Source organism: Schistocerca cancellata, chromosome 8 (genome assembly GCF_023864275.1).
Source record: "Schistocerca cancellata isolate TAMUIC-IGC-003103 chromosome 8, iqSchCanc2.1, whole genome shotgun sequence".
NCBI lineage: Eukaryota > Metazoa > Arthropoda > Insecta > Orthoptera > Acrididae > Schistocerca > Schistocerca cancellata.
In genome coordinates this window covers 136359266-136431354 of record NC_064633.1, presented here as the reverse complement: position 1 = coordinate 136431354, position 72089 = coordinate 136359266, and positions in this window count along the sequence as shown.

The following is a 72089-nucleotide window of genomic DNA, read 5'->3' as shown; positions in this document are numbered from 1 at the left end:
AGAGCTTCACCCCAAGTTTAAACGCAGCCAAAACCTCTCAGACAAACAGAAGCTAAACTATGTCAAAGTTAGCGTAAGGAGGGCTATGCGTGAACCATTCAGTGAATTCGAAAGTAAAATTCTATGTACCGACTTGACAGAAAATCCTAGGAAGTTCTGATCTTACGTTAAATCAGTAAGTGGATCGAAACAGCATATCCAGACACTCCGGGATGATGATGGCATTGAAACAGAGGACGACACGCGTAAAGCTGAAATACTAAACACCTTTTTCCAAAGCTGTTTCACAGAGGAAGACCGCACTGCAGTTCCTTCTCTAAATCCCCGCACAAACGAAAAAATGGCTGACATCGAAATAAGTGTCCAAGGAATAGAAAAGCAACTGGAATCACTCAACAGAGGAAAGTCCACTGGACCTGAAGGATACCAATTCGATTCTACACAGAGTACGCGAAAGAACTTGCCCCCCTTCTAACAGCCGTGTACCGCAAGTCTCTAGAGGAACGGAAGGTTCCAAATGATTGTAAAAGAGCACAGGTAGTCCCAGTCTTCAAGAAGGGTCGTCGAGTAGATGCGCAAAACTATAGACCTATATCTCTGACGTCGATCTGTTGTAGAATTTTAGAACATGCTCGCGTATCTCGTCGTTTTTGGAAACCCAGAATCTACTCTGTAGGAATCAACATGGATTCCGGAAACAGCGATCGTGTGAGACCCAACTCGCTTTATTTGTTCATGAGACCCAGAAAATATTAGATACAGGCTCCCAGGTAGATGCTATTTTCTTGACTTCCGGAAGGCGTTGGATACAGTTCCGCACTGTCGCCTGATAAACAAAGTAAGAGCCTACGGAATATCAGACCAGCTGTGTGGCTGGGTTGAAGAGTTTTTAGCAAACAGAACACAGCAATGTTGTTATCAATGGCGAGACGTCTACAGACGTTAAAGTAACCTCTGGCGTGCCACATCGGAGTGTTATGGGACCATTGCTTTTCACAATATATGCAGGGTTATTACAAATGATTGAAGCGATTTCACAGCTCTACAATAACTTTATTATTTGAGATATTTTCACAATGCTTTGCACACACATACAAAAACTCAAAAAGTTTTTTTAGGCATTCACAAATGTTCGATATGTGCCCCTTTAGTGATTCGGCAGACATCAAGCCGATAATCAAGTTCCTCCCACACTCGGCGCAGCATGTCCCCATCAATGAGTTCGAAAGCATCACTGATGCGAGCTCGCAGTTCTGGTACGTTTCTTGGGAGAGGAGGTTTAAACACTGAATCTTTCACATAACCTCACAGAAAGAAATCGCATGGGATTAAGTCGGGAGAGCGTGGAGGCCATGACATGAATTGCTGATCATGATCTCCACCACGACCGATCCATCGGTTTTCCAATCTCCTGTTTAAGAAATGCCGAACATCATAATGGAAGTGCGGTGGAGCACCATCCTGTTGAAAGATGAAGTCGGCGCTGTCGGTCTCCAGTTGTGGCATGAGACAATTTTTCAGCATGTCCAGATACACGTGTCCTGTAACGTTCTTTTCGCAGAAGAAAAAGGGGCCGTAAACTTTAAACCGTGAGATTGCACAAAACACGATAAATGCGAATTTGCTCCACGAATGCGTGAGGATTCTCTACCACCCAGATTCGCACATTGTGTCTGTTCACTTCACCATTAAGAAAAAATGTTGCTTCATCACTGAAAACAAGTTTCGCACTGAACCCATCCTCTTCCATGAGCTGTTGCAACCGCGACGAAAATTCAAAGCGTTTGACTTTGTCATCGGGTGTCAGGGCTTGTAGCAATAGTAAACGGTAAGGCTTCTGCTTTAGCCTTTTCCGTAAGATTTTCCAAACCGTCGGCTGTGGTACGTTTAGCTCCCTGCTCGCTTTATTCGTCGACTTCCGCGGGCTACGCGTGAAACTTGCCCGCACGCGTTCAACCGTTTCTTCGCTCACTGCAGGCCGATCCGTTGATTTCCCCTTACAGAGGCATCAAGAAGCTTTAAACTGCGCATACCATCGTCGAATGGAGTTAGCAGTTGGTGGATCTTTGTTGAACTTCGTCCTGAAGTGTCGTTGCACTGTTATGACTAACTGATGTGAGTGCATTTCAAGCACGACATACGCTTTCTCGGCTCCTGTCGCCATTTTGTCTCGCTGCGCTCTCGAGCGCTCTGGCAGCAGAAACCTGAAGTGCGGCTTCAGCCGAACAAAACTTTATGAGTTTTAACATAGACAAATGTAATGTATTGCAAATACATAGAAAGAAGGATCCTTTATTGTATGATTATATGATAGCGGAACAAACACTGGTAGCAGTTACTTCTGTAAAATATCTGGGAGTATGCGTGCGGAACGATTTGAAGTGGAATGATCATATAAAATTAATTGTTGGTAAGGCATGTACCAGGTTGAGATTCATTGGGAGAGTCCTTAGAAAATGTAGTCCATCATCAAAGGAGGTGGCTTACAAAACGCTCGTTCGACCTATACTTGAGTATTGCTCATCAGTGTGGGATCCGTACCAGATCGAGTTGACGGAGGAGATAGAGAAGATCCAAAGAAGAGCAGCGCGTTTCGTCACAGGGTTATTTGGTAAGTGTGATAGCGTTACGGAGATGTTTAGCAAACTCAAGTGGCAGACTCTACAAGAGAGGCGCTCTGCATCGCGGTGTAGCTTGCTCGCCAGGTTTCGAGAGGGTGCGTTTCTGGATGAGGTATAGAAAATATTGCTTCCCCCTACTTATACCTCCCGAGGAGATCACGAATGTAAAATTAGAGAGATTCGAGCGCGCACGGAGGCTTTGAGACAGTCGTTCTTCCCGCGAACCATACACGACTGGAACAGAAAAGGGAGGTAATGACAGTGGCACGTAAAGTGCCCTCCGCCACACACCGGAGTATAAATGTAGATGTAGATGTAGATGTAGAAGGTAAAATCTATTCAGGTATTAAGTAAAAACCAAAGTAGTCTCTTAGAGGAAGTAATTGTTTTATTCAGTAAAACAAATATTTGGAGTTGTAACAATTTTTGGTTTTTGAAATTGTCAATTCCTATGATTTAGTAAGAAAATGTGCATTCTTACTTAATAATGTGAGACATACAATTACCAAGTGTGCAGTAGATTACGCATTTTTATAATTGTTACTGTGTGTGTGTGTGTGTCTCTTGTACTCGTACCACATATTTTGTATGTAGCGTACAAGTAATTAGTTGGTGAAGTAATTAACGATTTTTCTAGTTTATTATTCAAATCTGCTTTCAGATACTAACCTTCTCGTGCACTCTGCCGGTAGTAGTCAATCTCCTATTCACATAAATAGCCTAACCATAACTATAACGTACGTAGTTCACAGATTCTAACAAAAATACTGTAACTGATGAATTTGTATATTGGTGTGCGGATTATCCATTAACTGAACGATTTACAAAGACGTGGTTACATGCAAAACGTTTGTCTCTTAACAAGGTTGAACATATTGCGCTTCAATACTTTTTACGTTCGGCAATGCGGAAGTTTTCTTTGCACGGCGCGGTTCATCACTGTCTCTACTCTACATGTTCATGTGAGGTCACAGTAATCACCTAACGTGCACTCAGGTACCATCATTGTGGTCACAGCACCCGGGAACCTCGAGCGAGCATTGCCTCCACAGTCCATTGGTCGTCCACGGTCCACCAGAATGTGAAATAGTTCATGGTTATCTACAAGGATATTTTCAGATTCATATACGCTCCTGGAAATGGAAAAAAGAACACATTGACACCGGTGTGTCAGACCGACCATACTTGCTCCGGACACTGCGAGAGGGCTGTACAAGCAATGATCACACGCACGGCACAGCGGACACACCAGGAACCGCGGTGTTGGCCGTCGAATGGCGCTAGCTGCGCAGCATTTGTGCACCGCCGCCGTCAGTGTCAGCCAGTTTGCCGTGGCATACGGAGCTCCATCGCAGTCTTTAACACTGGTAGCATGCCGCGACAGCGTGGACGTGAACCGTATGTGCAGTTGACGGACTTTGAGCGAGGGCGTATAGTGGGCATGCGGGAGGCCGGGTGGACGTACCGCCGAATTGCTCAACACGTGGGGCGTGAGGTCTCCACAGTACATCGATGTTGTCGCCAGTGGTCGGCGGAAGGTGCACGTGCCCGTCGACCTGGGACCGGACCGCAGCGACGCACGGATGCACGCCAAGACCGTAGGATCCTACGCAGTGCCGTAGGGGACCGCACCGCCACTTCCCAGCAAATTAGGGACACTGTTGCTCCTGGGGTATCGGCGAGGACCATTCGCAACCGTCTCCATGAAGCTGGGCTACGGTCCCGCACACCGTTAGGCCGACTTCCGCTCACGCCCCAACATCGTGCAGCCCGCCTCCAGTGGCGTCGGGACAGGCCTGAATGGAGGGACGAATGGAGACGTGTCGTCTTCAGCGATGAGAGTCGCTTCTGCCTTGGTGCCAATGATGGTCGTATGCGTGTTTGGCGCCGTGCAGGTGAGCGCCACAATCAGGACTGCATACGACCGAGGCACACAGGGCCAACACCCGGCATCATGGTGTGGGGAGCGATCTCCTACACTGGCCGTACACCACTGGTGATCGTCGAGGGGACACTGAATAGTGCACGGTACATCCAAACCGTCATCGAACCCATCGTTCTACCATTCCTAGACCGGCAAGGGAACTTGCTGTTCCAACAGGACAATGCACGTCCGCATGTATCCCGTGCCACCCAACGTGCTCTAGAAGGTGTAAGTCAACTACCCTGGCCAGCAAGATCTCCGGATCTGTCCCCCATTGAGCATGTTTGGGACTGGATGAAGCGTCGTCTCACGCGGTCTGCACGTCCAGCACGAACGCTGGTCCAACTGAGGCGCCAGGTGGAAATGGCATGGCAAGCCGTTCCACAGGACTACATCCAGCATCTCTACGATCGTCTCCATGGGAGAATAGCAGCCTGCATTGCTGCGAAAGGTGGATATACACTGTACTAGTGCCGACATTGTGCATGCTCTGTTGCCTGTGTCTATGTGCCTGTGGTTCTGTCAGTGTGATCATGTGATGTATCTGACCCCAGGAATGTGTCAATAAAGTTTCCCCTTCCTGAGACAATGGATTCACGGTGTTCTTATTTCAATTTCCAGGAGTGTATGTACAATGTAAGTGACAGTATTTTCATCTTATTATCAGTTGCATCAACGTGTATGATCAGGAGAAAAGCACTTACGTAAAACAGACACAAACAAAAACGTAGAGGAAGCAAGAAACTGCTATTCATACATGAATTAAAGCTGTGTCGGGAGGGAGTAAGAAATGGGCCGTTACATGCAAAATGGGCAACACGCCACGTGAGGTTTCCCAAAGCGCCTGGCGTAGCGCACAAGCGAGGCACACGGCTGAAGGCGAGAAAGGACGGATAGCCAGAACGAGACAGAGAGAGAGAGAGAGAGAGAGAGAGAGAGAGAGAGACAGACAGAGACAGAGAGAGAAAGAGAGCAAACAAATGGCAAAAGGAAACAACAGGAGCTACGGGGAAGGCGGGCGGCAGTGAACACAGGCGCAAATTGTGTGTGAGGCGAATCTGTGGACCGGCAAATGCGACCCAGCGCCTCTCCCCTGGGTAGCGACGCGTTCCGCCAGCCAGACGCCAGACTACGGCTAGGCGGATCGCAGTATGTGCACAAGTGTAGCCCTTGTTTCAGGCAAATGACTGTGTAGTTATATTGTCAAAAGCAAGATGAACGATAAAATTGCATCTTTGTGACGCACATCGATACGAAAATGAAACATATACAATATGGAAATTGAAAAAGAGGAAACCTCTAGCTTCGCGTAACAAACAAGTTAAAAGGCAAAAACATGTCAGCAGCCAATGAACATATTCTGCGTTCAAATGTAAAAAGGTATCTCGAATAGAATTGTTTCCTCAATGCCAACCAGTAGCGATTTCGGAAATATGAAGGTTTCTTACCCCTGATCCTGAAAGCCATGAATCAACGAAGTTACGTAGAAGCAATATATCTGGACTTCCGAAAAGCATTTGACTCAATATCAAACATACGTCCATCATCGATACTAATATTGTATGGGTAACAATCTACACTTATGCTCTTAAGTTAAGGATAATTGCAGAATGTGGTGCCACACAACCTGGCACTACACAAAACTGGCGCTAATACCATAGGCACATAGGGAACACACACGGTATTGGAGATAAGTTGAGAAAACCGTCCCGAAACACATGTGCTACAAAACGCCACTGTTTCCTGTGCTTGTACCCCGACATCAATATGGGATAGGATCACCATGCACACGTACACAGGCTGAGCAACGGGTTGGCATGCTCTGGATCAGGTGGTGGAGCAGCTGTTGGGTATAGTCTCCCATTCTTGCACCAGTGCCTGTCGGAGTTCCTGAAGTGCCGTAGGGGTTTGAAGACGTGCAGCGATACGTCGACCGAGAGCATCCCAGACGTGCTCGATGGGGTTTAGGTCTGGAGAACAGGCAGGCCACTCCATTCGCCTGATATCTTCTGTTTCAAGGTACTCCTCCACGATGGAAGCTCGGTGGTACCGTGCGTTATCATCCGTCAGGTGGGACCCATTGCGCCCCTGAAAAGGAGGACATACTGATGCAAAATGACGTCCCGATACACCTTACCTGTTACAGTTCCTCTGTTAAAAACATGCAGGCGTTTAAGTGAACCAATTATAATCCCACCCCACACCATCAAACCACGATCTCCATACAGGTCCCTTTCGAGGACATTAAGGGGATGATACCTGGTTCCTGGTTCACGCCAGATGAAAACCCTGTGAGAGTCACTGTTCAGGACTGGTGTCGTCCGTGAACATAACCTGGCATCATTGTTGCAATAACCATGTACTGTGTTCTTGACACCAGGCTTTACGGGCTCTCGTGTGGTCAGGGGTCAGTGGAATGCACCTTGCAGGTCTACGGGCGAATAAACCATCTCTGTTCAGTCGTCTGTAGGCTGTGTGTCTGGAAACAACTGTTCCAGTGACTGCGGTAACCTCCCGAGCAAGGCTACCTGCAGTACTCCGTAGCCGTCTGCGGGCACTGATGGTGAGATATCGGTCTTCTTGTGGTGTTGTACACTGTGGACGTCCCGTACTGTAGCGCCTGGACACGTTTCCTGTCTGCTGGAATCGTTGCCACAATCTTGAGATTACACTTTGTGGCACACGGAGGGCCCGTGCTACGACCTACTGTGTTTGACCAGCCTCCAGTCGCTCTAGTATTCTACCCCTCATGAAGTCATCTCACAATTAACACGTCTGAAAACGTCTGCTCACTTACTCGCTGTATCGTACTCTGACATGCACCAGCACACCTCTGCGTAGGTGGACTGCTGCCAGCGCCATTATGCGACGACCGCTGGTCAAATGCACCGCATGGCCAAACCACGAGGTGATTTAAACCCGCAAACCACCCGCCAGAGCGTTGTTTCACCATGTATCAGCATTATCCTTAATTTATGGGCATGAGTGTAGATTTGTGAATGGACTGAGGACTCCTTAGTAGGACGGGTGCGGCACTGTATCTTGGATGGAGGCTCATCGACAGATGTAGACGTAACTTCAGGTGAGTTCTAGGGGGATGTGCTGGGACTCTTACTGTTCGTCCTGTACGTTACTGACCTTGCGTACAGTATTCATAGAAACCTCTGACCTTTCGCAAATGTTGCAGTTATTTATAAAGGAGTAGCCTATTATATGAAAAAACTGGTGCCCAAATATTCAGTCAGATCTTGATAAGATTGTAAAGTGGTACGAAAGTTGGCAACTTGCTTCAAAAATTCAGAAATGTAAAATTTTGCACCTGACAATACCGCAAAACGTACGTCAATAAGTCACAATTTGAGTTGGTAAACTCATCCAAATACTTTCGTAATCACAGATTATCAGTTGTCGCTGAAGGTATGTACAGCTGGAGGTATTTAGCACTCACTCATGCCTGTAGCTGGAGTAACAACTAAATAGTAACTGCTGGATAACAAAAATAGAGGTGAGGCGCGGGTTAAAAACATTTCGCTATTACGAGCGAGAAGACTGTCTTTGATTAACATGTATTTCACTAAGGCAACTAAATTTAAAAATAAAGGAAATATTGGTCGTAGTTTTAGTCTGGGGCTTTTGAAATTGTTTCGTTATGTGCATTGACACTTGTTCTCCTATTATATATTTTTACGTTGAGTATGTATTTTCTGAAGTTTTCCAAAGAAAAGTTGTTGTAATAGAATAGCTGTATATAAAAAAGTGGCACCGTAATCCAGAAGACTTTTTATTATATGGCGAAGAACATAAAATTTGACGAACTTTCCTAAACATCTACAGAGTGGGTTGCAGAGATTGTAGGAAGCAAGCAGCTCTTAGCACACGGACTGTCGTACTTCATGCGTACCGTTTATTTCGTGCAGGCCATCAGACCGGAAATAGAATTGATATGTGGAAGGACGAAATCTTTTTTATGTAAGTACCTTACTTATAAGTTCCTTTTCAATAGAGGTAAACTGACCGGATAAAATATTAGTCACACCATTAAGAAAAGGTACTGGACGATTTGCAGCGCAGCAGGTGGTGTGGAACCGGTATCAGGTGAAAATGTGATCTTCCACTGATGACACACGTCGTGGCAAACAGTTGGTGTGTAAAGCTACTCGGTTGTGTGGAGTCATCACCGTATGGTAAGCGGAGGTCGAGACATGGCAGAACGACAGACAGGAGCTTTATTGTTTGGACTTGTTTATGACCGCACCATTAAGGGAATCCCCCGATTTGTCGGTGTATCAATGCGGACACTCCAAGGTGTCTACATGCAGCCATCTAAATGGCATGTGCTGACTGCCTGGTGTAAACTGAAATATATGAGAATGGTTATTGCAGCGTTTTAGATGATGCAGTGTTGCCATCCCCTCTTTCAATATGACAAAAACTCTGATTTCACAGGACTGTAGTTCAAAAAATGGTTCAAACGGCTCTGAGCACTATGAGACTTAATTTCTGAGGTCATCGTCCCCTAGAACATAGAACTACTTAAACCTAACTAACCTAAGGACATCACACACATCCATGCCCGAGGCAGGATTCGAACCTGCGACCGTTGCATCAGCGCTGTTTCGGACTGAAGCGCGTAGAACCGCTCGGTCACACCGGCCGGCAGGACTGTAGTCACACAGTTCGAAAAGTACTCAGGAAACCTAACCCACCTTGACTTTCCCGCTGAAAGACACGACTTTAATCCCATAGAAAATGAGTGAGACGGTTTGGAGCAGCACTTGAAACGTAGCAATCAACCGGGCAGTTTGGTAACTACGGACCTGATTATTAATAATTCTCCTGAATAAACTTGTGACGTCTCTCCTCGCCTCACTGAAGGCACTGTCAGGCAGTGTTACACGGTATTGCTGTGAAGTCTCCTGGCGGTGAATATTTTCTGTCTGTGTTCTTAATGATTGCCATAAATTCTTATATCACAAAACAACATTTGTCACACATTATACAGTAATGGCTACTACGCTGTTGTTCAGAATATTGCTATGGTCAGATGTGGAAGATTGGCAGTAACCGGATCTAAAACACTATCGACCCGAAGTCTTCCGAAAACTAGTGGCATCTACTGATTCAGACCTAGAGAGCTCAGAAAGCACGAAAAATTGGACAAACACTTTGAAAAACATAAGGAAGAGGTAGATAATATAACCTAACGTGAAACTTGCTTGCAGATTAAAACTGTATGTCGGACCGAGACTCGAACTCGGAACCTTTGCCTTTCGCGGGCAAGTGCTCTACCAACTGAGCTACCCATGCACGACTTACTTCCCGTCCTCACAGATTCACTTCTGCCAGTACCTTGTCTCCTACCTTCCAAACTTTACAGAAGCTCTTCTGCGAACCTTGCAGAACTAGCACTCCTGGAAGAAAGGATATTGCGGAGACATGGCCTAGCTTCTTTAAAGTTTGGAAGGTAGGAGACGAGGTACTGGCAGAAGTAAAGCTGTGAGGACGGGCCGTGAGTCGTGTTTGGGTAGTTCAGTTGGTAGAGCATTGCCCGTGAGAGGCAAAGGTCCTGAGTTCGAGTCCCGGTCCGACACACAGTTTTAATCTGCCAGGAAGTTTCATATCAGCGCACACTCCGCTGCAGAGTGAAAACCTCATCTAGGAGTTTCAGTCTGGAACAGCGCTACCGCTACGGTCGCAAGTTCGAATCCTGCCTCGGACATGGATGTATGTGATGTCCTTAGGTTAGTTAGGCTTAAGTAGTTCTAAGTTCTAGGGGACTGATGACCTCAGATGTTAAGTGTCATAGAGCTCAGAACCATTTGAAACATTTTTTGTATGAGGTATTACATGACTCTGATTTCATATGGAGTACCACGCATCTCTTAGTGCTGCGAAGGTACGATAAATTGATGTGTCCTTCATTGTTCTGCTCAAAGTGAGGTATCAAATTCATATTGTAGTCACTCCTACAGATAAGATCAAAGTGGCGGAAGTGGGGCACGGTCCGGTTAATACACAGTGGTTCGGGCACGGTCCGGCGTCTGATTATGCAGACTGGAGATGCTAGACGCCGACCACTAGCACACGGTGCAGCTGGCGCTCTGTACCCACCAGGGCGTAGCGCGATGGTTCCGGCGACAAAGCGAGCAAGCAGTCCGGAAAGGGACCGTCGGAGGTCGAGCAGCTGCAAGTGCCGCCAGTTCTCTCTCTCTCTCTCTCTCTTTCTCTCTCCACCTCGTTCTCTCTTTTGCGCCATCTCTCTCTCCCGCTACAGAATGACAGGAATCACCATCGAACCACGGTCCAGGAACAGTTCGTTTAACAACTTTACTTTCGTCTACATTCACAAATTTTTCCCGTAAACTACCTTGCAGTTAACGTTCTCGGCATGATGAACTGTGGACGTACTACATCTAAATACGTACCTTTGACTGTCGCGTATGACACCCTGTCATCTAATCCAGTATGCCTTAAAGTACACGTACACTGCTCAACATCTACATCTACATCTACATCTACATTTATACTCCGCAAGCCACCCAACGGTGTGTGGCGGAGGGCACTTTACGTGCCACTGTCATTACCTCCCTTTCCTGTTCCAGTCGCGCATGGTTCGCGGGAAGAACGACTGCCGGGAAGCCTCCGTGCGCGCTCGAATCTCTCTAATTTTACATTCGTGATCTCCTCGGGAGGTATAAGTAGGGGGAAGCAATATATTCGATACCTCATCGAGAAACGCACCCTCTCGAAACCTGGACAGCAAGCTACACCGCGATGCAGAGCGCCTCTCTTGCAGAGTCTGCCACTTGAGTTTGCTAAACATATCCGTAACGCTATCACGCTTCCTTGTGACGAAACGCGCCGCTCTTCTTTCGATCTTCTCTATCTCCTCTGTCAGCCCGACCTGGTACGGATCAAACACTGATGAGCAATACTCAAGTATAGGTCGAACGAGTGTTTTGTAAGCCACCTCGTTTGATGATGGACTACATTTTCTAAGGACTCTCCCAATGAATCTCAACCTGGCACCTGCCTTACCAGCAATTAATTTTATATGATCATTCCACTTCAAATCGTTCCGTACGCATACTCCCAGATATTTTACAGAAGTAACTGCTACCAGTGTTTGTTCCGCTATCATGTAATCATACAGTAAAGGATCCTTCTTTTTATGTATTCGCAATACATTACATTTGTCTATGTTGCCACTCCCTGCACCAAGTGCCTATCCGCTGCAGACCTTCCTGCATTTCGCTGCAATTTTCTAATGCTGCAACTTCTTTGTATACTACAGCATTATCCGCGAAAAGCCGCATGGAACTTCCGACACTATCTACTAGGTCATTTATATATATTGTGGAACTATAAGGGAAAAACCATTCGACGAAATTTGAACGCGATTCACTTTACCTGCGTTTACATTCACAAATTTTTCCCGTAAACTACCTCACATTTAACATTCTCGGCATGATGAACTGTACATGCACTACATCTAAATACGTACTTTTAAGACTGTCGCGTACGACACCCTATCATCTAATCCAGTCTGCCTTAAAAGTCTCGTACACTGCACAACAGATTTAAAGAATCACTTTTTCGAAGCTCAGTAATTATTTATCATTGTGAAACACTTCTTATGACGTCTCCACAACGTAGTTCAGAAACGCGACGTCCAGCACTGTAATAAGATGATGTTCTTATGCATAGCCGAGAAAACATCTCGTACACACCACCGCTCAGAACAGATACGAAAAGACCTCAGGTGATGGCATGAAGTGCGTCGATGAAGCTACCAGTACCCTCACATTTAGCTGTCGCAAATGGCAGTTCACAGTGCGATGAGAAACACGACGACGTTCTTTACAATCTTTAACACTGCTGACACCACATGGACGCTTCAACCATTCTCAAAACACATCGTGGGCCACCAACCCCAGCGGACGTGATCACACCCCTTTGGAAAGTAGTGCGACCGCAAATTCTACTGTGAAGTTTAGTGTGGAACTAGCAGGGAAAAACCATTCGATGAAATTTCAACGCGATTCGAAGCGGCAAAAGCTGTGTACACTATTTCAGCCCTCTTGTTTCACACTGCCCTGTGGTGCGATCACAGAGGGATGAGATATTGAAACACATATGAATAAATCAGCAAACGGCCCCTCTAAGACTCCCCCCCCCCCCGCCCCCCACCCATCAGTTGAACTACACTCTCAGCCCCACTAGCTACCGTTTGTTGAAAACTTTAAAAATGTACCTGTGCAGTGAAAGCCGGTGACCAAAGTCCTAAGCCCCTGCTGGTAGGCAACCACTTGGCACTTCTCTGTTCCGACATCCCCACTACGAGACTGTCAGGACTCTCTCACGGGCTCTCTGTCTGTGAGTAGATTCTTAAAGCGCTCAACAGACATGTGTTGGTAACACTGACAGTATTGCCGGACTGGGGGTCTCAGAGGAACCCTTTACTCTTTTGTTCAAATGTGAGCCAGTGTAGCACACCTACATGATCAAGGCACAGAAGGGTGCAAAACGTGAGGACTGAAAAAGCGTAAACACACTTAGCTGTTTCGGATGACGTTGAAATTTCGTCGAATGGTTTTGAACGGTTCTTTGTGGTTCCGCACTGTACAGAAGAGCAAAAATTGCGGTCGCACTACAGTGCAAAGTGGGGCGATCACTTCAATGGTTCAAATGGTTCTGAGCACTATGGGACTTAACTGCTGTGGTCATCAGTCCCCTAGAACTTAGAACTACTTAAACCTAACTTAGCTAAGGATATCACACACATCCATGCCCGAGGCAGGATTCGAACCTGCGACCGTAGCGGTCACGCGGTTCCAGACTGTAGCGCCTAGAACCGCAAGGCCATTCCGGCCGGCGGCGATCACTTCCAGTGTTATTGTTAGCCCCCGTTGTGCTTAGAGAGGTGTTGAAGCGCCCGTGGGCTGTAAGCAGCGTCAAATGTTGTCAAGAACGTCGTCCTGTTGCACATCGCACTGCGAACTGTCGTTTTAGACCACTAAATGTGTGGGAATCAACTCTTAAGCGGAAGGGGTGCTTTCATTGGCATACTTTATGCCACCCACTGAGGCCTTTTCGTAACAATTCTGATCGTGGGAGTATCTGAAACGTTTCTCTTGATCACAAAGAAAAATCCGCGTGATTTCAACACTGGGCGCATCGGTTCTGACCTTCATCGCGGAGGCATGAAAAGAAGGGGTAACACGTGAGTAAGATAGGGTGCAAAATACGTCTACTGTGGCGTAGGGGCAGAATTTTGGCGAAATTTGGTGCTAATGTGGCATCATGAACACACCTTACACCTCACATGAACCTCTGACCTCTGCCCTTTTTTGTCATGTAACGACGCCTTGCCGCTTGAAGCGTCGATAGTCCCGAGGGTGACGTCCAGGGCCCCACAATTTTGTATAATTAGGAGAAAGGGTGTAGGAACATTTCAGATAAATTTCAAACTTACACGGCACAATGGGAAGTAATTACGGAGTTTCGAAAAAGTGATCCTTTGATTGTGTTGCGCAGTGCATATTCCGCCGAACTTTGGGGACTCGGTGGAAATTACTCAAGTGTTCCGTGAAACATGAAACGCTTCAGCTTTTAACATGCTCCCACTCTTGATAAAGACGAAATAAATCAAATCAATCGGAGATATAACTAGTATTTTATGGACTTGAATCTATACTTTTTTCATTCTTCACCTTAATAACAATGGCTCGGATCCTTCGTAGCTATCTTTAAAAGTCATACAAGTACTGTCAAACTACGTGAGCAGTGTTTTGTAGTTCTGTATTTGCACACACATTTACTGGCCAGAGAAGACGCGCCAGATCATTCAGCCAGTGTTGATAGTGACTGTGTAGCTGTGAGGCCTCCCTGGTACTAACGGTACTAGTGAGGAGCGAGGGTTTTGGGATCGTTCAAGGTGCGCTGTCGATTGCTGGACGTTGTAGGTAGCAGGTACTGGAGCACGCCACGAGCTTGCAGGTACATGCACTGTCTGAGAAACCGGCAGAAGCTGACACGGTTTTAGTGGATCTCCAAGACGCTGTCTGAATGCTTTCACGGGATTTTCTTTTCTTTCATGTGATGCAGAATGTGTGTTGATTCTTACTCTCGCACACATTGCTAAATTAATTGATTAACATCGGAATATCTTCTGTGTGTAATGAACCACCAGTACTGAGACAACAGCAATAAAGATCGAATAAGTACTTTTACAGGGTCTTTTATCTCTTCCTGTACATTAAAGAAGGGATTTTACTCGTTTGCTCGCAGAAGTTGCTGACTTCATTGACTTCCGAATATTTTCTCTGTATGACGAAGCGTGTGCTGTGAGTCCGTTAGGTGCAATCTGATAGAAAAATGGCTTTCAAAGGCCTCGTTCTTCTGTCTGAAGACCGCAGAAGAGAGCATCGATTGCCGTTCTAGTATGAATTATGGGGTTACTCGGGCATGGGTGTGTGTGTTTGTGCTTAGGATAATTTAGATTAAGTAGTGTGTAAGCTTAGGGACTGATGACCTTAGCAGTTAATTCCCGTAAGATTTCGCACATATTTGAACATTTGAACTATGGGGTTTGTCGATCAGTTTCAAGATAATTGCTATGCCTCAAAGTAGACACTGACTGTACCAGGAGAGAGGTGAAGGGTTATGCCATAGTCTGGCGTACTTTAAATTTGAAGTCAGCGATCAGCAACCACTGCTTATGTTGCGTCAGAGGAGCTGTTTTGCGTGCAGTACTTCGTTTTGTAGGCATTCTGATCCACGTATTACTGTACCAAATCATTTCTCCGTTTCACATAGCACAACTGTAGTCTCCTCCAAGTTTTATGCATCAAACTTTTTTTGTCTGTCTGGGGCGTCAGCTTGTCCTTAGTGCTGTGATAATGTGTCTCCCTACTGTTTAAGAATTGTAACGTGCAGTTCTTTTAAAAAAATGGTTCAAATGGATCAGTCCCCTAGACTTACAACTACTTAAACGTAACTAACCTAAGGACATCACACACAGCCCGACCATAGCAGCAGAGCGGTTCCGGGGTGAAGCGCCTAGAACCGCTCGGCCACATCGGCCGGCTGCAGCTCTTTACACGAGCATGTTTTCATACTTGAATCTAATTCATCTGTTTCTGGTATTCATTATAAGAGTATGAAACGACTTGTTCCCGTAATAAATGCCATTACAGTTGTAAGGATTACAGCTATCTCTGATGTCATAAAGCATCAATATTGTACTTGTGCTGACCTAAGCTGTTGCCAGCACACCGGTCGGCAAAGATGAAGCGTGAAGGTCAGTATTAGGAGCTGGATCATGTGCTCCTATCATTAGAGAGACCAGAGACACACCAACGCCCGCTCACCAGCATGTATTCAGGCCGCCGCCGCCGCTAACTGGGAGGTCCCACTGACGCACTCTTCCAGTTTGGCGTCTATCAGTATAATCGCAGAGTGTGCTCAGTTGACATCGCAGTTTATGACAGTACGTAACGACTAAATTAATGACTATAGCGAGACTACAGTTTGTAATTGCAAGATTACGGATATTGTCTGCAAGAGGACTGTTACTGAGGAGCTTGTACCACAATACATGGACTCCATTCCAGTTAAGCAAATGTTGCCAGTACTAATAAATAAAGAACCTTATTAATCCACGTGTGCATTTCTGTTGTATAAAGGAGATACTGGACCCCCAAAACAACATCCTCTCTCTTGCTTCCTTGCGATAAAAGGCTCTACAGTGACGACGAGGATTCTAGAGTGGCAATGAGGATTATACATTTGCGAGAGACGATAATTCAGTGGCGATAGAAGTTAATCAACTTGGCCAAAGATTTTGCTTGCTTCTCTTGTGTTTTAGCTTGCTGGGGTGATTGTGTTCAAGTGTATTTATTTGCTAACTTGTTGTTGTGTTCTTGAATATATTCCAGGAAGCGAGCGGCAGAACTTTTCAGGGGCTTTGCTTACTTTTTGATACAATGTATTTGTGTAAACTATGTACTCCCCACCACCGCCACTCCTTCCTTCCCCGCGCCTATGCCGCAGACGGCCAATGTGACTGATCAAACACAAATTTTACATTTCAGAACTAACAAATCGCAAACTTACTGGAGACGGTATAAAAACTACTGGCTGCACAACCTGCACCAGCCAACCAACCAACCAGCCGAGCAAGTGCCGTCGAGCAGTATACCACCGTTCTGGCAATTTAAGGACACAGAGGAGGAATGGATTGAATATCGGACTCAGTTCCAATCACATTGTTATGTTCATTGTGTTCAAGATACTGTAAAGTTACAATACTTCCTTTCAATTCTTGAATCCTGAGTGTTCAGGTTAATACAAAAACTATTCCCAACCGCTTCTCCCGACGAACTCAGCTATGACCAAGTAATCGCTGTATTAACTGAACTCTGTGACCAGCAAGTCTAAGCAGCTGCAGCTAAATTTCAGTTCTTTTGCTCGGAGAAAAAGCCAGAACAGATGTACGGCCAGTGGTATTCAGAATTAACGGCCAAGACCAGGAAGTGTGAATTTAAGTCTAGTTGTGGCAACTTTTACAGTGATTTAATGGTACGGGATACAATAACACCTAGTGTCCCAGATAGTAGAATACGGTGAAAGATCTTAAAGTACTGTGATCCATCACTTCCCCAAGAATTGCAAATCGTAGAGCAATATGTTTCGGGTGCCATAATGGTCGATAAGTTTGACCAGGCCCCGATTTGTCGGGTCGAATCGACCCTTACTTACGACCACCCCAAGCAGCCACAACAACGAGTGCTTCCACAGCTGCGCGTACAGCCACATAATCCGGCCACTGTGGCCGAGCGGTTCTAGGCGCTTCAGTCCGGAACCGTGCTGCTGCTACAGTCGCAGGTTCGAATCCTGCCTCGGGTATGGATGTGTGAGATGCCCTTCGGTTAGTTAGGTTTAAGTAGTTCTAAGTCTAGAGGGACTGATGACCTCAGATGTTAAGTCCCATATTGCTTAGAGCCATTTGAACCATTTGAACAGCCAAATAGACGTGTGAATCCAGTGAAATTTTTTTAAGTGCTTTATCTGAAAACTACCTTGAGCAGTTAAACAGAGAACCGACTCGTGGCGATAACATATTAGACCTTCTGGTGACAAACAGACCCGAACTATTTGAAAAAGTTAACGCAGAACAGGGAATCAGTGATCATAAAGCGGTTACGGCATCGATGATTTCAGCCGTAAATAGGAATATTAAAAAGGGTAGGAAGATTTTTCTGTTTAGAAAAAGTGACAAAAAGCAGATTTCAGAGTACCTGTTGGCTCAACACAAAAGTTTTGTCTCAAGTACTGATAGTGTTGAGGATCAGTGGACAAAGTTCAAAACCATCGTACAATATGCGTTAGATGAGTATGTGCCAAGCAAGATCGTAAGAGATGGAAAAGAGCCACCGTGGTTCAACAACCGAGTTAGAAAACTGCTGCGGAAGCAAAGGGAACTTCACAGCAAACATAAACATAGCCAAAGCCTTGCAGACAAACAAAAATTACGCGAAGCGAAATGTAGTGTGAAGAGAGCTATGCGAGAGGCGTTCAATGAATTCGAAAGTAAAATTCTATGTACTGACTTGGCAGAAAATCCTAAGAAATTTTGGTCTTATGTCAAAGCGGTAGGTGGATCAAAACAAAATGTCCAGACACTCTGTGTCCAAAATGGTACTGAAACAGAGGATGACAGACTAAAGGCCGAGATACTAAATGTCTTTTTCCAAAGTTGTTTCACAGAGGAAGATTGCACTGTAGTTCCTTCTCTAGATTGTCGCACAGATGAAAAAATGGTAGATATCGAAATAGACGACAGAGGGATAGAGAAACAATTAAAATCGCTCAAAAGAGGAAAGGCCTCTGGACCTGATGGGATACCAGTTCAATTTTACACAGAGTACGCGAAGGAACTTGCCCCCCTTCTTGCAGCGGTGCACCGTAGGTCTCTAGAAGAGCGTAGCGTTCCAAAGGATTGGAAAAGGGCACAGGTCATCCCCGTTTTCAAGAAGGGACGTCGAACAGATGTGCAGAACTATAGACCTATATCTCTAACGTCGATCAGTTGTAGAATTTTGGAACACGTATTGTGTTCGAGTATAATGACTTTTCTGGAGACTAGAAATCTACTCTGTAGGAATCAGCATGGGTTTCGAAAAAGACGGTCATGTGAAACCCAGCTCGCGCTATTCGTCCACGAGACTCAGAGGGCCATAGACACGGGTTCACAGGTAGATGCCGTGTTTCTTGACTTCCGCAAGGCGTTCGATACAGTTCCCCACAGTCGTTTATTGAACAAAGTAAGAGCATATGGACTATCAGACCAATTGTGTGATTGGATTGAGGAGTTCCTAGATAACAGGACGCAGCATGTTATTCTCAATGGAGAGAAGTCTTCCGAAGTAAGAGTAATTTCAGGTGTGCCGCAGGGGAGTGTCATAGGACCGTTGCTATTCACAATATACATAAATGATCTGGGGGATGACATCGGAAGTTCACTGAGGCTTTTTGCAGATGATGCTGTGGTGTATCGAGAGGTTGTAACAATGGAAAATTGTACTGAAATGCAGGAGGATCTGCAGCGAATTGACGCATGGTGCAGGGAATGGCAACTGAATCTCAATGTAGACAAGTGTAATGTGCTGCGAATACACAGAAAGATAGATCCTTTATCATTTAGCTACAAAATAGCAGGTCAGCAACTGGAAGCAGTTAATACCATAAATTATCTTGGAGTACGCATTAGGAGTGATTTAAAATGGAATGATCATATAATGTTGATTGTCGGTAAAGCAGATGCCAGACTGAGATTCATTGGAAGAATCCTAAGGAAATGCAATCCGAAAACAAAGGAAGTAGGTTACAGTACGCTTGTTCGCCCACTGCTTGAATACTGCTCAGCAGTGTGGGATCCGTACCAGATAGGGTTGATACAAGACATAGAGAAGATCCAACGGAGAGCAGCGCGCTTCGTTACAGGATCATTTAGTAATCGCGAAAGCGTTACGGAGATGATAGATAAACTCCAGTGGAAGACTCTGCAGGAGAGACGCTCAGTAGCTCGGTACGGGATTTTGTCAAAGTTTCGAGAACATACCTTCACCGAAGAGTCAAGCAGTATATTGCTCCCTCCTACGTATATCTCGCGAAGAGACCATGAGGATAAAATCAGAGAGATTAGAGCCCACACAGAGGCATACCGACAATCCTTCTTTCCACGAACAATACGAGACTGGAATAGAAGGGAGAACCGATAGAGGTACTGAAGGTACCCTCCGCCACACACCGTCAGGTGGCTTGCGGAGTATGGATGTAGATGTAGATGTAGATGTAAACAGTCCTGTAAACTTAGTGAAGTCTTGCCGTAGATGTTTTGCTCGCCATAAAAGACAGGGTTGCCCATCACGTAACGCAACGTGTTACACCTGTGGAAAAAAAGGCTATGTCCAAGCAGTTTGTTTGCAACGGCACAAAAACGCCAGTTTTGCCTGCTCCCATAAAGAACAAGCTCCTGCACATGCAGTGCGCGCTGTGATTTCAAAACCTACTACACGTTCTGACAAAAGTAAGTTTAAGGTTGTGACTCTTTCTCGCTCTAGTGCTGTGCAACGGCGTTCTAGCAAACTATTTGCCTTACTACGAATTGCTGGTCGTCGTGTGAACTTTCAGTTAGACACAGCTTGCCTCAGTAACTTTGCTTAATCGTGCCACATACGAACAGTTGGGCTCACCACGCCTTCCTACAGGGTGTTTCAAAAATGACCGGTATATTTGAAACGGCAATACAAACTAAACGAGCAGCGATAGAAATACACCGTTTGTTGCAATATGCTTGGGACAACAGTACATTTTCAGGCAGACAAACTTTCGAAATTACAGTAGTTACAATTGTCAACAACAGATGGCGCTGAGGTCTGGGAAACTCTATAGTACGATATTTTCCACATATCCACCATGCGTAGCAATAATATGGCGTAGTGTGTGAATGAAATTACCCGAAACCTTTGACAACATGTCTGGCGGAATGGCTTCACATGCAGATGAGATGTACTGCTTCAGCTGTTCAATTGTTTCTGGATTCTGGCGGTACACCTGGTCTTTCACGTGTCCCCACAGAAAGAAGTCACAGGGGTTCATGTCTGGCGAATAGGGAGGCCAATCCACGCCGCCTCCTGTATGTTTCGGATAGCCCAAAGCAATCACACGGTCATCGAAATATTCATTCAGGAAATTAAAGACGTCGGCCGTGCGATGTGGCTAGCACCATCTTGCATAAACCACGAGGTGTTCGCAGTGTCGTCTAAGGCAGTTTGTACCGCCACAAATTCACGAAGAATGTCCAGATGGCGTGATGCAGTAATCGTTTCGGATCTGAAAAATGGGCCAATGATTCCTCTAGAAGAAATGGCGGCGCAGACCAGTACTTTTTGAGGATGCAGGGACGATGGGACTGCAACATGGGGCTTTTCAGTTCCCCATATGCGCCAGTTCTGTTTATTGACGAAGCCGTCCAGGTAAAAATAAGCTTCGTCAGTAAACCAAATGCTGCCCACATGCATATCGCCGTCATCAATCCTGTGCACTATATCGTTAGCGAATGTCTGTCGTGCAGCAATGGTAGTGGCGCTGAGGGGTTGCCGCGTTTGAATTTTGTATGGATAGAGGTATAAACTCTGGCGCATGAGACGATACATGGACGTTGGCGTCATTTGGACCGCAGCTGCAACACGGCGAACGGAAACCCGAGGCCGCTGTTGGATCACCTGCTGCACTAGCTGCGCGTTGCCCTCTGTGGTTGCCGTACGCGGTCGCCCTACCTTTCCAGCACGTTCATCCGTCACGTTCCCAGTCCGTTGAAATTTTTCAAACAGATCCTTTATTGTATCGCTTTTCGGTCCTTTGGTTACATTAAACCTCCGTTGAAAATTTCGTCTTGTTGCAACAACACTGTGTTCTAGGCGGTGGAATTCCAACACCAGAAAAATCCTCTGTTCTAAGGAATAAACCATGTTGTCCACAGCACACTTGCACATTGTGAACAGCACACGCTTGCAGCAGAAAGACGACGTACAGAATGGCACACCCACAGACTGCGTTGTCTTCTATATCTTCCACATCACCTGCAGCGCCATCTGTTGTTGACAATTGTAACTACTGTAATTTCGAAAGTTTGCCTGCCTGAAAATGTACTGTTGTCCCAAGCATATTGCAACAAATGGTGTATTTCTATCGCTGCTCGTTTAGTTTGTATTGCCGTTTCAAATATACCGGTCATTTTTGAAACACCCTGTATGTCTAGCAAGCACCTCACTGCTTGCCACGGACAGGGAATTCCAATGCTTGGATAGCACAGTTTGCCTGCGACTTACAAATCTCAGACTAGGACAGTGAATTTTACTGTGTTGAAATCAAGAGACAGTGAGAACATTGGGTTCTGTGATATTCTTTTCTTATTGCTAGCTTTTGGAAGTTTCGAGGCCGAGCGCGCCTTTCCTCTGAGGAAGGGTTGCCTTGCTGTATAATGACAACGCCCCAGCGCTAATGGGCGCGCGCCATCTTGGTGTGTGCGAGAAGAGTTAGTGTTGCGCTCCCGCATAAGCTCAGCCGTGTCCAGGACACGTAGTGGGAAGAATTTGGTAGGAAGTGGAATTAATTGCTGAAAACGTCACGTCGGTTGGTAGAAAAAATATTTAAAATTATTTCAGTAATTCAATTATTTCTCAGAAAGGCGCCTGAGATTAATTGAGAGAGTTAAGATATAGCGTCAAGTTCGAAAATCGGTAATTGTGGAGAGACATGTTAAAAGTAGAATGCAAATGGAAAGGCTTCCGTGATCAGTGATTATCTGTTTAATTCATGTGGAAACGCAAGATCGCAATGGTTACTTTAGAGTGAATGTGAAACAAGCACGATCTAATGCGATACTAGATGTGCATAGGCATTGTTAGGGAAATGTTTTAAGTGCTAAAGGAACAATGGAAAAAAGTAATTTGATCTGTACTGTTATTGTTTAGGACTGACAGTTTCCATTTCTTCACTGAATAGTGGTTCAAATGGCTCTGAGCACTATGGGACTTAACATCTGAGGTCATCAATTCCCTAGAACTCAGAAGTACTTAAACCTAACTAACCTAAGGTCATCAAAGACATCCATGCCCGAGGCAGGATTCGATCCTGCGATCGTAGCGGTCGCGCGGTTCCAGACTGTAGCGCCTAGAACCGCTCGGCCACACGGCCGGCCTTAACTGAATAACTTTGATATTTGAAAAGTATAAGAGAGACATATTCGTATTAGAACGCGGTCAGGTATGTTTGGTAACGAAGCGTGTTTTCTGTGTAAAGCTCCATACTCGAGTCCGATGGTCCGATACCCGCAAAATTAATCTAAATCAAACTGAAAAGACATTTAATAACGAGAGCAAGAGCTTTACACAGTTTCCCGTATTTTACTTGTAACCCAATTACTGTCGCACTCTCCGGAAAATAAACGCTGATCATGTTTATTTTGCGGTCGAGTTTAAACGCACCTCAGTAGTTAACCCCTGTGCTTGTGACTAAGGCAGAATCAGAGTTGTGAAATAACTGTACATGCGATGTTAGTGCCAGATATGACTGCTTTTAATCTGCAGCTAGCATAGCAATTCCCGTTACAGCCTTGTTGTTGTTGTTGTTGTGGTCTTCAGTCCTGAGACTGGTTTGATGCAGCTCTCCATGCTACTCTATCCTGTGCAAGCTTCTTCATCTCCCAGTATCTACTGCAACCTACATCCTTCTGAATCTGCTTAGCGTATTCATCTCTTGGTCTCCCTCTACGATTTTTACCCTCCACACTGCCCTCCAATGCTAAATTTGTGATCCCTTGATGCCTCAAAACATGTCCTACCAACCGATCCCTTCTTCTAGTCAAGTTGTGCCACAAACTTCTCTTCTCCCCAATCCTACTCAATACCTCCTCATTAGTTACGTGATCTACCCACCTTATCTTCAGCATTCTTCTGTAGCACCACATTTCGAAAGCTTCTATTCTCTTCTTGTCCAAACTAGTTATCGTCCATGTTTCACTTCCATACATGGCTACACTCCATACAAATACTTTCAGAAACGACTTCCTGACACTTAAATCTATACTCGATGTTAACAAATTCCTCTTCTTGAGAAACGCTTTCCTTGCCATTGCCAGTCTACATTTTATATCCTCTCTACTTCGACCATCATCGGTTATTTTACTCCCTAAATAGAAAAACTCCTTTACTACATTAAGTGTCTCATTTCCTAATCTAATTCCCTCAGCATCACCCGACTTAATTTGACTACATTCCATTATCCTCGTTTTGCTTTTGTTGATGTTCATCTTATATCCTCCTTTCAAGACACTGTCCATTCCGTTCAACTGCTCTTTCAAGTCCTTTGCTGTCTCTGACAGAATTACAATGTCATCGGCGAACCTCAAAGTTTTTACTTCTTCTCCATGAATTTTAATACCTACTCCGAATTTTTCTTTTGTTTCCTTTGTTACAGCCTTTTCATTCAATAAATTTCGCAGGCAGCTTGCGTATCACTCCCCTTTCCAGGGCATTTTACAACTTACGTGGCTTTTTTCATAACATTCGAAGAAGTAACTTACAAACAAACAATAAAAATTAGCACCTCTACTAAATAAGAAGGAATGTAGTATAACAAATGATTCTCGCTTACAGCATTGAATTTAGACTGTCAGTACGAATGCGATACGGACAGCGCATAATACTGCATTTGAAACTTCCTGGCAGATTAAAACTGTGTGCCGGACCGAGACTCGAACTCGGGACCTTTGCCTTTCGCGGGCAAGTGCTCTACCAACTGAGCTACCCGTGCACGACTCACGCCCCGTCCTGACAGCTTTAATTCCGCCAGTACGGGGCGTGAGTCGTGCACGGGTAGCTCAGTTGGTAGAGCACTTGCCCGCGAAAGGCAAAGGTCCCGAGTTCGAGTGTCGGTCCGGCACACAGTTTTAATCTGCCAGGAAGTTTCATATCAGCGCACACTCCGCTGCAGAGTGAAAATTTCATTCTAGAATACTGCATTTATCCGAGACCAAGGGATAACCATGCCGACGACTAATAGTAGAATTGGTTAACTACTGCGCAAAGCGTGGTCGCGGCAGGCAACTGAAATCATCACTGCCTTCTGTCCCATACTGCACCGGCATCCACAGCTGTCCGTATCACTCTGTCCCGTTATGCTCTGTAACCATTTAGTAAGGAAAGGAGTGCATATATACATAAATCTATAGTAGCTGTGCCCCGCTGTGCTACCAGCGGTTAAATAGTAATTTATAAAAAAAAAAAAAATGACAGCAAATCTCACTAAGCGCCATGTCAAAGGTTATCTCTTGAATGACTTGTAGCACGAGCGACTTATGGCCCAAAAATTCCCCCTACATTGAAAAAAATCCATCAGATTTTGGGAAAGCTAGCATAACTCATGTCACTCGCGACCCACTCGTTTACTTTACGGGAAAAAAATTTTTGCGTTACCGAGTAACGAATTACAAAATGTGCCAGAAAAGGGAATAAATAATTTCATGACTGGCTGCGACGTTCTTAGCACGGGAAAGATCATACTCGGTGTGTATTGAGAGTCGTAAGTCTATTGCAGTATATCTCTGTAATCAACTTTGTGAGACTTCTTGTTCTCAGCATATATGCTCAAATAACTGAGTACCTGGCGTTTTGCTCGGGTGTGTATTAATTTCAATCTTCTATTAGTCCATTTCCTACTTCCCCTTTCTCTTTACACCTCCACCTTCTCCACTTCTCTGTCCATCTTCTCCACCCCCTCTTCCTGTCCACCTTCTCCAACGACACTCTGTGTCCATCTCCTCCTTTCCCCTCTCAATTTATCGCACTTTCTGTCAAGCTCCTCCTCCCTCCCCCACCCTCACACTGACGCTGAGTATTTTTCATTCTTATTGACAACAAAACATTGATTGGCTATTGAAGTTGCTTAAAAGGAATGTGAACATTGGTTTGGATGATTGGCAGACGCGCTATAAGAGGCCACTCCTGCTGATGGATCTGTGAGTACACTAGCTTCAGTGTCAGTATTTCACGTAGTTTTAATCCGCGTACAGGTGGGATTACAATTTTTCGGACGATTCAGATTCCGTAGCAGTGTTCTAATCATAAGCCGAAAAGTCATAAATACAGCTTTCCTCTTTTCTGTTAAAACCGAAAGCGAGGAAAAAAAAACAAACGAAACAGTACATAGTTCTTTATACAATTCCTGTTTAGAATTGTGTATCAACGTATATTTGAGAGAAACAGTTAGTCTAATGGTCTAAATGCTCTGGTACCGTACTTAAAACTGATTGTGAGAAAGAACACAAAACTGCACATTTTAACAGCAGAGTAAAGCACAACATTATATTTCTTGTAGTCGGTAATAACAGAAAACCTGTGCAGTGTCGTTTAAAACAGTTTGTAGCCTATGTCCTTCCGAATGTTCATTAGAGTATAGTGTAAAAACTTGTAGCATATCGGTATACAAATTTTCGAAATTTTTGTAACAATGTTTACCGTTATGTACAGTACTGGCCATTAAAATTGCTACACCAAGAATAAATGCAGATGATAAACGGGTATTCATTAGACAAATATATTATGCTAGAACAGACATGTGATTACATTTTCACGCAATTTGGGTGCATAGATCCTGAGAAATAAGTACCCGGAACACCCACCTCTGGCCGTAATAACGGCCTTGATACGCCTGGGCATTGAGTCAAACAGAACTTGGATGGCGTGTAGAGGTACAGCTGCCCATGGAGCATCAACACGATACCACAGTTCATCAAGAGTAGTGACTGGCGTATTGTGACGAGCCAGTTGCTCGGCCACCATTGACCAGAAGTTTTCAATTGGAGAGTGATCTGGAAAATGTGCTCGCCAGGGCAGCAGTCGAACATGTTCTGTATCCAGAAAGGCCCGTACAGGACCTGTAACATGCGGTCGTGCATTATCCTGCTGAAATGTAGGGTTTCGCAGGGATCGAATGAAGGGTAGAGCAACGGGTCGTAACACATCTGAAATGTAACGTCCACTGTTCAAAGTGCCGTCAATGCTAACAAGAGGTGACCAAGACCTGTAACCAATGGCACCTCATACTATCACGCCGGGTGATACGCGACTATCGCGATGACGAATACACGCTTCCAATGTGCGTTCCCCGCGATGTCGCCAAACACGGATGCGACCATCATGATGCTGTAAACAAAACCTGGATTCCTCCGAAAAAATGAAGTTTCGCCATTCGTGCACCCAGGTTCGTCGTTCAGTACACCATCGCAGGTGCTCCTGTCTGTGATGCAGCGTCAAGGGTAACCGCAGCCACCGTCTCCGAGCTGACAGTCCATGATGCTGCAAACGTCGTCGAACTGTTCTTGCAGATGGTTGTTGTGTTGCAAACGTCCCCATATGTTGACTCAGGGAACGAGACGTGGCTGCACTATCCGTTACAGCCATGCGGATAAGATGCCTGTCATCTCGACTGCTAGTGATACGAGGCCGTTGGCATCCAGCACGGCGTTCCGTATTACCCTCCTGAACCCACCGATTCCATATTCTGCTAATAGTCATTGGATCTCGACCAACACGAGCAGCAATGTCGCGATACGATAAATCTCAATCGCGGTGGGCTACAATCCGACCTTTATCAAAGTCGGAAACGTGATGATAACGCGTTTCTCCTCCGTACCCGAGGCATCACAACAACGTTTGACCAGGCAACGCCGGTCAACTGCTGTTTGTGTATGAGAAATCGGTTGGAAACTTTCCTTATGTCAGCACGTTGCAGGTGTCGCCACCGGCGCCAAACGTGTACGAATGCTCTGAAAAGTTAATCATTTGCATATCACAGCATCTTCTTCCTATCGGTTAAATTTCGCCTCTGTAGCACGTCATTTTTGTGGTGTAGCAATTTTAATGGCCAGTAGTGTATTAAACATATACCCTAATATCGTGTCACAACTCCTTTGGCCCGGCGTAGTGAAGCAACTCGATGTGTCATGGACTCAACAAGTCGTTGGAAATCCACTGCAGAAATGTGCTGACCTTATAGCGTTACATAATTGTGAAACTGTTGCCAGCGCAGGATTTTGTGCAGTAACTGATCTCTCGATTACATCCCATGAATGTTCGATGTGATTCATGTCGGTAGATCTGGGTAGCCTAATCATTCGCTCGAATTGTCCAGAATATTCTTGAAACCAATCGCGAAGAATTGTGGCCTTATGGCAGAGTGCATTGTCATCCATAAAAAATTCCATCGTTGTTTGGGAACATAAAGTCCATTAATGTTTGCAATCATTCCCAGTCATTGATTGGTTCAGTTGGGCCATACGACCCAGTAAATTCCATTCAAACACATCCTACACCACTACAGACCCACCACCATCTTACACAGTGCCTTGTTGACAACTTGGGTCTATGGCTTGCGTCTACGCTACACTCGAACTCCACCATCACCTCTTAACATCTGAGATCCAGACTCATCTGACCAGGCCACTCGTCTAGGGTCCAACCGACATGGTCGTTAGCCCTGGAGAGGCGCTGGAAGTGGTACAGTCCTGTTGGCAAAGGCACTCGCGTTGATCGTCTACTGCCACTGTCCATTAACTCCAAAATTCGCCGCACTGTCCTAATGGATACGTTTGTTGTACGTCCCACATTGATTTCTGCGGCTATTTCAAGGAGTGTTGCTTGTCTGTTAGCACTGACAACTGAATGCGAACGTCGCTGCTCTCTGTCGTTAAGTGAAGGCCGTCAACCACTGCGTTGTCCGTGGTGAGCCACTGCGCCTGAAATTTGGTATTTCCGGCACACTCTCTACACTGTGGCTCTCGGAATATTGAATTTCCTAACGATTTCCGAAATGGTGTGTTCCTGGCGGCTTCTCCAACTGTCATTCGGGGTTGAAAGTGTGTTAATTCCCGTCGTGCGGCCATAATCACGTCGGAAACATTTTCACATGAATCACCTGAGTACAGATGACAGCTCTGCCAATGCACTGCACTTTTATACCCTGTGTATGCGATCCTACCGCCATATGCATATGTGCATATCACTATCCCATTATTTTTGTCATCTCAGTTTATTTATGCATTATTATACGAGCGTAAGTCAAAAATTATCCTTGTTTTTCACATAACCCTTCTTACATTGTTCATAATGAGAACTGTATTCGTTTATGTTATTGTTATCCTGTTGTGATTCTGCTTTGATAGGTTGATCATAATTCTTCCATCTGTCTTCTTTTTGTCTCAGATAGACCATGGCCGCTACATTAGATGTTTGCACCAACGTGGAACAATGAACGGTGACGGCGGTTTTTATGGTCGGAAGGTGTATCGTGGGCCGCAATCCATAAAAAACTTTCGACACAATACGGGAACAGCGTTTTGCCTCAGTAGAGTACGAACGGATTGCAAAATTAAAAAATGGTCGCACAGATGTTGCTCTTTAGGAATGAGCCGGACGGCAAACGTTGGCCATAAATGACGATAACATCGAGCATGCACGTGACACGGTTCTGGTAAACAGGCGAGTGACTATTGATGAGGTAGCACATCGTTTACAAGTGGATCATGGCTCTGCTTTTCAAATTATCCAAAACAGGCTTGGATTTCATGAAGACTGTGCAAAATGGGTTCCAAAACAGCTCACAGCGTTGCGTAAACAAACTCGCTTGAACATCTGCCAAAAACATTTGGATCGCTACGTTATCGAACGTGACGGCTTCTTAGACAGAATCATCACTGATGACGAAACTTGGATCCACCATTATGAGCCCGATGATAAACAGAAGAGTATGGAAACGAAACATTCACAACCACCCAGCAGATAAAAGTCAAAATCCAACCATCCGGAATTGAACTGATGCTTACCATTTTTGGGATACAAGGCCCAAAACTGGAACATTCTCAGGAAAGTGACATAACAATAAACATTGAATGTTATAATGAGATGCTTACTGACAATTCGAAACAAATTCCGAGGACTACTGTCAAAAGGTGTTGTGTCGTTGGATGACAATGCCCGACCGCATACCACTGCCCACACTGCTGTAGCGCTCCGGAAACTCAAGTTTGAAGTAATGACTCATCCTCTATATAGTCCTGATCTTACCCCCTCTATCACCAGTTTGGTTCACCCAAACAGGCATAATGGGCCGTCGCTTCACTTCGTGAGAAGAGAAGGACACGATGCATGCATAGCTCGTTGCTCAGTCGAGAACTTTCTTCTTTGAGAGCACCAAGAAGCTTGAGCATCGATGGACGAAGTGCGCTGAAAAGTAAGGGGACTATACTGAAAAATGATGTTAAGGGGTACTTGTTCTTCTTGTATTGCAATAAAAGGTGAAACTACACCACGGAAAATTTTTTGACTTATCTTCCTGTATATTGAAAAAAAAATTATGTCCGTCTGACGTTGATAAGCATGTCCTGAAAAATTCGAGATTTATGGTGACAGAGTTTCCCATTTGCATACTACATGTATATTTATTTACTATATATGTTTAAAAAACATATAACCTATGTCGGTCTAAACGTTCATTAAAGGGTCTTGCAAAAATTTGGATTTAATCGATTATGAACATTACGAGATTTTACGTAACATTGTTTCCCCTTGATAAGTTACATATATATTTATATACTGCACATATTAAAATATATCTAGCCTATGTATGTTAAAATAGTCATTAGAGCATCATGTAAAAATTGGAATCTTTCGTGATTTTTGGTAACCATGTTTCTCCTTTATATATTACATATATATTTATATATTGCACACATAAAAAGTATGTAGTCTATGACCATCTGAAAATTCATTTAAGTAACGTGTAAAAATTTGAAGTACTTCAGACAAAAATTTTCACGACTTTGGTAACAGTGTTTCCTCTTTATACACTATGCATATATATTTATATATTACGTATATATTACAACCCCCCCCTCCCCCATGAACCATGGACCTTGCCGTTGGTGGGGAGGCTTGTGTACCTCAGCGATACAGATGGCCATACAGTAGGTGCAACCACAACGGAGGTCAGACAAACGTGTGGTTCCTGAAGAGGGGCAGCAGCCTTTCCAGTATTGCAAGGGCAACAGTCTGGATGATTGATTGATCTGGCCTTGTAACACTAACCAAAACGGCCTTGCTATGGTGGTACTGCAAACGGCTGAAAGCAAGGAGAAACTACGGCCGTAATTTTTCCCGAGGGCATGCAACTTTACTGTATGATTAAATGATGATGGCGTCCTCTTGGGTAAAATATTCCGGAGGTAAAGTAGTCCCCCATTCGGATCTCCAGGCGGGACTACTCAAGAGGACGTCGTTGTCAGGAGAAAGAAAACTGGCGTTCTACGGATCGGAGCGTGGAATGTCACATCCCTTAATCGGGCAGGTAGGTTTAAAAACTTGAAAAGGGAAATGGATAGGTTAAATTTAGACATAGTGGGAATTAGTGAAGTTCGTTGGCACGAGGAACAAGACTTTTGGTCAGGTGAATACAGGGTAATAAACACAAAATCAAATAGGGGTAATGCAGGAGTAGGTTTCATAATGAATAAAAAAATAGGAGTGCGGGTAAGCTATTACAAAAAGCATAGTGAACGCATTATTGTGGCCAAGATAGACACGAAGCCCACGCCTACTACAGTAGGATTATTTTATATGCCAACTAGCACTGCAGATGATGAAGAAATTGATGAAATGTATGATGAGATAAAAGAAATTATTCAGGTAGTGAAGGGAGACGAAAATTTAATAGCCATGGGTGACCGAAATTCGAGAGTAGGAAAAGGGAGAGAAGGAAACATAGTAGTTGAATATGGATTGGGGGTAAGAAATGAAAGAGGAAGCCGCCTGGTAGAATTTTGCACGGAGCATAACTTAATCATAGCTAACACTTGGTTCAAGAATCATAAAAGAAGTTTGTATACATGGAAGAATCCTGGAGATACTAGAAGGTATCAGATAGATTATATAATGATAAGACAGAGATTTAGGTTCAAATGGCTCTGAGCACTATGGGACTCAACATCTTAGGTCATAAGTCCCCTAGAACGTAGAACTACTTAAACCTAACTAACCTAAGGACATCACACACACCCACGCCCGAGGCAGGATTCGAACCTGCGACCGTAGCAGGTCCGCGGTTCCGGACTGCAGCGCCAGAGATTTAGGAACCAGGTTTTAAATTGTAAGACATTTCCAGGGGCAGATGTGGACTCTGCCCACAATCCATTGGTTATGCACTGTAGATTAAAACAGAAGAAATTGCAAAAAGGTGTGAAATTAAGGAGATGGGCCCTGGACAAACTGAAAGAACCGGAGGTTGTACAGAGTTTCAGGGAGAGCATAAGGAAACAATTGACAGGAATGGGGGAAAGAAATACAGTAGAAGAAGAATAGGTAGCCCTGAGGGATGGAGTAGTAAAGGCAGCAAAGGATGAAGTAGGTAAAAAGACGAGGGCTAGTAGAAATCCTTGGGTAACAGAAGAAATATTGAATTTAATTGATGAAAGGAGAAAATATAAAAATGCAGTGAATGAAGCAGGCAAAAAGAAATATAAAAGACTCAAAAAATGAGGGATGGCTAGAGGACAAATGTAAGGATGTAGAGGCTTATCTCACTAGGGTTAAGGTAGATACTGCCTAGAGGAAAATTAAAGGGACCTTTGGAGGAAAGACAGCCACTTGTATGAATATCAAGAGCCCAGATGGAAACCCAGTTCTAAGCAAAGAAGGGAAAGCAGAAAGGTGGAAGGAGTATATAGAGGGTCTATACAAGGGTGATGAACTTGAGGATAATATTATGGAAATGGAAGAGGATGTAGGTGAAGAGGAAATGGGAGATACGATACTGCGTGACGAGTTTGACAGTCTGAGTCTAAACAAGGCCCCGGGAGTAGACAACAGTCCAATAGAACTACTGACGGTCTTGGAAGAGCCAGTCCTGAGAAAACTCTACCATCTGGTGAGCAAGATGTATGACACAGGCGAAATACTCTCAGACATCAAGAAGAATATAATGATTCGAATCCCAAAGAAAACAGGTGTTAACAGAAGTGAAAATTACTGAACTATCAGTTTAATAAGTCACAGCTGCAAAATACTAACTCGAATTCTTGACAGACGAATGGAAAAACTGGTAGAAGCCGACCTCAGGGAAGATCAGTTTGGATTGTGTAGAAATGTTGGAACACGTGAGGCGATACTGACCTTACGACTTATCTTAGAAGAAAGATTTAGGAAAGGCAAACCTACGTTTCTAGCATTTGTAGACATAGAGAAAGCTTTTGACAATGTTGACTGGAAAACTCTCTCTCAAATTCTAAAGGCGATAGGGGTAAAATACAGGGAGCGAAAGGCTGTTTACAATTTGTACAGAAACTAAACTGCAGTTATAAGAGTCGAGGGGCATGAAAGGGAAGCAGTGGTTGGGAAGGGAGTGAGACAGGGTTGTAGCCTATTCCTGATGTTATTCAATCTGTATGTTGAGCAAGCAGTAAAGGAAACAAAAGAAAAATTTGGAGTAGGTATTAAAATCCATGGAGAAGAAATAAAAACTTTGAGTTTTGCCAGTGACATTGTAATTCTGTCAGAGACAGCAAAGGACTTGGAAGGGCAGTTGAACGGAATGGACAGTGTCTTGAAAGGAGGATATAAAATGAACATCAACAAAAGCAAAACGAAGATAATGGAATGTAGTTGAATTAAGTCGGGTGATGCTGAGGGAATTAGATTAGGAAATGAGACACTTAAAGTAGTAAAGGAGTTTTGCTATTTGGGGAGCAAAATAACTGATAATGGTCGAAGTAGAGAGGATATAAAATGCAGACTTGTAATGCCAAGGAAAACGTTTGTGATGAAGAGAAACTTGTTAACATCGAGTATAGATTTACGTGTCAGGAAGTCGTTTCTGAAAGTATTTGTATGGAGTGTAGCCATGTATGGAAGTGAAACATGGACGATAAATAGTTTGGACAAGAAGAGAATTGAAGCTTTCGAAATGTGGTGCTACAGAAGAATGCTGAAGATTAGATGGGTAGATCACATAACTAATGAGGAAGTATTGAATAGAATTGGGGAGAAGTGGATTTGTGGCACAACTTGACAAGAAGAAGGGATCGGTTTGGTAGGACATGTCTGGGGCATGAAGGGATCACTAATTTAGCATTGGAGGGCAGTGTGGAGGGTAAAAATCGTAGAGGAAGACCGAGAGATGAATACACTAAGCAGATTCAGAAGGATATTGGTTGCAGTATGTACTGGCAGATGAAGAAGCTTGCACAGGATAGAGTAGCATGGAGAGCTGCATCAAACCAGTCTCAGGACTGAAGACCACAACAACAACATCAGTAAAGAACTTCTTGATATTTTTGGTTACAATGTTTTATCTTCATACAATACATAGATGTTAATATACCATATATGTTAGAATATGTAGCGTATCTCCGTCCTAACTTTCGTTAGAGCATCGTGTAAAAACTGGAAGAAAATCGATCAAGCGTTTTCCGATATTTCCGGTAACAAAGTTAAAAAAACAACTTGCCTTTAAGCAGTAGTATATATATATATATATTCTTTGACATTCTAATATCCGATTGCTGTCTCGAGGATGAATAGTACACTGTATGTTTGAGCTCAGCCACAAAGTGGGTCTACTAGTTTTAGAAGAAAGCAGTAAACTCCCGACTCTGTAAAGAATCGAGCTCCCATGTACAAAAGAGATTCTAACCTATGACTACTTTACAAATGAGTTACTGTGTTAAATGTTTGATGTCAATCATACAGGCAAGAAAAAGAATTTAGAAAAGGTTTGACTTTTTTTTTCAAGTTTGTTGGAAGTCGCTAAATGCTCTCATTATTAAACACTGGATAAGTACAATCTGGAAAACCTGCACTGAATTTTAGGAAAAAGTTAGTTTTTCACACATTTCTGAATTTATGATGTCATATCTCTTGAAATGTTTATCGTATAATGATATAAGTTTTGCAGGTGCATTCAGTTGTGTATGTGGATACTACCTGCAAGATATGTTGCCAATAGAAATAGCAGTAAGTACGTCACACACGGTGCGGCAATTTTACTGCAGGAACAACGAAAATGTAGCAAGCGAGAAACTTTTTTCCTTTCATCATTTTGTGGTGGATGTCACACAGAAAATGTTCTACAAAGTTTTGAAATTATGTGTAAGGTTTATTGCAAGTGACTAAGTACTCCCATCCTCAAATACTGGATGAATATATTCTTTCTGTTAGCCCGATTTGAGTTGCACTTCCTCAAAACATATACGTAATTTATTATTGTAATAATTCTGTGACTATGTTAAATCTTTAAAAAGATTATAACTTTAATGGCTGGATTATGACAGCATTTTAAATTTTTAAATTCGACCGATAATTCTATGAAATACTGGCAATAGGATTATTTTTGTCCATATAAGGCACTACACAGGAACCTGCAGCTGAGCTGCACACAATGAAGCATGAACCATGCACCACATTATCCGTTTAGTAATACGGATTTCGAATTTTAAGCTCTGTTAACTGACAGAGATTAGTAGCCTGAAATTGTCTGCTTAAGAGATATTTTTACAAAGGTCAATAAACAGGATTTAAAGTGGCGATACAAACTAATAAATGTGTTGATTGCTCACAACAAAATACTTGCTTTGAAGAGAAGTATACAATTTCGGATAATGTGCACATGGTGCAATGAATCTGAATGCTTCCTAACCGTAGAAGACGTTTTAAAAGAGGAAGCTGTTGAAGTAAGGAAGACATTTATTTTTATTTAAATTATCTTATTTACATTAAAGAGACCAGAGCAATTCTTATGGTATTCAAATAGTGATGATTCTCAATAGTCACAAAAGGCCGTGTTGGGAGTTTTACCAGTTGCAGCTTCATGCACAAGCGAAAAGTAGTTAATAGATTATGCGTCGGTAAAAAGTAAATATCCTAACAGACGATACACAGAAACTATCATAAGAATTCAACTTTCATCCATAAAACATAATTTAGGTATGACACTAAATTTTAACTCAAAATTTGTGTTTAGTCATGTCATTTTAAATATAAGTTACTTTCAGAACTTTTGGTTTCATTTACATTTTGAAGCAAATAAATATTATTTGAAATATTATAGTTTTTGGCGTAAATAATTCATTCACAGAAAGCTGCATAAAAAGTATACTAGAGAAACAAAGCAGGGGATCCACTATAACAGTGGCCATTATCAAGAAATGATCAAGAATCACTGAGCTAATCCATCCAAGCACTCGCCAAGAAGAAGCTGATAGCAGAGGCCATAGTAGTCCCTCCTGTAGACCCTGCTGGAAAGTTGTCTGTAGTGGAAAAACCAGTTCCATTCTCGCCCCAAGAAGGATGGTATATAATTTCGTTATACCCTATCCCCTGCACAAGCCACTCCTCATGCTCCACAGCAAAATCCCATAGCTCCTCACATGCTTACAATATCAGGAAACTTAGTCTGAGCAATTCTGTTTGTATAATAACTTCCGTAAATTTATTACTGTGTGGTAGTCACATTGTATACCAAAGAGCATCACTGCTGAAGACATTCAAAACAAGCCCATGGAAAACAGTCAATGAACACTAAAGCTAAATATAATCTATTGAATGTACTTAAAATACTAAGAATTGTATTACATAGTGGCAATCAGCTGGTAGAAGTCATCTGTCCAGATTCTTACTGTTCATACTGGCAACAAAACGGGAATTGCTAAATGTACATTAAGGGACGTCATACTAACCCTAAATACTATAAGTTCATTTGGAGTGAATAATATCTTCAGTAACAAAAATAAAAAGTTGTCACACTGTCATATGCATTGTTCTTAGTCATGTAATGCATCACTCATTCATGATCGATTTCCCAGCCATATTAAAATATGCGCTTTTTAGGCCTCTCCACAGAAGAGGTGACTACGTAGAAGTAAGTAGCATGATCTTAACACCACTTTCTCAACCTTTTCAAATGTATTGTCGCACATACTTGCAGCAATGGGATAGAAATGTTCGCCAGCGCCCCTGATTTTGGCAGCGTGGTTACTTGCCCAAATATTGTGCCCACTGGACACACATCTGGCTGTTTACCCGTGAACTATTTCACCATGAATTACGCCGCAAGAAATTTAAAAACGAAATTATAATGTTTTTTGTAGTTGATTTTATGCTCTCCTGGATCTGAAGACGTAATTTGTAGTTCTTTTCTCCCATTTTTTCTCATCTCGCTTCGTTTGGTATAGTTCACAGCTGATGAACTGGTCCCAGTGTACTTTCTTCATTGAATACTTTCGTTAGATTTCTTTACTTCAAGCACCCTGATACTGTCCTTCACCTATGGGTGCTTCTTTGAGTAACTTATTTTTTAAAGTATTCTAAAACTGAGCATTTCAAATACTAATTAGTGGACAATAATCTGATACATTATCACAATTTCTGAAAGCAGCTATGCCTCGTACCTGTTTTTCTAGTTTTTCATAATACACATTTTGTGAACAATCTAAATGAAGTCACAAATCAAAACTGACAAGCCAGTTTCAAAGATTTCAACAATATGCATGCAAAAATTACGAATCCTACTTCCAATAGTTTAGAAAGAAGACTGGACTTCCATAAGTACAGAGTAATTCATAAGTACAATTCAGCATGATATCACTGTGAGATAGGTCACTGTATCTGAACCAACTAAAATATTTAATAAAACAGAAAAAAGCTGACTGACAAGCAAGTAATGAAGAATAAGAGGCTTAATGAAACTGCAGTAAGATTCTGTACAAAGAAAGACACTAATCAGAAAATATAATGGAAGAATTAACAGCAAGAAACTTATGTACATCCAGTTATTATTATACATTATCAGACACTTTAAAGAAAGTCTAGTAAACGACAGAAGTTTGAACCTTTGTTTGCCAATCTTAGTCTGCACTAATTAACCAACATTTGTGCAAGTAGGATTATTTCAAAATTATGATGAACAGTAAATTCTATATAATTTTTATGAACGATGATCAAAATAAATTATGAAAAAGTCAATGCTCTAGATACGCCTGATTAGAACAGACGCCGGCCACGGTGGCCGTGCGGTTCTGGCGCTGCAGTCCGGAACCGCGGGACAGCTACAGTCGCAGGTTCGAATCCTGCTTCGGGCATGGGTGTGTGTGATGTCCTTAGGTTAGTTAGGTTTAAGTAGTTCTAAGTTCTAGGGGACTTATGACCTAAGATGTTGAGTCCCATAGTGCTCAGAGCCATTTGAACCATTAGAACAGACATCAGAAAACTTCTTAAGAAAAGAACAAATGAAGAATAGGAAACTTATGTTGAAGTCTACATGGAAATAAATGTAGCAGTATTAACCCAGTTAATGTGTTTATTGATAAAATTTGAAGAATAATGTGCTTGTGTTATAGTTGCTTTAAGATGTTTCTCTGAGAACTTAAATTTTTCTTTGGAGATATGAGGACATTTTTTTCCACCCTAATACCATTAAAAATTGGTCAGTCAATGCAGTGGAATTCCATGCTATTGATTTAAATATTAATGTATAGAATCAGAAATTAATGCCAACAAATGGATACCAATTGATACACATTCAGTTCTAAATTAAATTTTATATAGAGATGACGTCACACTTTTAGCACAAAAGTAAGAGAACATGTAAAGTGCAATCTGTCTTCAGAACATTAACAAACATTGTGAATAAAACGTATATTATTCCTCGCTGAGAATGAATGCTGTTGAAGATCAGGAAAATATGAATTTCAATAAACAAATAGATATTTAACAAGCGAAACAAAGAAAAAATTAGGATTACATTTCGTATCAGAATTATTGCTCCTACAAATATTCTCTGAATGTGAATAAACACTAAAATTATGTAGAGAGAACCAAGTACATATGACATGAGAAATAAAATTGAAAGCAACAGATGAAATATCAATGAGTACAGTACAAAAATGAGAAGCGACGTGTTGCTATTCAAAAGTTATATACATGAAATATGAGCGCACATATGGTGACCATACAGATTATGTTTATAATTCTATTGACTGAAGTGCTAACAGAGATGGTGAAGGTGTTGCTGGTGGTGGTGCTCATGATAGTTTTGGTGGTATTTATAAGGATGGTCAAGATGTAGGGCGTTCATTTTACTGTGACAGATGTCATAATCATGAGTACGAGAAGTGGGTAGATGCAACTCTCCAGTCCAGTCTATTTTATATCTGTAAAGCTACAACAGCGTGCATCCACCTGAACCTGTTAAGTGTATTGAAGCCTTCATATTGGCCTATAATAATTAACCCCTCCAACTGACTTTATTACCAGTTATTTATCTCTTGATGTCACAAGATGTGTAATAAATTAGTGAAACTGTGCCATGAAACTCTTTCCGTACTGTGACATTCAGTATGTCTTCATTAGTTAGTTGATCTGACCATCTAATGTTCAGCATCATTCAATACTTCAGAAGTTTATATTCTCTTTCTGTCTATAATGTGTGCAATATCTCATTTCTTAAATAATTAATAAGGTTATGTCTCACTATCCTTGTTTTACTGTTGCCTATGCATCAGAAGTATTTTCAAGACGCTATCAATTCTGTTCAGTTGATCTTCCAAGTCCTCTGCCGTTTACGGCAGAATTAAAATGTCATTGGCAAAGCCACAAAGTTTTAATTTCTTCGTTCTACTTAGTTCCCATCACTGTGCAGTCAGCGTGCAGACTTGCCTCACTCCCTTCTCAACTGGTGCTCCCTTTCATATCCTTCGTCTCTTAGAATATGGTTTCTGCACAACTTGTACAGAACCTTTTGCTCCTATTTTACCCATGAGAAGTTCAGAACTCATAAGAGTGTACTTCAGGCAAAATTCGCAGATGATTTGCCTAAATGACTATATGGATAATCCTGTATACAACAAGAAAGATTGAAAGCTGCTCTGAAGCTGGAGAAAGAAAAACCACCCATAAATGCGGTCTGTTTCGGTACAATGAGACGCCAAGGCTATCAGGAGTACGGCTATCAGGACTACTTATAAAGCTATATTTATAACCTCAAAAGGTGAAACTATGTAATTTTGTTTGCCTGCTGCTACGAGTCTGAGGTCCTGGTAAATACTGAAATCCTCGAGCCATAGTACCACAGAATGCCACCGCAAGGGGAAAAACGAAATGGCACAGCACACTGATAAAGTGGTGTGCAGTGCAGTAATTTTGTTTCTGCATTTGAAGGGACCCTATGCTTTGACAACTGACGCTGCGTTGGGGGAAGTGTACGGGAGCAGTGCGCTATCGTGTCACACATTGGCTGGATGTCGTAGGCGCTTCTGATGTTGTCAGACATGCGTGTATGACGAAAAAGGAAGTGGCAAATCTTCTGTGTGATGATTCGGGAATCACAAGGCAAGAAGATGCACTGGTGCTCGGAGACGAGAGTATGAAAATCGAGGCCGTGATAAAAAATTTGAAAAACGGTGACCGATCAGTTTTCACCATCTTGCACGACACCGCCCTCTTGGTTCAGTGACTGCTCGCACCCACTCTAAAACCTGTGAAACAGACACAGCAGAGGAGATGTTACAGCTGTGTCGCACCACTCCAGACGACTGCACTTGCTAATCACTACGGACGAGAGCTGAATGTGTTACCACGACCCCGATACAAATGCAGAGGAAGAAATGGGAACAAGCGATTTCGACATCGACAACAAAGGCCAAGACTCAAAGGGCAAAGCGATGCATGGCATATTTTGGGACTGGTAATGTATGTTGCTAAGACATACCGCTTTATATTTTACAAAGCATTTTATTTGACAAAACATCCACAAAAATAACAAATATTTTGACAAATAAACGAACAACAGGAACTTAATGATCATAAATTAATTCATAGCTAGAACCTTAAATTACAAGATGATTTTAACTTGGTATTATATGCAGTATAGTTCCCAGTTACATTAATTGCAAGGATCACATCCAGTGGTTTCGTGACAAGCGCGTCAAGGTACCAGATGTTTAGTTCTAGAAGAAGAATACCTGATTCCAAGCAACCATAAAGCTGTTAAAATTAGAGTTACTCATTAATAATACAGTCGCTGTTAAAATTATGGACAACAGTGACCTTACCTACGCGTTGCAATGATGACACAGGCGTTTTTGCAGTTAATTCTTTTTCTTTTTTGTACGTAAGTTTTTGTGTGAAAATTTGTCTTAAGCTTTACATACTGGCACCTTGAGAGAATTTGTGGTTGCTATCTTTTATTTGGGACGATGAGTTACTTTCTCATGTTCATCCCATAAGTGCGTCAGGTTCTGTCCCTTAATTTAAATCTAAAAATTTTATTAATTGTTTCTACCATGATCCATGTTGCTGCGTGTCACTTCGCTTTTGTAAAGGGCTTCCATTCAGCTACCGGTGACTGTACATTGCATATGTCCGTTCTATTGACCAGACAGATCATGCCCCTTGCTGTGTACCATATCGCAACAAATTTCGGGCACTGAGGACTACTGTGACCTTGTAAAACTATTTTCCTCTGGCCACAACTTTGCGTTCTTTGATTGCTGTGGGAGAAGGCTCATCATATTGGAACATATGCAATATAAGTTCACTTCATTACATAAATGAATCGACCGATGACCACGCTGTCTGGTCTCCTTCCCCAAACCAACCGACCAACATAAATGAATAAAACATTTACTTAGCTGTGCCACACTTTTTTGCCACAGGGGTACTGCAGGAGTAAAGCATCTCTTGAGGCAGTGATTAACAAACTAATCTTTTGAGGTACAATGCTCAACGTTAACAACACTACAAATTCATCTGAAACTTTAACTACTTGTTGATCCTAGACAATGATGTTGACTCTAGGGTTAAGGCTGCGAACTGGGGTGAACTCTTGCATGCTCGGTACTATATTGACCTCAGTATGAGAGTGCTGCTGTGCTGAGTGGGGAGGCGTGGTCTTCAGGAGTGCCATTCGTGTATGCGGATTGTAGCGAGCCGTCGCTGACGTCTGTGGTACCGATTCGCATTGAGGACTTTGTGTCGCACCGCGGTCTCTGGACGATATCACAAAAACGATGTTCAGTTGTGACCTCCGAACTACAATTTCCTCCATCAGCCGACTGTTTTAACTGGGTGAAGTAAAGCTTCGATTTGCTCGTTATTTCCCAGTTTACCACTTGGTATCTAGTCCATCTGGGGCCCTGTAAGAGCAAACACTGCTGAAATCTTCTGTCAAGGCTACAGCTCATTCTGCACAGGACCAAGTCACATACGCTGTTTCTTTGGACTACCAAATTTTCGCTCAGTTTATTAATTTTCTGCCATGGCAAGCAGTGCCATATTACCCCCTTCTCGGGCGAAGAAACACACCTATGGCAGGGATCTACAGAATGATGACCACGTGATTTTCGAGGCAGAACATTTCCTGAACTTCCAAAATGCAGACTTCTACAATCGAAGTGTCCACTTAGATATGCATCGTTAAGATAAATGTGTCAAACTGAAAGGTGAACGTTCAGAACGAGAAGTGCCACCGAGACAAACTTTTATGATCGAATGAATGAGAGTCGGCGGTGGCTTCCGGATAGACCACTGCTAATACCCGTCAGGCACCTCCCCTTTCATTTTGTTTCGGCGATTATCATACAATTTCATTCGCACTTGTTGTATCTATATTCTCCCTGATAGATATTAATCTGAGGATTATTTGGGTTAGGGTAAATCACTGAGTCATCTCAGTACTTGCATGACTTGAGTAGCAGTAGTAGAATTAGACTCGGCTATAGAGACAGATTTTTGGACGCTGGAGGTGCCCATTGCATTAGGGGCTGCTTTAGAACTTTCTCCGAAGAGCAAGCGAATTCGAGGATACCATTGTAGTCACCGAAACGGGCCGTGGGCACAGCAGGGAAGTGCTTTGTTGGGCTGCCATTCTGTCGGTCAGCCTTCTTCCGCTGTCGTGGCTGAATGTGGAATGTCACTTCTTTAGAAACTGGCGGCGCCGGCCATCCTGACGCCGGCGTAACTGCTCTATTAGCGACTGGACTGGGTGTGGGAGGCTGGTCTCCTTATCTCGTGTGGGGGTCCAGGTAAAGCGACGTCGAGCTGGCGCCCGGCTAATGTGGTTATTACAAGAACAACGTACCCCTGTGAGACGGGACGACGAATTTCTCCCGATGTCATGTTTCTTAGGTGCCGCCGCACCCGCCAAAACGGCGCCTACTAAATCATTTTCTGGACGAGACGGAGCTGATTTTCACTAGGAAGCCTCCCTCATCTCGTGAGATGCGCCGGGGGTTTGGGCTGCAGGACCTCCAGGCATTGTGTGCTGTTTTTTCGGAGAACAGACTGTGTACTGCACTGCAGTGATTGGTCGAGGAAGATAGGGTCTCCTTGCTAGAAAACATGATTGGCACGGTAGCTACTGCTGGGCTATGGTAGGTTTATTTGAGAACATCTGCGGGAATGTGTTTTTCGTAAGGTTTTGAGCAAAAGATAGAGACGAGGACTTGCCTAACGAACGTCGCGGAGTACCGTCGCTTGAACTCTTCCTATTCTACGGAGAGAGCAGTTAGTTGTAAAGACGTCTGGACAGCAGAGCGAGACTTCATATTTTCGCGGACATGAGACAATCACCGGCGGACGTGGGGTCATCTCCCGCAGTACGACGCTTCAGCAGGGCCCACACGCTGACGGCAGCGAGTCGTTTTTCACCGGCTATATCGGTAAGGTTGCGCAACTTCGGCAAATTCAGCAGCCTATGAATCGTTTTCACGGCTATCTTTTCGTCGTAGCGCCCTTATACTCGCAGTAGTCACTCCCAGTGTCCATTGTATGCTTAATTGTATCCTGAAGCGAGATACCAGTCAGTGGAACGAGACGGCATAGTGTGCTTGCGTAGACTGGCATCTTTCCACTCACAGTAACCAATCTCATTTACACTAAATTCCAGTTAGGCTCCCCAGGTCTATTGCCAACCAGCCTGAGTTCGTGTTAATGAAATGTTACACTGAGTTGAAGTTAATATGTTTGCTCTCTCTTGACCTTGATATTAGTTAATAAGTCTCAATGTGATACCGAAGTGCGAAATGCGAAAAGGAAGTCGTTAAACATCGTTTACACGATAAATTAGTCTAATCTAAAAGCCTTAAATTCAACTAAGTACCTAGGTATTACAATTACGAACAACTTAAATTGGAAAGAACACAGAGAAAATGTTGTGGGGAAGGCTAACCAAAGGCTGCGTTTTATTGGCAGGATGCTTCGAAAATGCAACAGACGTACTAAGGAGACTGCCTACACTACGCTTGTCCGTCCTCTTTTAGAATACTGCGGCACGGTGTGGTAGGACTGACGGAGTTCATCGAAATATTCAAAGAAAGGCAGCACGTTTTGTACTATCGCGAAATATGTGAGAGAGTGTCACAGAAATGATGCAGGATTTGGGCTGGAAATCATTAAAAGAAAGGCCTTTTTGGTTTGGACGGAATCGTCTCACGAAATTCCAATCAGGAACTTTCTCCTCCGAATGCGAAAATATTTTGTTGACACCGAACTACATAGGGCTGAACGATCACCACGATAAAATAAGGTAAATCAGAGCTCGTACGGAAAGATGTAGGACTCCATTCTTTCCGCGCGCTATACGAAATTGGAATAATAGAGAATTCGGAAGGTGGTTCGATGAACCAAAAAATGGTTCAAATGGCTCTGAGCACTAAGGGACTCAACATCTGAGGTCATTAGTTCCGGAGAACTTAGAACTACTTAAACCTAACAAACATAAGGATATCACACACATCCATGCCCGAGTCAGGATTCAGACCTGCGACCGTAGCGGTCACGCGGTTTCAAACTGAAGCGCCTAGAACCGCACGGCCACACCGGCCGGTTCGATGAACCCTCTGTCAGGCACTTAAATGTGATTTGCAGAGTATCCATGTAGATGTAGATGTAGAAGGTCCTTGTTATTAAGTTTTCAATGACACCCGTTCTCATTCCCTACGTTGTTATTTATTTTGTAGCCGGCCGCTGTGGCCAAGCGGTTCTAGGAGCATCAGTCCGGAACCGCGCTGCTGCTACGGTCGCAGGTTCGAATCCTGCCTCGGGCATGGATCTGTGTGATGTCCATAGGTTAGTTAGGTTTAAGTAGTTCTAGGTCTAGGAGACTGATGACCTCAGATGTTATGTTCCACAGTGCTTAGAGCCATTTGAACCATTTTTTAATTTATTTTGTTGTGTGTCTGAAGTAATTAATTTAATTTTATGTCTAGTTACCCCCCTCATGGGTGATACATACTGCGACCAGTGTTTAATATCAGATTTCCATGCGCTATTGATAAATGTGGCACATCTGGGGTTTGGCGTTTACGACTGTTTAGTTGCCGGCCGCGGTTGCCGTGCGGTTCTAGGCAGTTCAGTCCGGAACCGCGTGACTGCTACGGTCGCAGATTCGAATCCTGCCTCGGGCATGGATGTGTGTGATGTTCTTAGGTTAGTTAGGTTTAAGTAGTTCTAAGTTCTAGGGGACTGATGACCCATAGTGGTCAGAGCCATTTGAACCATTTGACCTTTTAGTTGTTAATCAGATGGTGAACCGTCGCCACCATAGGGTAGCTTGCAATGGTTATGCCTTTTGTTGTGTACGACTCCGCACACAATGGTAAAGAGAGGTGCGCTACAGAGTGGTGCAGAGCTGCCGTTGCAGGAAAGCTGGACAGGTGCAGAAATTATTAGCAAAAAAGATAACACACCAAACAGAAAATTTACTTAACCTGTATTTCTCCAAGTGTAGAAAGAGTCATTACAAATAATGCACCAAGAAATGAAGTCCAGCTCTCAGCGCAAGCATGAGGCTCCTTAAAGTAAGCACGAACGTTGGTGTTGGAGCTATGACTAGGCGGCTTCTGCATAGCATCACGTAGCGAAGACGATCCAAGTGCGAGTGGGCTGGGTGACTTTGTCGGGCGTCCTGTATCGCCACGGTAGAGGGTGCTCGCACTACAGAGCAGCTGCAGGCGTGTCTCAGAAGGTGTGCCGCGTAGGGTCCGCAGGGTTCCGCACGACCGTTGTCGGCGTCGCACGGAAATTTGAAATTTCGTTGCCATCTTTGATGACCATGGGCGTGATACCACACCTTTATGGATAACCCTTTAGAAGCACAGAGGTACGGTCTGAAGCTGGAGGGAGAAGCAACACACGGCTTGTTAAAGTTAACCAGCTTCGGTGGGATCGGTCGCCGAAGACTGACGACTCTGTTTCTTAAAATGGAAACCAATTTCCGAGCGCAAGTCTTCGGTAAAAGCGTCTTATATTGCTGTTTCGTTGAACCACCTCAAGGTAAGAAATTGGAGGCATTTGAAATGTGGACGTATCAACAGATATTAAGAATACCATGCAAAGATAAAGTCACAAATGTGGCCATACTGGAGCGTATGAACAAAGAGTTAGTAATTCTCGTTAGCATCAGGAGAAGAAATCTCGAATACTTAGGCCACATAATGTGCAGCAACAAATACAACCCGTTGCAACTAACACTTCAAGAACTGTTTATGGTAGACGTGGGTCAGGCTATAGAATATCATCTTGCGTAAAGAATTTAAGCCAATTGTTTGGAGTGAGCACTGCTTCTCTGTCCACAACAGCCACTGGGGAACAACAGATCATCCTACTGATTGCTCAAGTTCTTGAAAGGCGAAGCAAATACAGAAGAAAAAACAGAGAAATAAGAGCCCCTACCACAACATGTTGGTGTGCTGTATCAAATGATGATGCAGGCTCTCTCCTCTCCAAGGTAGTAATGATATAATCTCTTTGACCGGAAATAAGAGAAGTAGACAATTACAGATTCCTTTGAGAACAGTTACTAGCGAAACACAGACTGTACCGTTTATTACCGAAACATTGCTTATTTCAGCACTTTAAATACATTCAGCTTCAGCAATGTCCCACATGCCTCCATATGACAATCACTTTACACTGAAACCCTAAGACTGTCAGAACCCGACACCGATAATTACCCCGAAAACATACTGGCGAGCACATACAACAAATGCTGACACACACACACACACAGCGCTCTGAACTTAACCGCTACACTGCAATGCCAAGGAAAAACCAATCACTACCTCAGAATGTAAATGCTGGATCCGGCTAAGCCTGCGGTAGTTACTGTAACGTAATACATAATCTGCTGTGAAGCAAATCTATGAACTTACGACCACTGTCCCAAAGGATGACAAATAGAGGGTGAGGTAAAAATGCAGCAGGTGTGATTCCTCCATCAAAATTCAAGGCAAAGGAGCATCTAGCAAAACTTAGTACCGCCAAAGGGTTTAAGAGAAAAAAGAACGGTCTGTCAACATTGTAACTGCATGCAGCATGTTCAAGAACAGGTGACATTGTACTGTTCCTGAGCTGTCTCGTTAGTTCCCTTAGGCGAGCCAATGTCCTGGGGAACGATATGCAGACTCACCAATGTTCGAGTCATGTTCTCGCCAAACTTCTTTTTTCAGTTAAAGCATCAAATATTATCCAATTTACAGCTCCACTATGCAGTATCTTGTGTATAACTTTCTTTTACTCTTGTTGTTGTGGTCTTCAGTCCTGAGACTGGTTTGATGCAGCTCTCCATGCTACTCTATCCTGTGCAAGCTTCTTCATCTCCCAGTACCTCCTGCAACCTACATCCTTCTGAATCTGCTTAGTGTATTCATCCCTTGGTCTCCCTCTACGATTTTTACCCTCCACGCTGCCCTCCAATACTAAATTGGTGATCCCTTGATGCCTCAGAACATGTCCTACCAATCGATCCCTTCTTTTGGTCAAGTTGTGCCACAAACTTCTCTTCTCCCCAATCCTATTCAATACTTCCTCATTAGTTATGTGATCTACCCATCGAATCTTCAGCATTCTTCTGTAGCACCACATTTCGAAAGCTTCTATTCTCTTCTTGTCCAAACTATTTATCGTCCATGTTTCACTTCCATACATGGCTACACTCCATACAAATACTTTCAGAAATGACTTCTTGACACTTAAATCTATACTCGATGTTAACAAATTTCTCTTCTTCAGAAACGCTTTCCTCGCCATTGCCAGTCTACATTTTATATCCTCTCTACTTCTACCATCATCATTTATTTTGCTCTCCAAATAGCAAAACTCCTTTACTACTTTAAGTGTCTAATTTCCTAATCTAATTCTCTCAGCATCACCCGACTTAATTCGACTACATTCCATTATCATCGTTTTGCTTTTGTTGATGTTCATCTTATATCCTCCTTTCAAGACGCTATCCATTCCGTTCAACTGCTCTTCCAAGTCCTTTGCTGTCTCTGACAGAATTACAATGTCATCGGCGAACCTCAAAGTTTTTATTTCTTCTCCATGGATTTTAATACCTACTCCGAATTTTTCTTTTGTTTCCTTTACTGCTTGCCCAATATACAGATTGAATAACATCGGGGAGAGGCTACAACCCCGTCTTACTCCCTTCCCAACAACTGCTTCCCTTACATGTCCCTCGACTCTTATAACTGCCATCTGGTTTCTGTACAAATTGTAAATACCCTTTCGCTCCCTGTATTTTACCCCTGCCACCTTCAGAATTTGAAAGAGAGTATTCCAGTCAACATTGTCAAAAGCTTTCTCTAAGTCTACAAATGCTAGAAACGTAGGTTTGCCTTTCCTTAATCTTCCTTCTAAGATAAGTCGTAAGGTCAGTATTGCCTCACGTGTTCCAGTATTTCTACGGAATCCAAACTGATCTTCCCCGAGGTCGGCTTCTACTAGCTTTTCCATTCGTCTGTAAAGAATTCGTGTTAGCATTTTGTAGCAGTGACTTATTAAACTGATAGTTCGGTAATTTTCACATCTGTCGACACCTGCTTTCTTTGGGATTGGAATTATTATATTCTTCTTGAAGTCTGAGGGTATTTCGCCTGTTTCATACATCTTGCTCACCAGATGGTAGAGTTTTGTCAGGACTGGCTCTCCCACGGCCGTCAGTAGTTCCAATGGAATGTTGTCTACTCCGGGGGCCCTGTTTCGACTCAGGTCTTTCAGTGCTCTGTCAAACTCTTCACGCAGTATCGTATCTCCCATTTCATCTTCATCTACATCCTCTTCCATTTCCATAATATTGTCCTCAAGTACATCGCCCTTGTATAGACCCTCTATATACTCCTTCCACCTTTCTGCTTTCCCTTCTTTGCTTAGAACTGGGTTTCCATCTGAGCTCTTGATGTTCATACAAGTGGTTCTCTTATCTCCAAAGGTCTCTTTAATTTTCCTGTAGGCAGTATCTATTTCTTCTGTTACCCAAGGATTTCTACTAGCCCTCGTCTTTTTACCTACTTGATCCTCTGCTGCCTTCACTATTTCATCCCTCAAAGCTACCCATTCTTCATCTACTTATTTCTTTCCCCCATTCCTGTCAATTGTTCCCTTATGCTCTCCCTGAAACTCTGTACAACCTCTGGTTCTTTCAGTTTATCCAGGTCCCATCTCCTTAAGTTCCCACCTTTTTGCAGTTTCTTCAGTTTTAATCAATAGATTGTGGTCAGAGTCCACATCTGCCCCTGGAAATGTCTTACAATTTAAAACCTGGTTCCTAAATCTCTGTCTTACCATTATATAATCTATCTGATACCTTTTAGTATCTCCAGGGTTCTTCCATGTATACAACCCTCTTTCATGATTCTTAAACCAAGTGTTAGCTATGATTAAGTTATGCTCTGTGCAAAATTCTACCAGACGGCTTCCTCTTTCATTTCTCTCCCCCAATCCATATTCACCCACTACGTTTCCTTCTCTCCCTTTTCCTACTCTCGAATTCCAGTCACCCATGACTATTAAATTTTCAGCACCCTTCACTACCTGAATAATTTCTACATAAACTTGTACTACTGTAGTAGGTGTGGCCACAATAATGCGTTCACTATGCTGTTTGTAGTAGCTTACCCGCATTCCTATTTTCCCGTTCATTATTAAACCTACTCCTGCATTACCCCTATTTTGTGTTTATAACCCTGTAGTTACCTGACCAGAAGTCTTGTTCCTCCTGCCACCGAACTTCACTAATTCCCACTATATCTAACTTTAACCTATCCATTTCCCTTTTTACATTTTCTAACCTACCTGCCCGATTAAGTGATCTGACATTCCACGCTCCGATCCGTAGAACGCCAGTTTTCTTTCTCCTGATAACGACGTCCACTTGAGTAGTCCCCGCTCGGAGATCCGAATGGGGGACTATTTTACCTCCGGAATATTTTACCCAAGATGACGCCATCATCATTTAATCATACAGTAAAGCTGCATGCCCTCGGGAAAAATTACGGCCGTAGTTTCCCCTTGCTTTCAGCCGTTCGCAGTACCAGCACAGCAAGGCCGTTTTGGTTATTGTTACAAGGCCAGATCAGTCAATCATCCAGACTGTTGCCCTTGCAACTACTGAAAAGGCTGCTGCCCCTCTTCAGGAACCACATGTTTGTCTGGCCTCTCAACAGATACCCCTCCGTTGTGGTTGCACCTACGATACGGCTATCTGTATCCCTGATTCACGCAAGTCTCCCCACTAACGCCAAGGTCCATGGTTCATGGTTTACTGTTACCTTTATTTAAAAATTAAACATAACATAAATTTCTTGCAGACGTAAATGAGCACTTTGTTTCGCTCACGACACAAATAAATGCAGTAGAAAGTAACAGTGGACACAGTAACACCGCCTACATCCAATGAGGTACAAAAAGCGCAGTCGGTAGACACATTAGATTACACATTATACTTCACACAGTAATTCCATTCCGTACCTTTGATGTCTGCGCTTATCTTTCCAGTCTGTACGCACACGTACGAGCAATGTTCACTTTAGAGAAGCTGTTCAAAGTGACCGACTTGCATTTTCAAACATTTCACCATTCGCTGAATAATACTTTCCTGGACTCATACGCAACACACCTGCATCCACTATTGCTCGTGGACATCCTTAGATGGAATATTATAAACTTTTTGCTTTAAGTGTCCCCACAAATAAAAATCTAGTGTATTAAGGTCCGGGGATCGTGTAGGTTACAACATTGTACCTCCACGGCCAATCCACTTCCTTGGAAACTCTTTGTTTAAATAGGTGTGAACATCCATTGCAAAGCGTGGCGGTGCACCATCATGCTGAAACCACAGCTGTCGCCGAACACCAAGCGGAACGTTTTCTAACGTGTCAGGCAAAGTATTGCAAGGAAACGTACGATACAGGGTCGCATCAACCTGTCTGACAATAAACAAGGGCCCAAAAGCCCTCCCACGATTCCAGCCCAAAGGTTCATGCCAAAGTGTGCCTGAATGTCACGTTTACGGGTGACACGTGTGTTGTCTTCCGACCGCAATGGCCGTTGTGGAGGTTGAAAACACCTTCGCGAGTGAAGCTAGAGTCATCAGTTCATATCACGTTATTTATAACATGCTTGTCATCTTCCAGTTGGTGCAAAAGCCATTCAAAAAACTCTTCTCGTCAAATGCAGTCTTCTGTCCAGTGGTGTTGCGTCAGCATTTAATGATGTGTATGCAGTTCTCCATCCAGCAACATTTCAACGACCAGTCTTTGACATATCTGGATCTGCCTTGCAATGTCAAGGGTACTTCGCCGAAGTGACTGGTGAACGGTTTCAAGAATCGCGCCCTCTGTTTGTGGAGTACGTATAATCCTTGGACGACGTCTGTCCGTTACTTGCGGACAAAGATTACTGTTTTCCCGAGGGCGTTTCTCGGGACGACGAAATACATTGTTATCAGGATTGTGCCTTTATGGGCGCCGTGCAACATGTGCATGAGCAGCATCAGTAGCAGCAGCAGCCTGGTTATCGGATGCATCCAGCACCGGAAGCAGATCGGCGTATTCATCGTTTGTATACTCCATGGGGGAGCTGCCCAACATGAACTTGACAGGACCTGTTATGTTGTCTGCTTCGTGATTAGAAGATACTTGTGCCCCTTTCAATCGATCCCACTGTCATGTGTCTGGCTATTGTTATGTGGCAACGTGATATTCTGCTTCTAAACGACGACAGCTAGGGAACGGACGTCTAAAAACTAAAAAAGGAATCTGACGAGGATTAGACCCGTATCTCCATAATGGATGGGGTTTCATGTCCTAGAAAGCTACCTATTTAGCTACAATGGCTGGTACAGTAAATCGGAGTGATACACGTTCCTCTGTATATTCCAAAGCGCTGCACGATGTAAGGGCGCTGCCGGCTTCTGGTTTTCACACATGTGTTTTCAAAATCTGTCCAACGTGATTTTGCTAGACAAGTTTTTGTCTTGACTCTGGACGAGGAATCACATGCCTACCTCCAAGTGTGGCATTTTTTCTTCGCCCTGACATGGAAAGGGGAAGAATAAGGGATACTCACAGGCACTAAACAGGAATCCCCTGGAAAAAGGTGATGTATCGGTATAAAAGTTAAAAGGACGCCACAGTTTTAGCACTTGTCACCATTAAGATATGTTCCGTCCCTGCGAGCGTCGCTTAACAAATCAGAAGAAAACTGTTATGTGTCGACAGAAGTGCCGACACAGTGTTATTTAGAAGGGCCGAATAGGCACGCTATCAGCTCACCCAGAATATCGTGAAGTCTGAAACAGGATGCTCAATGAATGCTAATAAGAAAAATACGTTGCTTTGGGAATACTTAACTTTAATCCATCCTTTTGGTATACATCGTTTATGGTGAATACAAGTAAGACTCTCTCCAGATATGATTAACTGCGCCTTGCTAGGTCGTAGCTATGGACTTAGCTGAAGGCTATTCTAACTGTCTCTCGGCAAATGAGAGGAAGGCTTCGTACGTCTAGTCGCTAGCAATGTCGTCCGTACAACTGGGGCGAGTGCTAGTCCGTCTTTCTAGACCTGCCATGTGGTGGCGCTAGGTCTGCAAGTGCTGACAGTGGCGACACGCGGGTCCGACACGTACTAATGGACCGCGGCCGATTTAAGCTACCACCTAGCAAGTGTGGTGTCTGGCGGTGACACCACAAAAACAAAATATTAAAACGAAGAACAAATATTTCTCTTAGCTCCACTAAGCGATTTAAAAATCACAACTGCGCAAAGCGACTGCGAATAAGCAACCACTCTTTTGAATAAATTCACGTTGTAAATTAAACCATTGTTCGCCGAATTGAAAAAACATTCTCCCAATAAACTCTAGGCACTGTGCACATAGTAATAACTTCTGAATAGTCTTCAAAAAATAACAATAGTAATTCGAATAGCGCTGGAGCAATTATAAATCGGTCAGTCAAGAATAAATTCATTACAACGACTGATTATTATACCGTCGTATTGGTCTTGCTTTTTCAGCAAGCAAACGCTAGACCGTCATTCCGTGACGTCACTCACACATACGTTTCCCAAAACAGGGTCAATGCCGAAAGTTTATGGAATGAATTTTTTTAAAATCATATATGCCATATCAGTTTACAATCTTTTCAGACTTTTCAAGATATTCTCCCCTTGCTTAGATGCACCGTTACCAACGCTTTACCCAAACATTGAAGGCGCAATGGAAGTGGTCAACAGGGAACTCTTTCATTGCGGTCGTTGAAGCTGTATGACATTAACTCTCTCTCTCTCTCTCGCTCTATCTATCTATCTATCTATGTATCTATCTCTTTGCGTTCGAACAGATCTCGGAGTCCCAACTGCACCTACCGACCGTCGTGTCATCCTCAACCGATAAGCATCACTGAATGTCAATATAGAGCGGCGTGTTGACAGCACACCATTCTCAGGGCTGTTGACAGTTTTTGCACTCGGAGTTGTTACTTCTCAGTCAAATAGTTCCTCAAGTGGTCTCGCAAGGGCTTTACTGTTTCTCCTGGGTGGACTTGGGTTTAAAAAATTGTAAACTAAATAATACGATAGATTTTATAAATAATCGACAAGTACGCCAAAGAAGAAGAGATAGAACTACAATGGACATGTTATTCCATGGACTCTTGCGCTTCTATGCATGAACTATCTTTGTCATTAGCGTATCTTATGTTCTTGGATTCGGACCTAAGAGGACGTTCTTGTGTAAAGCTCATCTTGCTGTACCAGCAGATAATGTAAGTTGTACTTAAAACCCGAAAAATATAATGGTTATTTTGTCAAAAGAATTTGTGTATGTGTGCAATCTATTGTGAGCCTGAAGTAGATATGGGCCTTAACAAAGAATTTTCATTGTTAGGCGCCATTTTGGAAAAATCTTTACATTTGTCTTTTAGCTCATCTTCGAGACGTGCCGTCGGTTAGGACAATTAACTTTATTTCAGATCCCACGAGACCGGAGGCAGCTACTAATAATTTAACAATTTTATTTACAGATTTTCTTTACATAACGGCCGGCCGCGGTGGTCTAGCGGTTCTAGGCGCTCAGTCCGGAACCGCGCGACTGCTACGGTCGCAGGTTCGAATCCTGCCTCGGGCATGGATGTGTATGATGTCCTTAGGTTAGTTACGTTTAAGTAGTTCTAAGTTCTAGGGGACTGATGACGACAGATGATTAGTCCCATAGTGCTCAGAGCCATTTGAACCATTTTTTTTTTTTTTTTTTTTTTTTTTACATAACGAGATAACATCCCAGGCAGAAAAGGTCTGGTCACAGAATTCCAGTTCCGTAATAGGATTTCATTTGTAGCTGCCACTCTTGTTATCTTATATTGGGGAATCGAGCCGAAACCAAGATAAGTTACGTATTACAGTAGTGTACATCGAACAGATGTGGCAAATATTCTCTGGTGCAATAAGCACACGACTTCTCACAGACCTGGAATAATATCCACAGAGTTGGGAAATAAGAAAAGGACAATTAATTATCGACGATTACGTAACTATCCTGAGAACTGAGCTAGTTATTGAGTGATTATACACGTCGGGTTAAATTAAACAACATATTACACTGTTAATAATATTCCTACATTAGTTATTTTTCTTTTATGCTGAGCCATTGCATTAATTTGTGTTTCTTTTTTCGTATAAGTCACGGCTCATATTTATTTTATTACATTACACTAATAGTCACAAAACAATAAAAAAACTATTTTATTACATTACAGTGGTGAGTGTACCCCGCGTGCCAACAGCGTTCGGCAGACCGGGACGGCGACCCATTCAAGAGCTTGTCAAGCCCGACAGTACTTAATCTCGTTCATCTGACGGGAACCGGTGTTACCACTGCGACAAGACCTTTGGTGTAACACTGCCACAATGTGTGCAACATTTCGACAGCGCTACCTCTCTCCATTCCATAGAGTTAACGATAAGTTTATTTCGCTCTCTGGCAGTCTAAGGAAGCAGATAATGAAAGGCTCGATTTATAAAAGCGATTGTTACCAGTTCACAAAGTGTAAAGTTTACTACCATCGTCATTACTCACTTCAAACACTTTTAAAGACACTCGGTTTTAGCAATATTCTGCATGTTACCATAAAACGTTGTTTATTTCACACTGAAAACCTAAAAGCAATCAGAACGTGACGTGTGTGATTATGCCACAGCAAATCACCAAGTACGTCCAATCAATGCCGTCACAAAACTCCATTGTCTGTCTAGCAGTTACACGACTGCTACACCATGCGCTCGTGCGGAACAACAATCACTACAGCTGAAGACATTATCAGCCGGCACCAATTACACTGGAGAACTGAACTTAGCTAAACGACCAGTATTTGCATTAACGTAATATAATCTCTGCAAAGAGGCAGAGTGATGTCACTAAGAACGACAACTATACTGAGGCGAGAAAAGTCTTGGGGTATCTCTTAATACCGCGTCGGACCGGCGTGGTCCAGCAGCTCGTTGCTGCATGGACTGAAAAACTAATTTGAAGTCCACTGCAGAAATACTGAGCCAAGCTGCCTCTATAGCCATCCATACTTGCTTTGATTTTTGAATAACATGGTTGTGGAGAAAAGCAGCGATTAGTATGATTAATCAATAATTCAAGAACAGTCTTAATCGCATTTATTATTGTTATGATACCGCCAACCGGTTTCAACTCGACGTAGGGGTCATCTTCTGGCCGTTCACACCATTGGTCGACTGGTGGTGGTATCACTCCTGTCCACATAACGGCAGGAAAATATCTATAGTTTCTTGCCCTTTCATAGAAAGGAGTGACACCACCAGTCGACCAATGGTGTAAACGCCCAGAAGATGACCCCTACGTCGGGTTGAAACCGGTTGGCGGTATTATAACAAGAATAAATGCGATTAAGACTGTTCTTGAATTATTGATCCATACTTGCGACAGGGAACCAGTGGCAATATTCTGTTCAAGAACTGACATCTCGGTTATGTTCTATAGATGTTCAATGGGATTCATGTCGGGCGATCTGGGTAGCCAAATTATTCACTCTAATTGTCCACAATATTCTTCAAACCAATCGCGAAGAGTTTTGGCTCGCTGGGTTCGAGCATTATCATCCACACAAATTTCATGGCTGTTTGGAAACATGAAGGCCATGAATGGCTACAAATGGTCGAGAAATAGCCGAACGTAACCATTTCCAATCAATGGTCGGTTCAGTTGGACTTTAGGTTCCAATCCAATATATGTAAACACAGCCCTCACGATTATGGAGCCGCTACCAGCTTGCACAGTGCCTTGTTGACAACCTGGGTCCATGGCTTGGTGAGGTTTAAGCCAAACCCGAACACTACCATCAGCTCTTACAATCTGAAATCAGGACTCATCTGACCAGCCCAAGGTTTTCCAACCGCCTAGGGTCCAACAGGTAGGTCACGAACCCAGGAGGGGCGCTGTTGGCGGTGTCGTGCTGTTAGCAAAGGCACTCACTTCAGTCGTCTACTGCCAAAGCCCATTAACTCCAAATTTCGGAAACGTTCGACGTACGTCCCACACTGATTTTTGCTGCTATTTCACGCAGAGTTGCTCGTTTGTTCTCACTGACAACTCTACGCAAACGTTGCTGCTCTCCGTCGTTGAGTGAAGACGGTCGACCACTGCGTTGTCTGTGGTCAGAGGTAATGCCTGAAGTGTTGTATTCTCGGCACATTCTTGACACTGTGGATCTCAGAATACAGAATCTCCTAACGATTTCCGAAATAGAATGACCGATGCGTCTTGGTCCAGCTACCATTCCGCGCTTAAAGTTTGTTAATTCCCGTTGAGCGGCCATAATCACGCTAGAAACCTTTTCATATGAATCACTTGAGTACAGATTACAGGTCCGTCAATGCAATGCTCTTTCATACCTCGTGTACGCGATACTACCGACATCTGTATATGTTCAGACCACTATCTCAGGACTTTTGACATCTCACTCTGTATATTCACATGGGAGTATCTAACACCTTCACAGAACATGCTGCCCTTCCCAGAATTCATAGTATACAGGGTGATTCAAAAAGAATACCACAACTTTAGGAATTTATAACTCTGCAACGACAAAAGGCAGACTAAGCACTATCTGTCGGCGAATTAAGGGAGCTATAAAGTTTCATTTAGTTGTACATTTGTTCGCTTGAGGCGCTGTTGACTAGGCGTCAGCGTCAGTTGATGCTAAGATGGCGACCGCTCAACAGAAAGCTTTTTGTGTTATTGAGGACGGCAGAAGTGAATCGACGACAGTTGTTCAGCGTGCATTTCGGACGAAGTATGGTGTTAAACCTCCTGATAGGTGGTGTATTAAACGTTGGTATAAACAGTTTACAGAGAATGGGTGTTTGTGCAGAGGGAAAAGTTCTGGACGGCCGAGAACGAGTGATGAAAATGTAGCACGCATCCAGCAAGCATTTGTTCGCAGCCCAGGAAAATCGACTCGCAGAGCTAGCAGAGAGCTGCAAATTCCACAATCAACTGTATGGAGAGTCGTACGAAAAAGGTTAGTTATGAAACCTTAACTACCCGAGGGGATGGATCGGCCGCCAGGCAGCCCGTGACAGAGCACTTCATCACTGGCCTCCAAGAAGCCCTGATCTTACCCCCTACGATTTTATCTTATTGGGGTATGTTAAGGTTATGGTGTTTCGGCCACCTCTCCCAGCCACCATTGATGATTTGAAAAGTGAAATAACAGCAGCTATCCAAACTGTTACGCCTGATATGCTACAGAGTGTGGAACGAGTTGGAGTATCGGGTTGATATAGCTCGAGTGTCTGGAGGGGGCCATATTGAACATCTCTGAACTTGTTTTTGAGTGAAGAAAAACCTTTTTAAATACTCTTTGTAATGATGTATAACAGAAGGTTATATTATGTTTCTTTCATTAAATAGACATTTTTAAAGTTGTGGTATTCTTTTTGAATCACCCTGTATATTTAATAGTTTTTATCAAAATTATTTATAGTAAGATTTTTCCCAAATCATTCCATTGTATCACTCAGCAACAATTTGAGTACATTATCCTAGTTTTTACATTTCAAATTAATATTTTAGCGGCCCATAGAAAACGAATGTGACTGTACCAGTACAAAAGTATTCGCTCCGGTGCAGCCTTCGAGTTTTGCCTAACCACCTTGTAGACTGTGCTCATTTACGTCGCTCGCTTACGAATAGCATTCCCACGTGAAGCTGCGGCGGGCGATTACGGCTGGTGGCGGCGCCGCTTTTCGCCCCAGAAGACTCTCCGCCGCTGATTAAAACGCGTGCGCCTGTGGCGCTGCACGCGGTCGCGGCTGCGAGCTGACCTGGCCGCCAGCCAGCCAGGCGCGGCAGCGCTCTGCTACTGCGGCGCTCTGAACCGCTCCCCAGCTGCAGACGCCACACCACACACAACCCCTGCCGTTCTCGCGTCGCCCGTTTACAGGTCACTAAACTCGCGGCCCCTTGCTCAGTGACGCCTCACGACAAAGCACCGCATTGCGAGCGGTGTCTGGCGAGCGCGGCGAGCGGTAGCGGTGCTATTCGCGAGGTATTGCGGCTCTCTTTCGTAAAAAAATTAGTGAAATCTGCTTTCGCAGTACAGAGCAAATCAGGTTGTGGAAAGGGGCGAAGATCAGTTTCTGATAGTTACACAAGGGGACACAACTTTATTCCTCGAAAACACAATGCACAGTTTTCTCTTTCAAACAACAAGGATCGAGCCAGCCGTTGCAGCCAAGCGGTTCTAGGTGCTTCAGCCTGGAACCGTGCGACCGCTACGGTCGCAGGTTCGAATCCTGCCTCGGGCATGGATGCATGTGATTCCCATAGTGCTCAGAGCCATTTGAACCATTTTTGACCAAGGATCAATTCACGACTGAGGGCCCAACTAACTTCTCAATAATAAGGTTTAAACAATTCCTTTTAAAACACAAGGAATTAGAGAAACAGCTGAAGGCCTTACTTAAGTAAAATTAAAATAGCCTTAAATAATTCCTTTTAAGGCACAAGAATTTAGACAAATGGCTGAAGGCCTTACTTAAGTAAAATTAAAATATCTTCTCATCTAAAGGCACAAATCATATTTCAGACCAGCAAAGGAAATTCTTTAAAGTCAAACATTTACCAATTTCAGCTAAAAGCCATATTGATGAAAATTTAAATTAATTCCTCGGCTCAAAGCCCAATAATATTTCAACATAATAAAAGGCAACCTTTAAAAACAATCATTTAGACTGTACAACAGAAAACCATCTTAAGAAAAGTTGAAATATTTTGAAGGCTGAAGGCCCAAACAATTATTCACAATAATTAAAGACAAACCTCAAGACAAGCATTTACACAGTATGACTGACGGCCATTTCAAGAATTCAAGATAATTAAAGCCAAACCTTTCAGACAAGAATATACACATTACCGCTGAAAGACACAAATTTTAAAACAAACACGGCTGAATGCTTAAATACAGAGCAAGCAAGAATTTAAAGTAAAACACGGCTGAAGGCCTAATCTTAAGATACTTAACATAAGGTTCGGCTGAAGCCATATACTGAACACTGAACAGACAAAATTAATACACGGCTGAAGGTCTGGCACAGTACTTGCGACAAATCACAATCACAAACAACAAAAGTGTACCAAGGGTCGGCCTGGTGAGGAAACTGTAACAACAGTTTAGATGAGACAGGCAGCCAAGCGTAACACTAAATAATCGATTGGCAGCACGACGGCTGAAGAACCAACCAACAACCTAATCGATTCTGTCTCTCACAACCGACCGTCTGGCTACTCCAGTACGCAGACAGCATTCATCTGCTCAGCGGAAATCTCCGAAGCTACACACAGTTTTACGTAAACACTTGCACCAAGAACTCCGTCAATCCTAAAACCAGTCACCGTGGAAGAACAAGGAGGAATGACAAGTCACACACACACGCACACACAGAGTTTGGATAAGCGGTCGTCGAGGAAATACACGTCGTCCGATGAGACGACCGGCCGAACGACCAACCAAGGTCGCCCCCACTCAAGTTATGAGTGTCGGCAACGGTTGGACGAGTCTTGGCAGTCCGGAGCTCACTGCAGCTGCAACCTGACTCAACTCGATGTCCGTTCGGAACTCGGAGACACGGCGACCCGGGCACTCTGCTCGGACCCACCCATGCAGATGTAACACTTGCCCATCGGCGACGACATCTCTGCACGATGATGGAACAGACCCTCGTCCAGCAAGATGACCAACTGACGAGGCCCTGAAACGGCCAAAAGACCAAATACACGTCGCCCAATGGGACAACCAGCCGAACGACCAACCGGTGGTCGTTCTCGCTTCAATCTCCTTCCGTCGGAAAGTTCATGTGTGTGGCCAGCGGTCGGCAAGTACTAGCTGCCCGCGCCACACCGGCGCTCCGTGCCCGACTGAACTCCCGATAGACGGCGACCCGGAAATACTAGCGGTCACTCCAGAGATGGTAGGACAATGCACTTGTCGATGAGCTCTGCTGCTGCCACTCACGGGAAACTAAACCAGCAAGTTAGTGACGCCAGTAAATAGAATTAAAAGAAAAACGAGGCGTCAGAACCACAAACAAGGTGACGAGCAATAAACGGCATGACCGCGAGCTGCGCACGGTTCAATGAGGCTTGAATTTATTTAAGACAGGGCTTAACAACTGGCCGGTTTTGAGCGCGAGTACTCGCGTCTGCTCAGGCACGTGCTCGCGAGCAGGTGCAAGGTCGCGGAGTAGGGAGGGAGGGGAGGGAGGAGAAATGCGCGCGCACGTATGAATAGGACCGCAGCGTGCCTATTGAATTCGCGCCGACTGTGTAACGTTAAAAGTACTACGATCAGCTCTAACAGTCACTTCGCTGGTTAAGAATCATGTCAAGTCGCCGTTGTGTAACCCCAACCATGCTTTCGCAGTTCAACCCCCACTGGGAGGAATTGTATCTGTTTACAGAAAAAGATGGTGTTGCAAAATGTTTAGTATGTCCCAAAACGCGGAATTCTTTTAGGAAATTTAATTTGCCGCGACATTATATGTCGCACCACGCGAAAGACTACGGAAGTGGAAAATGTGATGGACCAGATCGTGCACAGGAAGTTATTAAACTTAAAAGGAAGCTATCCCAAGAAGATCTGGTTCAAATGGCTCTGAGCACTATGGGACTTAACATCTATGGTCATCAGTCCCCTAGAACTTAGAACTACTTAAACCTAACTAACCTAAGGACAGCACACAACACCCAGCCATCACGAGGCAGAGAAAATCCCTGACCCCGCCGGGAATCGAACCCGGGAACCTGGGCGTGGGAAGCGAGAACGCTACCGCACGACCACGAGATGCGGGCAAGAAGATCTGGATGACGAAGAAAAATCAACTGAGGCAGCTCTCAGAGTGAGTTACAAAATTGCTTTGCTTTTAGCAAAATCCCTGCGCCCCTTCACTGATGGCGGTTTAATAAAAGATGTTTGGTAGTTTCAGCGGAACATTTGTGTCCATCTCAAGTTGAACAGTTTCGGATTGTGCCATTATCTGACATGACTATTATGCGTCGCATACAGGACATGGCAGATGACGTCCAGAGCCAGCTTGCAAATATCTACTGTATAAAGATTTTATGGCGTATTGTCTAGCTCTGGACGAAAGTGTTGATATCACTGGAACAGTGCAGCTTTCCATATTTATTAGAGGTGTTAATAGAGATCTTCAGGTGAGGGAGGAGCTGCTCGATGTAGTAGCCATGAAGAACACTACAACCGGAGGTGATATTTTAAGTAGTGTTGAAGAAAGTGTTGAAAATATAGGATTGTCGTGGAATTCTTTAGTTTCAGTGTCTACAGACGGTGCACCAGCGATGACAAGGAAAAAATTAGGTTTCGATGCGCTGTTGAAGGAGACAATGCAAAAACTGACCGTGCCGAATGAAATAAGGGGTGTTCACTGTGTGATCCGCCAGGAAAACTTATGTGCAAGGAGTATCACCCTGAAAAATGTGATGAGTGTTGTTGTTCGTACAACCGATTATATAAGGAAGCATGGGCTACAACACAGACAATTTAAAAGCTTTCTTGAGGATGTAGAAAGCCAGTATGGTAGCCTGCCTTATTACAGCGAGGTCCGCTGGCTTAGTCGTGGCGAATTATTAAATCGAATTTTTGCCTATTAGATGAGATAAATATGTTCATTGAAATAAATAACATGTGTGTTCCTGAATTAAAAGAGCCTTCATGGAAATGTGATCTCACGTTCTTAGCGGATTTAACTAGCCATCTGAATGCTTTGAACATTTCACTACAGGGTAAAGATCTGTAAATTACTCATTTCATATATCGAATACGAGCTTTTAAAATGAAAGTGACACTTTGGGTGAGTCAGCTGGAAACAGGAAATCTAGCTCATTTTCCTAAATTATCATCCATGCAAGATGTTCAGAAAGACTGTGAACGTTATTCACATCGTTTAGTTGCCCTTAAGGGGCTCCGGAACGCCCTATACTTGCAATGTTAAAATAACGCTTATAAATTACATCTTTCCTCACAAAGTATTTGAGGTAGGAAGTTGAACTTTTTACAGATTATTTATTGGAATATGGGCTACAACTTAACACAGGGATTTTACAAAATTTTAGTTCAGTTATTAAAGATGATTTTGTTTCAATTGTAATGAAAATTCACAACATTTTTTTGCAATTTTTTATTTATATATTCAAAAATATACAGTTTTTTTGGAAAAAGGCTGTGTTAAATTATGCAGAAGGTACTGTGCAACATTTACTGAAAGTTTGAAACAAATATGTTTGGAAGATCCTTAGAAAACATGTAATTAGTATGAGAAAATAAAAGTTTTGGGAATCGAGCGACAAAGACTGGATTAACTTTTTAGTGCTTTCCAGGTCCATAGGATGGATTATCTTCATCCTCTGCAAACTCCTCCTCCAGCTTCCTCTTGTTCCTCCTCCTGTTTACTCTTGCTTGTATTTCTAGACTCTTTACAGCCCTGTCTGCAGCCCGAAGGCGTTCCTTGTCTAAAGCAAGCATCGCTCGTACCATGTTAGAACCTATCTTCATTCCCATATTTCTAAATACCTTGCACCTTACAATGTTGCCATCATTGAAAGTCGCAACAGCATCATACACACCAAAGTGAAGTGTTTCTACTCCAACAAATACAGTCTTGGGGATTCTCGACCATATAACACTATTTACACTTTCATTGGGGTTTTGAGTTTTTCCGTGAATACACTTTTTCAACAGTTCAGGTGCTGCAAAGTCTCTGAAAATAGGTTTTATCACCTCCATTATTGCATGAGGCAGACTATGCTTATGAGTGTACACTTCACCAGTTAGCAATCCTTTGTTATATTTACACCAACTGTCTTCTTCTTTGGGACACAAGCTATGTTGGGGATTTTCATCGGTTGAAGAAGTATGAAAAAAAAAGAGCCCAAACAGCCTTCTTCATTTCGTCGACACTTTGTGTATTTTGCCTAATAGCCATTCCATAATAGTTCTGTATTTTGTCAGTTACACTGTCAGTTAACCTTCCCTTCCCATCCAACCCTTTACCATCACTGAGTTTTTTTTTTTTTTTTTTTTTTTTGTACGAAGATTTCAGTCGCCGAAGTCTTGTTCCCATTCGCTTCTGTACGTGTCCAATACACTCAAATTTCTGCACTACAACATCATCACCATAGGGCTTCAGTCCTTGAACATGTTTGAAACTTTTAGAATCACCGTCACCAAGGTAATTAACATATCGCACTTTATCATACGCCTCAGAACGCTGGAATATACTGGCAACACCAGCCACTTCCATTCCTCCACTACTGCCACTATAGTTAGCTTTGCAATTATTTTCATGTGTACCTTTATATTTTTGTGGACATCTACAATACTTTGATATTACTGCTACATCTAAAACTTTCCCTGTATACATACTGGTGGCAGATACTACACCATGAAGAGATGTGTGTCCCCGTTTATGCCAGGTACCATCGAACGCTGCAGTCAAATCTCTGTTACCATTATTTTCCATTACTGCCTCTTCCACAGCGTTCTTCATAGCTTCTATACAGACATCTTCTACTTTAGACCCTATTAATTTATTATAGGTCGTAAACTTGGTTGGGGGATTTGGAAGATTCATGATGCCACAGAAAATTGCACCTGCAGTAGCACCCTTACCAACTGAACGCAAGGAATAAACAAATCTAATGTTGTGTTCGTAGATTTTGCTACCATTTTCTTCAGTTGCAGTTACTGCAACACTGTTCCAAAAGGTGGTCATGTATGAACACTTATCACATTTCAGTTGTATTTCACTAGCAAGTCCTACGTGCTTTATTATGGAGAGTTCCAGACCAACTTCACTACAATGAATACATCTTACACAGTTTGAAAAAATTCCTTTGAGAACCGACATATCAAATATTTCATTCACATCCGATTCGCCCATAAAACATTCACAGTTTTCACTCATTGAACCAAGCTTCTTCTGTGAAGTATTTTCTTTCCCACTTTGACTGCTATGGGCAGGTGTACTTGAGAGGTTAGGTTCACTCACTTGGTTATCGTCTTTATTGTTTACAGTAATAACACATACCTTTGGCTTTCCAACATTTCTCCTTTTCTTAAAAGCCTTCAGAGGATTTCTAATAACTTTACTTTTACTCATTATTATACTTCAACAAAACAGAGACTCAAGAAACAGAAATAATTACGAATATTTTCGAGATAACGACAGAGTAAATAAACATGAAACAATCGACAATCACACCAGCGATATATATTGAACCATCACAGGTTAGCCACAACACATACTTTATCTCACATCACTAAACTGTACCTGATGAACACGGACGTTAATAATAACACCGTTTGACAGCAGTTTAACAGCGCCACAGTGGGTCACGCCCAAGTAGAACAAATTTCAAAAAAAATTTAAAAATAGTTGTAGTCTTCGGAATTGAATAAATTATATATCTATTAAATGGTAATAGTCTGCAGATTCAGAAAACGCAAAAAAGTAAAAATTGAACTTTTCATGATTTTGAGCCTTTCTGGAGCCCCTTAAGGAAGAATTTGATCAACGCTTTCAAGATCTGACAGCACTAGACAGTAATTCTGATCTGTTCTCCTCTCCATATTCAGCGAATATTGAAGAGATCCGTCCTGAGCTGCAACTAGAAATTATTGACCTGCAGTGTGACGGAGAATACAGAGACAAATTTCAGAACAAGAAAAACATTTTGGAATTTTACAGACACTTCCCTCAGGATAGATTTCCTCGTTTGCACAAACTGGCGGCTACAATAATATCAATGTTCGGTTCCATGTATGTTTGTGAATAACTGTTCTCTGCAATGAAATGTAACAAGACGCGCCTGAGAAACGCATTGTCTGACCGAAATTTAAACTGCACGTTGCGCCTACGATGCACAAGAACAATTACTCCGAACATAGACGCAATTGTAAAGGGCAAAATGTACAAGATAACAGAGAATCCCACACTTTAGTGACACCTTTTATTGTGTAGCAGTTCACAAATTAATACGAATGTAGAGGCATACACTAAGCTAATAAAATTATGTGGCACGTGTACATTCTCCTTTATTTGTTTCATTTGTCACAGTAATAATTCGTGAGTGATATCCCTGCAGGTGGCCGCGGATTTACATTGACTGGCGGCAGCTGTTGTGTGCCCCACGTAACTCTCCCCACTCTCCGCTCTGGTCCGGTAGTGGGGGTAGCGTTACCGCGCTGCTCCGTGCTCGCGCCTTGCTGCTCACAGCTTGCTCTGCGAGCATGTATGTTGTGAAGCCCTGATTTAAGAATATTTTAGGTGCCTCAAAATCCAAGCGCTAAGGTTCAGTAAAAATTTAGGTTACTATATTATTATGATCAGAGAGAAACCAGAACTGCTTGAACTACTAGAGATGGGACATTCACATACACAGGACATGCACATTAGTACGTTCTGCACAAATGATTAGCGTTGACCACAGTTCAGCATGTTTCCTGTTGCCTAATAGGCACAGGGCCTGCCATGGGACGTGATAACTTGTACCATGCGTGATGGCATCGACGCATATAAGGAGCGAGTATTGTCCCAAGCTGCATTCACCTGGTTCCGAAAGTTCATCTGTGGTGGTCGGCATTGGGTCACAGGGCTGCACCTGTCGTCTCACCATATCCCACATGTTTTCGATTGGCAACAAGTCTGACGATCTGGGGCGCCATGGCAAAAGGCTGACGTCCTGTGACACCAAGAAGGCACTGTTCGTCCAGCAACATGTGGTCGTGCATTGTCTTGCTGAAAAACGGCATCTGGGGTGTTGTGCGGAAAGGGTACGGCTATTCGTCGGAGGATGTCATTCACGTAGGTCACACTGGTCACAGTGCCCTGGACACTCGCAGCTGTGGTTAGTGGTTGTACTCAATAGCACCCCACATGATAAGGTTTTGAGTTGGCACTGTATGTCTTGTTCCAACAGAGTCACTGTGACTCCGCTCCCACTGCCTGCATCATTTTCAAACAAACAGAATCTGGATCCGTCCGAAAACCTAGATGATGACATTCCTGTCTCTAGTGACGTCGTTCGATACACCGTTGCCGCCTAGCATGTTTCTTCACATTTGTCAAAGGTAGGCGGAGAAGAGGAAGACGCGTCCGTAATCCATGCCGCAATAAACGGCTGTCACTCCTGATAATGTACGATGTGTTACACTGTGTTACTGTTGCGCCAGAGCCGAGGCGGACACTGATTTGCCTGCAGTGCCATTCGGATGAGATGGCGATCTTCTGGGGAGGTGATCTGGGTAGTGCCACCTGACTCTTCTCGTCAAGTTCTACGGTCTTCCGTTAACCATTCTGTACACATTTGATGCGCTGCTCAAATACTTCGTCCCACACGAGCAGCAATTACCCGGAAGGATGCGTCTCATCCTCTCATGCCGATAATGCGCCCTCTTTCAAACTCACTGATTTGACGGTACGGTTAGCGCATACGCCTGCGAGGCATCCTGCACGTCTGTTCAAGTCACACTGATCAGTTAACTTCAGTTTATAGCGACACGAGAGTTGCAGGCACGTTTTACCGGTAGGTGGTGTTGCGCGGCGATATCGATGTTGACCTTAATCCCTCAGGCCGACATGGTTCAAATGCTACCCATTTCTGCAGAACGTACTAATGTACCTGTCCTGCGAATATGAACGTTCTATCTCTTGTTATTCAAGGCGTTCTGTTGTTGTCCGTACATTAGTATAGTACATCTCTAGTGAACCACCGCTACTAAGCACCTAAAACAAAAAATTTACAAACGAAACTTCCTGGTAGATTAAAACTGTGTGCCCGACCGAGACTCGAACTCGGGACCTAGTTCGAGTCTCGGTCGGGCACACAGTTTTAATATGTCAGGAAGTTTCATATCAGCGCACACTCCACTGCAGAGTGAAAATCTCATTCTGGAAACATCCCCCAGGCTGTGGCTAAGCCATGTCTCGGCAGTATCCTTTCTTTCAGGAGTGCTAGTTCTGCAAGGTTCGCAGGAGAGCTTCTGTAAAGTTTGGAAGGTAGGAGACGAGATACTAGCAGAAGTAAAGCTGTGAGCACGGGGCGTGAGTCGTGCTTCGGTAGCTAAGATGGTAGAGCACTTGCCCGCGGAAGGCAAAGGTCCCGAGTTCGAGTCTCGGTCGGGCACACAATTTTAATCTGCCAGGAAGTTTCATATCAGCGCACACTCCGCTGTAGAGTGAAAATCTCATCCTGGAAAAAATTTACAACTTGTGAACCACGGAGAACGTTCTCTTAATTATGTGAACTGCGGACAAGGATAAACCGGGAACATTAGAACTGCGGTCGGGCGATTAGTCACGCAGTTAGACACCCCGAGAAGGTTGGTTGGTCGTCTCCCATATTCACCGCCAAAATTACAACCAAAACATCAGTCATCTAAGACTAACGTGGCAAACGTCAAATCGTCAAAGTCAGGCGTCTGGTTTCTTCTTCTTCAGTTCTCGGGGATAAAACTTGAAGCTAATTCTTTCAACACAGAGCGGTTCTAAGCGCTTCAGTCCGGAACCGCGCAACTGCTACGGTCGCAGGTTCGAATCCTGCCTCGGGCATGGGTGTGTGTGGTGTCCTTAGGTTAGTTAGGTTTAAGTAGTTCTAAGTTCTAGGGGACTCATGACCTCAGATGTTAAAAATCCCATAGTGCTCAGAGCCATTTCAACCTTTCAACAAAACCGGACCAATCGATGTCTCCTATCCTCAAGTCTTCCATCTACTGAGGTAAAAATAGTTCCTTCTAAATAGGTTTTTTTCTTTTTTTTCCTTATAACCTCCATGCTGCGGTGGCAGCCACGCGGTCTGGGGCGTCTTGTATGGTTCGCGTGGCTTCCCCCGTCGGAGGTTTTAGTCGTCCCTCGGGCATGGGTGTGTGTGCTGTCCTTAGCGTAAGTTAGTTTAAGTTAGATTAAGTAGTGTACAAGCCTACAGACTGATGATCTCAGCAGTTTGGTCCCATAGGAACTTACCACCACGTTGAGAACATCCGCAAGACGGTAGACAGGATGAGCAGAATGAAAAGAGCCGTTCAGTTTAGAATGGGAAGCTTAACAACCGTTTCTATTTACGCTTACCTGCTCTCTACACGATAACGGTGCTGTCGATAAACTGCCCCTTGGAATGCGATCGACAGTGTCTTACACACTTGGTCTGTGGTTCTGTGGTGGCGCTTCCCGCAGAGGCATGGTACTTCCGCCTCTAGCGACTGGGCGACGTGCACTTTGTCTCCCTTAGCAGTCGTTGCCGAACTCTTCATTGCTAGCTTCTGTGACTGAATAGATTTTCTCCGCTGTGCCGGCCGCGGTGGCCGTGCAGTTCTGGCGCTGCAGTCCGGAACCGCGGGACTGCTACGGTCGCAGGTTCGAATCCTGCCTCGGGCATGGGTGTGTGTGATGTCCTTAGGTTAGTTAGGTTTAAGTAGTTCTAAGTTCTAGGGGACTTATGACCTAAGATGTTGAGTCCCATAGTGCTCAGAGCCATTTGAACCAATTTTTCTCCGCTGTGGTATCGGTGGGCGATGATACCACACATAGGACATGATGAATCGAGAATGTGAAACACCTACATCAGCAGCGAGGAAATAAAAGTGAGTAAAACTGAGTGCACAAGCAGACCGACGTGTTAGTTGAACGTGATTAAATGACTGTCCGCAATTCATTAAGTTTCGACAGTGACAGTCGAGGGGCGATTATCGGATTAGTCGATAATCCGATAAGGCGGCTCGGTCCAGTTGACACGGAAACATAATGAGATGAAACCCGGTGTGCGCAGTTCACATGCAACAGGAAAATCAGTTTACAAGTTTCAAAATCGTAAAGGGGCCTTAGTTTCCCATTTGACTGCGTTCAGCAATCTTCTGCCACTACGGGTACTGTTAACCAAACCAAGGAACTCCAAACGACAAATCGAAGGGTAAGAGATAGTAACAGATTCACGCAAAAATAATAATAAAAAAAAAGCGAGAACGAAGAAACTGCTCAGAGTCCTGAAAATACAATGAAAATACTTTCATTTCAGTTCATCATCTAAAATTAAACCTTCGTTCAGTCAGTTAAAAATTTAACGTATGTTCTTCGAATAACATTACAGGCACTTCGCCTCGCAGAAATAACTGCCTATTAGCCTTTAAAAAATATCAATAATAACTGCAGTTGTCCTGGAGCAGTTCTATATTTGGTCAGTCCAGAGCGAGTACAACACAAAAACTGAGTTTGACATTCTCACCTTTTTCTTCTTTCTTGCAAGGCAAAGGCTGGTATATGATTCAATTCCTCTTAGACCATTGTTCCACGCCTGTGGCGCATTCATATCAGTTTCCTACATTCTCCAGAACAAGAAACCTGGCAGCGGCTCCAATGTTCTTAGAGGACAACTCAGCAGGTGGTAATAACTGAATCGCAGCTACTCACAGAGGTCAAGCGTGGGCTATAATTATCGTATGGAATCGAAACTTGATAGATATTCTTATGTGTTAATGCGGAACGGATTTCCACTGAAAGAAATACTGCTTCCAATTCCGGCCACTGGGTGAAAATCTGGCGCTGTACACCATCTCGCCGTCTCCGGTACTCATACTGAACAAACTTTGTAAGCGGCGGTTAATGATAACAACAACATAAAGCTTTTCTCAGTTCTTTGACCTTTTCTACTCACGTCCAGGTCCTAATCCATTACGTATGGAAACATTAGTATACGTTTTTCCAGCATTCATAGCTCAAGATTTTCAACTGGTGGCCAAAATTAGAAGTAATTTTTTCCAGCGTAAATCGGTTCCACATCAACGCACTAGAATATCTGCAAAGGTTCGCAGTTATGGAATAATTACAGCACACAATGGACATCTGCGAGCAGCCGCACTTTGATTATAACCACCCAGAACAATCAACTTTCCCCCCTAATTATTAATAAAAACATTATTTTACAAATGTTTTTTATTCTAGTCTTTGATCACAATATGAATTCTTTAGACGAGACCGGTTTCAGTCCGTAATGACCATCCTCAGATTTATAATATACAAATATATACATGTAGTGAGCAGTGTGTCTTTCAACATAATACAGCAATACGTATCACAATATACTATCATACAACCAGGGAAATATACAGAAAATACAGTAAAACGTACCTTTTTTACACCATGTCTTAAAGTGATAAGGCCACAATGGCATCGTCAAAATATTTAAATATAATCAGCACAGCATCGTCATATAGATCTAAAATAAGGTGTAGAATAGGCCGCATCGTCCACACAGTCATTATCGCAACTGGCTACTGAAGTACAGTAGCTACCAGAAATCTGTTTGCCTACATACTCCCTAGATATCGCTACTGTCGGCTTAGATGTAGTCAAAAAATGTTCAAACGTGTGTGAAATCTTATGGGACTTAACTGCTAAGGTCATCAGTCCCTAAGCTTACACACTACTTAACCTAAATTATGCTAAGGAAAAACACACACACACACATGCCTGAGGGAGGACTCGAACCTCCGCCGGGACCAGCCGCACAGTCCATGACTGCAGCGCCTGAGACCGCTCGGCTAATCCCGCGCGGCAGATGTAGTCATTATTTACGCAAAAAACATAATCTGATAAAAACAACATTATATAAAATACATGTAGCAGACTTTTAAAATTGATAACCATCATAGAAACCAATTGTGGTACATTAAAGGACGAATACAGTTATCCATATAAAATTATTAAAAGGAAATATATAAACAGAATAGGAGCGATCCTTTTTATGGTGAATTTACGGTCAACAATTAATATACGTATTACATTGCCTGTAGGAACCTATAAATTGCCTATGAAAGATAAAATGTCTATATGACAGCTGAAAAAAAGGACAGATCAATAATCAGCGCCCTCTGTTGGGTCGGTTGCCAGTATGTTATTTAGGTGTGCACCGATTATTTTACTACTCATCGCCCTTCTACTATCACTCAGCGAGACTTTGGCATTCATTTTCGTAACCTTGTATGTAAAATTAATATTTCACCAGAGAATAAATAAAAGATACTGAGACAAAAGCAAATTTAGTTGATTTTTCTATGGAATAGGCAGACAAGTTAGGTGATAATAATCGTCATAGGTGCAAGGGGTTTAGAGGTTGTAGTAGAACAACGGCGTGTCTCCACGGACGCAGGTTCCACCTCTTCCTCTTCGCCTTGTGACTGGACTGTTGTAAGTGTTTTGGTGACACTCTTTCGCAGTCTTTTAAGATTACATCTCCATACGATTACCAAAACGGAAAAAAATGGATATGATGGTTGCAACAGTCAATTTTGAACGTAAAAGGCCTGGAAACACACATTTATCTACCATTTATGCAAATGCTTCTTAAATGTTTTCTTTTAAATTTGTTTGTGCTGATGAACGTTTAAACAAACACGAAGAAAGCGACGAACAACAAACATCAAATCGAAGAGTACCACATGCTAGGATTTTTTGCAACTGGTTATCAGGAAGTATTGAACAGGGCCGCCTTCTGCACTCCGTG